A 72089-nucleotide genomic window follows, 5' to 3' on the forward strand; every position below is an offset into this window, starting at 1 on the left:
ATATATTCTGCGTTCGTTACTTTTACATACACATCGATTACTTATCCTGATATAACAAGATATAGTTTTAATTATTTATTTAATGACGCTATATCCACAGCAAATCTATCAAGCGATATAAGAGAAACATGGGGGTCTGCGTCCATGGATGTGGTGGAAGCATTGCTTCTCTTTGAAGCAGTAATTAGGAGAGGGAGAGACCGATTTAATAGCGAAGTGATATCTCCACATTTTTGTGACATGTAATCGCGGGGATGTTCTGGCGACTTGGTTAGAATTAGCTTCCCACGCAGGTATTCGTCTGCGTCACTTGTCAGAATCGGACAGATTTATGGCCACCTTGAGCGGGGTTTCGTATATAGAGACTCGTTGAAGCATAGAATCCTAAAGTTGGACTGGACCCGTGGGAAAGATACGGCCAAGCTTGAGTTTTCCAAAGAACGGGGGTTCTCTAAAGATCTACTAACTAATTTGATGTTATGGGAAATCCAAAGTTTAAAGTTAGAGATGACGTATTTCGCGCCCAATAAGGAGAGATCTTGGTTTAGCTTATGAGGTCAATTTGGACCAATAGAGAATAGATTTTAGGCCGGTTAAGTGACGTAGTTTTTAACCAATAGGATAGTTAGTTTTAGCGTAGTGTAGGTTTTTATAAATAAGGATGACGGGGAGCGGAGATGAGCACAACATCTCATCGTGTCGGCGGCCCTACATACAGGGCACAATCACTACTCCTTTTTGTGTCGACGGCCCTACATACAGGGCACAATAACTACTTCGTTTTGTGTCGACAGGACTACGACTTCTTTTCGTGTCGACGGCACGACACACTGAGTTTTTGGTGTCGGCGGCTCAACGTAATAGTCTTTCTTCCGGCGAAGACTCGATAGTTAGAACTTTGTCATCGGCGAGACTACTCGTCAACGTTTAGGAGCTTCGGTCATAGTGTACTGGACAGAGTATTGAATTTATGGTATCGGTTAGGTCTTATTCAGAGTTGCCATAGAGTCGATACAGAAGTGCGACCAACGATTGAATTATAAGTCAGCCGGAAATACATACTCTAGGGTTTACCAAGTGAACACGACAATAAACTTATAGTTTTGGAGTTTACACTGCCTTTTATATAAGTAGCCGGCTTGGTATTATTCCCGACATCATCCTATACCACAACAGTACCTCGGCTACCCTAAGTGAATCTCACGCAACACCGAGACGCATCACCCTCAAATGGCGCCCAACGTGGGGCCACAATAACGACCACCCCACCCTCATCTTATCGTTTTTAAAAGAAAGATTTTACGTGTATACTAGTGGATTAATTATTCGTTTTTCTTGTATTTCGTTGTTGTGTGTTTATACTGAATAATAATTGACTAGGGAGAAATTTGAACGCGTGGATAGATGTGAGATGTTTGCTTCCGACTACCTGGCTTGTGACCATAGGTTGCTGAGAAGAAAAGAGAGATACAGGAGGATAATGCTTTCCTTCTCTTTAAACCTCTCACTGTATGTAAGTTCGGATTCGTTTAGTCTCATTTCTGACGTTCTTCCGCTGTATTGACAGGCATCAGCAAGCAGCATGTGGTACACTTCACAGTGAGATAATGTGTACCGTTTCAAATATTAGATTACTACAATGTTTAGTACTCGTAGTCACATTATGTTAATACTACAATTATAGCCTAAAGTATAACATTACCAGTACCAGTAAATAATAATGATAATAATAATAATAATAATAATAATAATAATAATAATACTAATAATAATATTAATAATAACAATAATAATAATAATAATAATAATAATAATAATAATAATTACTAAATACCAATAAGTGGTTTCGTGATTCTGTCTGCCTAACTGCCTACGCCAATAACACCAAAGTTATTCAATGATTTTATTCATACTGGGTATTTTAACTGTAAAAAAGGCCGTTTAACACCTAAAGTACAGTAGTGGCAAAAAACCCGGACCGACCCTTGTAGCTGATTTCAGAGCCTTGTTGACTCCAGAGCACGATAAACTGGTAACTAAAACTTTCGTGGTTCGAATCCTGCCTGGGAAGGAAACTTTATTTTGTTCCTTATTCAAATTTATTCCCAATACTTTTCGATTTCTGGTAAAATTCATGTTCTGTGATAAATAATTTAATTAAGTAGCAACATATCGCTGCAATCGAAAAGTATTGGGATTAAATTTGAATAAGGAACAAAAAAAAGTTTCCTTCCCAGGCAGGATTCGAACCACGAAAATATTAGTTACCGGTCTATCGTGCTCTGGAGTGAGCAAGGCTCTGAAATCAGCTACAAGGGACGGTCCAGTTTTTTTGCCACTACTGTACATTTTTAAATATTTAAGTGGGCTCTAAAATACTCTTTTTAGGCATTTTATAGGCACATCAGGAGAGAACAGCAATGTTAGAATTAATATATGGATAACTAAACTTATGTAGCCTACCTAAATATAAGTATGCAAATTTGATTTAATTACAGATACGGTACCTTAGAAGGGACAGCAGTGTTGGAATTAAAATATAAATTATACAACCAGATTTAAATATATAAATTTGATGTCATATTTTAGGTATTTTAGAAGAGGACAGCAATCTTTGAATTAATAGCGAACACAGACTCCTTTAATTGCGTTGAACGTGTCTACTCAAGACATTAGTAAATATCCTGACTGTAATGCATGGTCGACTATAATATTCAAACTTTTATTTTTTAAATGTTGATATGCTGTGTGTTGCATCAGTACGCTGTCTCTAAGTAGCAATGATATGTAGCAGGATGTATTGCCGTGCTTCCACTAAGGATCAAAAGGTGCATAGAGTGTTATAGAAATGGCAACGGAATTTTTACCAGAACAGGTGACCATTTAAACGTTTCACTTTAATAAAGGAACCTGAAACTAAAATTATATACCTCGATTTAATTAATATATTGATATACTTGAAAATGGGCTATATGTATATTACAAAAATTAATGAAAATATTACAAATTTTTCTTTGATATTATGTTTCAGTGAAGAACCTAGTAAGGAACTACATTTATATGTAACTATTACATTATAAGAAAACCCATTTATGCATTTCGACGGATATTATAATGGATATTTATGATATAATAACTGAAAGAGAAGTATCTAACTCTTATACAAAACATTTTAAAAATATTACACTGCATTTTAAAGGATAAGGTAAGACTATTGGTAGAGTATTACTTTACTAAATTCATACATCTGTGATTTTTAATTACTGCTTAAAATTAGACCTATATTGTTGTTTGTTGTTTAGTCAACTCTCCGAAGACAGGTCTGAACCTCACAAGTGATACCAAGAAGGCACCACTTATGAGGCAACTAGGCCAGGAGATAATGGGACAGTTCCTTTCCCCTTCATTGTCTGCATCGTCGATAAACTATATATTTCACTAGTCTGACTTCAGATGCATATAAACAATTGTTCTTCCTCTGACATATATTGAAGTGAGATGTACTGCCTGATAATAGATGTAAGGTTAGGTTGTCTAAGTCAGTGTTCCGCAACCGGTGTGCCCTGACAAGGCGAAAGGTGTGACGCGAACTTTTACCTATTAATTGTAAGAAATTGATAAAATTAATTTAAATTAAATTAAAATTCAATTGTTTTCCTAAATATATTTTTGCATATAGGCCATTCGGTACCTCGTAAAACCTACATGAGCGTGAACCTACATACCCGCCGATATAGTGGCATGCGAAGACATTATGAAGGAGAAAATAAAGAGCAGTCAGAAGTTCTCACTTCAGATCGACGAGTCCACCAACATTAGCGGTCACGCACACCTTCTTTCCTACATTCGGTACATTGACAGGGATATAATTGCAAGTAATTTATTATTTTTTTAAGAACTGCCCGAGTGAGCTACCGGTGAAGAAATATTTCGTTCACCTAATGAATATGTGGCCCGCAATGAATTAACATGGGAGGATTGCGTTTGTGTTCGTACAGACGGAGCCGCTTCTATGACAGGCCGAGTGAACGGATTCGTGGCTAAAGTACGTGAAGTAAATCCAAACATACGGAGCGACCACTGTCTCATTCACCGCGAAGCCGTTGTTGCTAAGTCTTTGTCATCTCTTCTGAAAATTGTGGTGGACGAAGCAGTAAAAGTCATGAACTTCACCAAATCGCGACCCATAACTACGGGGATTTTTTCCGTTTTGTGTTAAGAAATGGATCAGAGCACATTACACTCCTGCTGCATACAGAAGTGCGATGGTTATCACGAGGTAAAGTGTTAGCGCGAATGTTTGAACTAAAGGAGGAGGTACCGTACTGGAATTGTTTACTATTAAAGGCATGAGTACGCAGATTTATTTGCAGATGATGAATGGGTATCTAAGTTGGAATATCTTTTTGGTATTTTCGTACATTTGAATGAGCTTAACAGAGAAATGCAATGTAGGAACGAAAATATCCTAACTAGTATGGATGAGATTCAAGGATTTGTGAATAAATTGAATTTGTGGATACAAATTATTTATAATCGGTGATTTGAGATGCTGGCGGTAATAAAGAGTTGGACTTAATTAAAGAACATTTAGTAATTTTGCAACAGAAGTTAAAGTATTACTTTGGAGAGAGTGATCAAGATTTCGACTGGGTTCGTGATTGTGGATTCAAACTAACTTCCGAATAATATACTCGTACAAGAGGAACTGGGAGATTTAAAAGCAGACAGAACACTGAAATTAAAACTTCTCGAAGTATCTTTGGAAACATTTTGGTTGTCAATAGGGAGTGAATACCCGGTCATCTCCGAGATGGCAGTTAATATGTTATTGCCATTTCAACTACATATATGTGTGAAACGAGCTTCTTGACATTAACTGAAATTAAACATCAAAGAGGGAGAGACTCAAATCCATCGATGAAGACATTAGGCTTGCACTGTTAACGATTCCGCAACGGTTCAGCCACCTGTGTGCAGCTAAGCAGACCCAAGTATCACATTGAAGATACGAGTAGAGTTATTTACTTTAATATTACTAATAGAAATGTGTATTTTCTACAGTGAAATTCATAAATTCTTAATAAATGCAAGAGTCTACTTCTGTTTTATAATAATAATAGGGTAAACTAGGGTCTGTTGGACAGTCGGGCATGTTGGACACTCTGTACTTTAACGTGTTACCTCGCCACTTGTGGGCACCACATTCTGCTAGAAGTCAATGACGGAAGTAGCCCCACTCATGGCTACTTCCGTCATTGATTGTGGCGAGGTAACACGTTAAAGTACAGAGTGTCCAACATGCCCGATTGTCCAACAGACCCTAGTTTACCCTAATAATAATAATAATAATAATAATAATAATAATAATAATAATAATAATAATAATAATAATAATAATATTATTATTATTACATTAATTAATTATAGCCTATTAAGAGAATCACAGTATATGTTTTTGAGGGCCTTAACATTTTGGTGTGCCGTGTTGAGTCTAGGCCCGTCTAGGGTGTGCCGTGAATAGAAAAAGTTTGCGGAAGACTGGTCTAAGTCGTACCACTTAATACATTGTCATCTTTCAATTGCGCAATTTAAAATGTATGACGCAAAATTGAATTGTTTTTGAAAACTTCACATATTTAATGATTTTCTTTAGCTGCAATAATTACATTATCTAGCAATTTATAAGTAAAATGCATGTTTTTGCTAATGTCTGCAATCGGCACGACTTAAGAAACCTGCATCCGAAATCGTACTACCTGATTCCTAAGTCGTACAGCTACACAAATGAAGTGTTTTCATCACACTGAATGAAATTACTCACTTGCATTCTGCACAGACAAATTGTTTGAGACCTAATTTGGCTCCAGCACACATTTCATATACCCAAGTGTCACATTGCAAACATTGCACCAGTCCACACCTGTGGAGTAACGGTTAGCGCGTCTAGCCGCGAAACTAGGTGGCCCGGGTTCGATTCCCGGTCGGGGCAACTTACCTGTTTGAGGTTTTTTCCGGGGAAAATGCTGGGTAACTTTCGGTGTTGGACACCGGACTCATTTCAGCGGCATTATCACCTTCATCTCATTCATACGCTAAATAACCTAAGATGTTGATAAAGCGTCGTAAAATAACCTACTAAAACCTAATAAAATAAAAAATAAAACATTGCACCATGTCCTCCACAGGACAATATCTACACACGGGACAAAACCAATCCTCTTCCACTACTTCTAGAACATCATCAGATATATCTGAAGTAGAAGGTGCAACATTAGATTTCCTTGAAGTAGAAGGTGCATCATTAGATTTCCCTGAAGTAAACAGTGCAACATCAGATGTCACAGAAGTAGCTGTAGAGGGTGCAATAATGCATTTCCCTGAAGTAAAAGGTGCAACATCTGATTGTGGTCCCACACTTATGATCGGAACCTTTGTTACGCGAAATCTTTGAAATGGATACTCAGATATCACGTTAAGCAATCAGAAATTCGACTCGTTGCCTAGCAGTAGCCTATTACGTCTGATCCTGAACTTGGTATGGAGTGTAAAGTGTTTCTGAATCCGGTAGTTTTAATTTTATTAACACTGCACTATTAAATAGATAATCAATGCTAAGTGTAATATATCAAAAGCATGTTGCAAGAGTTTTATAAATGGGCGAGAGTATATCAATGCAAAAATACAATAAAGCAATATCAACAGTACCGAGAATCCTATTAGTATTTTTAATAATTTAATTCGCACTGAATTCAAAAATGCATTCAAATATAATATGCAATTTTAATATCAAATTAAAAATATTCGGAACAGACATTTGGGCCCTGAATCAGGTAATGACAGATTTGATACTTGGAAGAATGCGGATCCATAAATCGTACCACCAGTACGAGTTACGAAACTTCGAGTTGATACGAGTTAGGAAACATTCTACACATGGAAACAAACACTTGAAACCTAATATTACAGTGGTATTCCGCCAGGAAGAAGCTATTGAATACTTGTGGATGTAATTTTTAAATTATTACCGCTTGTATGTAAGTGAAACTTACCTTTTGGCTTTGTATAGGCTTACAAATTATGTCCGAAAATTACTTCCAGAGGCAGTGAAACATTTAAAATTCGGCAACAACTCATAACGTAAATCCACCACAGCGTTATTTTTCTCAACTGGCGGGAACAGCAGCAGAGATTCCCTTATTAGTCAGAAGAACTCGATACCATCCACATATGTGAGAAATTCAGAGGTGGTACTATTCAGGAGGTGGTACGAAATAGAAAACCTTCCCCTACATATCAGCTAAAACTTCAATCCGAGGATTAGGGCTATATACTTATATTTAATGAATTTTAAGATCAATTTTACGAACTTAATTTTGGTTGCTTCCCCTGCTTTGAAAGTCACGCTACGCCACTGAAAGAAAGCACATTTATTTCATATTTTTCGGTGAATGTGCCAAATTAAAACCCTAGGTTAAGAGAATAGAGGTTTAATTTCAACTTTTCTGTTTTTATCAAATGATACATGAAAAAGTTCAAGGATTTCTGTCAGAGCACTTTTTCAAACTACAAAGCAAGTGAATTTTATTTATTTATAAATCTAAAAAAAAAGCCTCCACTAATACTTCTAACAAAGTCACCTTTACAAAAACCATAAAAGAGAGAAAATAAAAAAATGGAAACAATAGATCACCGTAATATAAATAATATAAAAATTGTTGTAAATAACACAAAATAAAATAATTTGGAGTCCCGCGCCGTGGCGTCTTGGTCTAAGGAGACTAGGACTCGGGTTTCGGAATGCGCGCTAGTTAGAGTCCTCATGGAGAAAAAAAATTCTTGAAATTTCGGCCAGTGTAGGGGCCCGGTGTCCACCCAGCATCTTGACGCATTTGGGGAACTGCGATAGGTAACGAAATCCGGTTGCGGAAGCCAGCTAAAACAACTGGGGGGGATCACCGTGCTAACCACACGAAAAGAAAAAATGTCAACATGTGCCTTACGTTCAACTGTGTTTTTAATTAGCATTGTCTTGAAGTTTATCTAAACAAAAACGTAGTCCTCGGTCCCTTTACATCCATTTAGTGTTCACTCAATGTTCTACATTGATCTGAAGCTGTGCTACTATTCATTTCATGCGCATGTGTGTGCTTTCACTGGATGTTTAAAAACCGTTGAAAATAATTAATAGTGAATTTCCCTGTTTCCAGTATAAACCCGTTGGCGTGTCATGGTGAGCTAAAATTTAAATATTTATCGGTTGTGCCAAGGAATCAATATGTAACTAAATGTATATATCTTAATACACTGTGTCCGGGACAAAATTTACCAATAAGAAAGTTTAATAACTCGCGTAATAATGGAGATAGGAAAATGAAATTTGCTGCAAATGAAAGAGGGACATTTTACGTTTTATGTGTGATGTTGGCAACATTTGGTCATTGTTGTTGACATAGCTGTAATTAAAATGGCGTTCACAGTGCAACAAAAAGTTCAATGCTGCTATTGGCTTGCCGAATTCAAGTATCCGAAGATAGTGGAGAGAAGATTTAGACAACAGTGACCTGAGAAGCAACCACCAGATAGGCACACAATAACAACTTGGCATAGAAAGCTTCTTGAGACCGGTTCTCTTGTAGAGAACACACCACGCGGGAAGAAAGTGACAGAAGCGCAAGTCGACAGAATTCCAACGGAGCCCGTGTAAGTCTGTTCGCCGTGCCAGCAGGGAACTTGCAATTCCAAAGTCAACTATACACGATGTTCTGCACAAGAGGTTACGTCTGCATGCATACAAGATTCAATTGGTTCAAAAGTTGAAACCAAACGACTTGCCTGCACGATATGATTTCGCTAGTGACATGCTGTTGAAAATTGATATTGAAAATGGATATCTGCAGAAGGTCGTGTTTAGTGATGAGTCCACCTTCCACGTCTGTGGGATCGTCAACAGGCATAATTGTCGCATCTGGGGATCAGAAAATCCTCATGTAGTGAGGGAATTGGAAAGAGACAGCCCTAAGATTAATGTTTGGTGCGGACTTACACATGAAACTGTGATTGGACCGTTCTTATTTGTGGAAAACACTATCAATGGAAATGTGTATCTTGATATGCTGCAAAATTACGCCATTCCTCAAATTCCACAGGGATATGTTTTCCAACAAGTCGGAGCTCCGCCTCAATATGCATTACATGTCACAGATCACTTGAATGAATGATTTCCTCAGCGATGGATTGGTAGAGGTAGACCTACAGCATGGCCTCCCAGATCCCCAGACCTAACCCCACTGGACTTCTTTTTTTGGGGATACATAAAAGACATTGTGTACAAGACTGTAGTGGCAGATTTGGAGAATCTGCGTCGGGGAATTGTCGCTACTTGTGCAACTGTCACTCCAGAGATGTTACGAAACACATGGCAAGAACTTGAATATCGCCTGGACATCTGTCGTGCTACAAGAGGTGCACACATAGAAGTTTATTAGTGGTCATTCGAAACTTTGGAAGTCCCTTTGTCAATTCCCGCAAACAGCATTTTCATCCATCAATTATTTGGTGAGTTATTAAACTTTCTTATTGGTAAATTTTGTCCCGGACACCCTGTATATAAAATTGAATGTGGGTATGTATGTATATATGTATGTGTGTATGTTCTCTATACAAATCTACACGCTTTGACCAATATGTGCCAAAGTTTACACATTTAACCTTCATAACCAGGAGAAGAATATAGGCTACATTAAAATTGTGCAAATGGAAGTTACATTAATTAAAATTGTAAAAAATAAAAATAAATAAATCAAATCTTCGTGTATAATATTAAAATACAAAACCTTCTACAGTCAATTATTGTTATTTTATTATTGTCTGTTGTATTGAACATCGACTTTCACGAGGCCTTGGAAATTTTAACACGAAATTAAATTACATTTTTGTTACAGATCGCGAAGGCTAAAACTAGATAATTAATGCAATAAGTATCTTTACGCAGTCCAGGACGGTATTATGAATTCCTCGATGCAGTTTTTTAGATAGTGAGCAAACTGTTTTATACAACTAAATTCTAGAATTCTTTGAAACTACAAGGATTGCTACGACATAATTTACTTAATAATGAATAACCAATAGTACTATTGCGAAATATTGACCCACCAAAATTATGCACGAATAAGAATTGGTGTGAAAAACTCATACGAAACGTAATAGAATTGGCATTATTAACTGCAAAAATTTAAGGAGGTGTTTTTGTTCCACGTATTGCTAGGATACTCATTCAATTTTAAGCAACTGCAATTTCAATGCCACAAGCATTTGTAATGGTCATATTAAAATGAAACTCAAGGACAGTCGCTCAAAGTTGCAGACATAACTTAAAAATTGCGTGTTTTTCACATCCTCAACTATACCTATTTTATACAAAGAAGTGAAAAAAAAATATTTTACACATATCAATAAGCAATTCAATGATACTTTTGTCATGTTGCTAATGTAGTACGTGAATGTACATAAGCCCACTCAACATAACATTGTATTAATTCTCAAAATATTGTTGTTCACGTTGCAAATTTAGTATGTTAAGCATTGTGGAAATAAAAATCTCTTAATTTCTAAAATATCGGTAGGCCTATACGTTTCCCAGAATATTAGTCTTTATGTTAAAAAATTACTTATTGCGAGTTTATATTATATCTGTATTCTGTGTATAAAATTAGAAAAAATATAATATGTTCTGAATTTATGAGATATAGTTTCAAGTTATATTTAAAAAAAAGGACTGGGTATGATATAAGTGGGTGTACAGCGGTCAAGAGGTAAAAAAATCTTCCAATATAAATTAAATTATATATGTATACTGTATATTGATTCGATGCTGAAACTGATCACAAAGAAGAGAAGGAATTATATTTTCGTTGGGTTTTACTTTGTTTATAGTTTGATTTTTCTATTACTTTATTTGTATTTCTGGCGCTGTGGAAGAGAAGGCCTAATGCCCTTAACTACACCAGAATAAATAAATAAATAAATAAATAAATAAATAAATAAATAAATAAATAAATAAATAAATAAATAAATAAATAAATAAATAAATAAGTAAATAAGTGAATAAATAAATAAGTAAATAAAAACAAATAAATAAAAACAAGTAAATAAATAAATAAAAATAAGGCAACAGTTTAACGTCAGGCAGATGATATGTTTGGCTAAGGACTTAATTCATGTAAGTGACGTTAAGCAAAGATTCATCTTTATGGGCGAGGAAAGCTTAGTAAAGACAATTCGTTTTGGTTGTGTATAGGCTAGTTAGGTTTCCGAGATTTCCGAAAATTTAATAACCAGTTTAATTAAAAATAGAAGCAGAAAGGAAAACCCGGGCAACGCCGGGTGCTTTCAGCTAGTTAATATATATTGAAGATCACTTCTAGATCACTGTACGCCCGCTTATATGAATATGACTTGAAAAATGAGGTCTTAAGATAAGCGTTCACTACCTCGTATCGCACTCCTCGTACGAATCGCACGCAACGAATATTTTAAGTGCAGTGCGTTCACTGTAACGGATCTACCTTAGCGCGTCATCGGATTCCCTATCAGCTGTTTAAAACATGACGTCGTACGATATTGACATTGCTGAAAACAGGGGCGTTTGAGGTTAGGTCTATTATTTATGAATATTAGCGAATAAGAATTTGTAATTGCTTCATGCGTCTTAAATGGAGAGGAGGAAACTAAAGAGATATTGGTTACAAAATATATATGGGAACGCCTCAAATTATATAATTATTTGCAATTTTCTACAAGCGAAATAAGTTTTCCGTCTGTCATTTCGGCGCGACACTGAACATGACACACCATAATAGTAACAGTTGACCAATTAAAATTGATTTATTAAAGAAGGCCATGATCGCACGCATCGGAAAAGTTGCTCATCAGAGAAACGTGGACGGATTTGCCGAGAGCCGATGCGTGCGATAAGATGTAGTGAACGCGGTTACATAACAATTACAGCGATGATTTTTCCGATCCGTGCGATTCGTCCGATGAGTGCGATACGATGTAGAGAACGCTTACCTTTACAAATATGGAATATATAAATTACATAATTTTTATTTTATATACAGAATACAAATACTTTATAATCTCGCAAAATCATTTTGGATTTGAATAATAATATTTTCAGAGACATATTTTAAAAATGAATAGATTGTTCTTTCCAGCACGGTTAATATACATACTACAGACTTGTTAAATGTGTGCGCGCGGGTAGGAACGGGCTGGCGATCGTGGCGTTGGCTGGATGGCTAGCGGGCCCGTCATACTACCGCTGCTCCCATCCACGTCTAGTTCGCGAGTAGTTTGCAACGCGCATTGACGTACAGGAGTGGCAAAAAGTACCCGGACCGACCCTTCTAGCTGATTTCAGATCCTCGTTCACTTTAGAGCCACGATAGGCTGGTAACTAAGACTTTCGTGGCTCGAATTCTGCCTGAGAAGGAAACTTTTTTTAGTTCCTTATTCAAATTTATTACCAATACTTTTCGATTGCAGTGATATTTTACTACCGTCAACCGGGGTTACTTTACACACTTTTTTTGCTTATTCGTTAAAATAATTGAAGATTGTCAAGTTAGATACACAAATTAATTTTTATATGAATGTTCCTGGTTAATTTGAGTAAATTTGAAAATCTAGTGGTTGTACATATGCATTATGACACACTTGTAAATAAATAATCACGTGTGTAAAGATGCCCCGTTTACGGGGTTACTTTACACACATATTTACTTTGCCTTATAATCGAGTATTCTGTTCAATATGATCCAACATTGCACTGTTTAAAGTACTGGGATTGGAAAGGTAAAACATTTCTGAACAATATGATGTGTTTCGCAATTTATTAGCCCACTATAGTTAGCACAGTGGGAACAAAACATATTGGTAAATTCCTGAAAATGAAATATTTTATATAAAACTAAAGAAATGTAATTACAGTACAATAAATGGTTATATGCTGTTCATGAATGTGCTGGTACATTGTGATTTTCCTGGGGAGGTGCTGTAGGAAGCCTTTTCAGAACCTGGTGACGGTCCAACGATTGAGGGATAGCGTCATGCTAACCACATGACTATACTGCTACCTACTAGTTGCAGTAACCGATTCAACTGGCAATGATCCTTCAGAGCCACGGGTTATTTAAAATAATAATGATAATAGTAATTATAATAATAATCTACAAGGAACGACCTTGTCTGTTTGAAAGTCATCCATTTTCCCCTATCATTGACGGGAATCGATCCTACCACCATTAATAGTGACATTATACATCATATTAAAAAGAGTTTTTATTTTTAATTGGTGCCCATAAACACTTCACATCTGTGTAAAGTTGCCCCGTTCAGAGGTACATTAGGTTATCATTCTTGATTTCCCTCGCGCAGGGTAGCATATGTAACGAAAAACTGGTCAGGCAGTCATCTCCCGCGTCCGAAAGCTTCATAATTTCATACAATACTAGTAAAAATTGAATGTATGAACTGAACTATTCAGTACAACACAAAGTTTTTACACATAGAAAAAAAAAGTAAAAATACTTGCCTCGTGAAATTCACCAGCAACAATGGTGTATAACAGCTTTAATAATGGCACACACTTCAGACTACTACACACATGTGCTGTTGTCACACAGAATCAATTCCACGGAGTTGCTACACATTGTCTGTAATGTGCTGCCATCTAAAATTTTTTTATAGAAATGTGTAAAGTTAACCCCCTTGTGTAAAGTGTACCCGGTTGACGGTACTTAATTAACTTATTATTGCCAGAACATGAATTTTACCAGCTTATTTTCTAATGCCTTTCGAAATGGGCTACGTCAGCAGTCGAAACTACAATTTCAATAGATTACTCGCTATCTTGTGAATCCGGGCGTGGCATGCGCAGTGGCTCATTTCGGGGACTGATTATTCCGTCGGTCCGGAGTTTCTTGCCACTACTGTACATTTACAAAGGAGAGCCGTTAGTGTTATAAGTTTAGTGATTGTGATTATTGTGATTTGTGCCATGCCTAGACACCAATTCTCATTGCGTGAACATGTGTAGGCTATATCTACAATACTTATATGAAAAGCAGAAAGTCGTGTTCTGAAACACGAAGTAAATTTCGAGTAAAGTTTCCAGGAAAGTCTATGCTTAATGCCAGTACAATTAAGAGACAAGCTAAAACATTCAAAGAAACAGGCTCCGTAAAAAATAAAATAGTCAACAGACAACGTCGTGTTCTTACGGAAGACAAATTAGACCATTTTGGCAAGAGATTAGAACATACCCCCCAAAAAACCTCCAAAACAGTTATCACTGGAAACAGGAGTCTATGTGTCGTCTGCACGAATAACAACAAAATTATTGAAACTGAAGCCATATAAAATTAAAGTTGTGCACGCGTTACATCAGCCAGACCCGAATAAGAGACTGCGATTTTGTAAATGGGTGTTAGAAAAGGTAAACTCTGGGGAACTAGATGCAAAATGCATATTTTTCAGTGATGAGGCGTGGTTTTATTTAAATTGACACGTGTGTTCACAAAATTACCGGTATTACAGTGGCCACAAACTGACAAAGTCCTTGAAAACCCATTACATGATGAGAGGATTGGTGTGTGGTGTGCGGTTAATGCACACCATATTACATTGAACAACAAATTTTTACTTTTTTCTCTTACTTCGAAATAAAAATAGGTGAATATTACCAATACGCGTGCCATAAATATGAATTTAAAATCCAAATTGCCCCATCATGTACATTTTCCGGGAAAATGAATTGAAATTTTTTTATGACAAAACTTATTTGTTTTTAATTTTTCACTCCCACTGATAAAATTACAACACACTAGGGATTCAAAATTCCTCATAATACTTGAAAACTTTGTACTGGATACAAAAATGATGTTACATAGTTTAAAACACAACATTAAAAATATTTCTTGCGTATAATGAGAAAATTCTCGGAATTCGAATTTACATTTAAAATAATTTTCTGGATGACTTCTGTTTATAACTAGACCCGGGACTATTTTACAAGGAACCAATAATAGTCTGCAAGCATGCTGGATGATGTTCCTTTATATCGCCTTTCCATTTCAGATATTTCTCGATGAAATCTTTCCCCGTGCTCGTAGCTTACCGCTCCTAAGTTAGGATGACAGAAATCCAAATGGGAATGTAAAAAGTGTATTTTGACAGACATATTATAATCAATTTTGTCATATACACTTAACATGGTTTCCACAACAATTTCTATGTAGTTCTCTGCCCTAGAATTTGCAAGGACATTTGAGCAAATATTTTTGAAAACGCATCATACCATTCTTTCTGTAACGGAAAGTTTTTCCTCAAAGAAAGGATCAGCCATAACCTTGTGAATTTATGGACCGATGAAAATTCCCTCTTCTAATTTGCCTTCACTCAAACTGGTAAACGTTTCCTTTAAATACTGAAAACCACACCCTTGTTTTTTCATTGCATAGACCTCACTTTGAACTGTTATGAAATTTACTTAATAGAAGATACCAATATCTGTTTATTTATTAGAAGTACAAAATAACATGCCAACAACCAAACCGTAAATAAGTCATAGACTCATAAAATGCATTAGCTTTTGTTTTGGTTTAGTCCTATATCAGCAACCCGCGCAAGATATTTCCTGGGGGGAGCGCTTATAGAAAAAAGAAATCAAAGTATATCTTAAAAACTCTACTTGATATGAAGAAAAGAGATGAATTTTCGAATTCAGCGTATACCAAATAATAAGAGACACATTGTTTTAAGTCGGAGAAAAATTTTTGTTGTTCAGTGTTTGACCCCTTCTTTGAAGAGCTTACTAATGCTGAGCGCATGACCAGTAATTTTCAGCAGGATTCCGCTACTCCTCACACAGCTGCAGTGTCAATGACGGAATTGCGTCGTGTTTCTGATGGTGGTGAAAGAATCATAAGTAAGAATTTGTGGCTCCCATGCAGCCCCTCTCTGACAACCTGCGACTTTCATTTGTGGCGAAAACTGAAAAGTAAGGTGTACAAGAAAAGTCCTCATTCCTTTGATGACCCGAAACGCTACATATGAGAGGAAATCGAAGCCATCACAGCTATGGAACTTCAAAATGTTGTCCATTCTTTTATAAGAAGATGTCAGGTGTGTGTTGCAGTGGAAGGAGGACATTTTCAGCATTGACTGTGAGCATTGTATGTAAACATTATTGAACATGTTTTGTATTATAACAATGAGCGCCAACCACCGACTGAAACATGTACACGCACCAGCGATCGGCGCCAGTATGACGCCCGCTAGCCGGGCAGCCAACGCTGCGATCGCCCGTCCGTTCCTATCCGCGCACACACATTTAACAACTCTGTACATTGGCGACATGATTATACAGATATAGTTTCGCAATACCACATATTCGGACATGAACAACAATATTTTGACAGACATGTATTTTAGAATTAACACACGTTATATTACGTATATACATTCATATACTACATGGCAAAAGTATCACTGAACTACTTTTTCATATGCGTACAATTGTTGATTTTCCTTTCTATTGTAAAAATGCCCTATATATACAAATATTCAAGTGTGTCCTCTAGCCTAGAGCATACACACACGCACGCACATACATACATACATACATACATACATACATACATACATACATACATACAAACAAACATACATGCATACATGCATACATGCATACATACATACATACATACATACATACATACATACATACATACATACATACATACATACATACATACATACATACATACATACATACATACATACATACATACATACATACACAGTCACATTGACTTTTATATATAAGATGATGTACGCATTTCCTTGACGACGAGTGTAAGTTTCAAAATTATTCCAATCTTCTATTAATATGTATATGTCAACTATAAACGTTACACGCCAAAATTGGAACGGAATAAAATGAAATAGACTAAAATGGAACTGATTAATACGTTAGAACAGAATATCGTATAATACGTTACAATAAAATAGAGTAAAAATTACTGTAATGTAGAGCAACGTTGATATGAATTCAAATATTGTATTCGCTTCGAAATTTAATAAAGTAAATTCATAGATTAAAAGTTATTTTATATTTTCCTCTCAACAAACTTGCTATTTTAATTACAGAATCTATCTTGTGTCAGGGATTCTAGCAGTACTGAGCCCTGTAACTAACATTACACTTCAGTCTTTAAGTTGATATTTAAAGGAAAACCATTGTTAACGTTTTCTTGTGAGAGTTTTACTCTTATCTTATTGCCTAGGCTATATTTCAAATCAACGCAAATTTTCCAGTTCCGTATATTCTCCACCTCCATCCACTTAACAATTTTACAAAAACCCACAAATTGGCTGTGATACTACAAGAGGGATTTTTCCAATCGCATTATTTGCCAATCAGTCTTCTCTTTCATTCATATCCTTGTGACTAGATATCCAGACGGCTGTAATCTCATTCGTGTCGCTGATCTTTCCATTAGTGGGTGGGGAAAATTCATGGAATTTGCAACGATCCCTGCTGTGTTGACAGTGATTTCTGTTTGCAAAGTATATGGAAATAACTGGATTAATTTATCTTTTATCAGATTAAAATTAGAGAGACTATTATGAAATCTTGTTACAAAATAACACAAATATCTGAGTACTGGAAATGCCGATTATACCATACAGATATTTCAATATGATTACAGGCGCATTAAAGATTAATTTTCCAATGGAATCCCCAATCTATTAAAAATAACAAATACAAAATCCCAGACGAACAGGTACTCCAAACATGCGTATAAATATGGATATGTTTTCATGAATCGGCATATTTCTGTTCGACTCACACATCACAATGCTACGTCTGGCTGTGTTTGCTGCCCTATTCGTAGTCTCTCTAGGCAAATAACCAACCATTAATAAAGTAAATACATTCTAAGAGGAAAACCAATATTCCATTCACATCTTACTTATGATTATTAATACCTCATGTTTAAGAATATTTTACTAATTATATAAATTCAAAATATTATTCTCGCTATGTTACTATAGCAACCTTCAAATCATCAATGATATAGGCCTACTATTTATGTTCCAGTAATTATTAGTTTTCTTTGATCTCTTTATTTGCATAATTTTTCTAGTAGGGGTTGATGCATTATTTTATACATTGTCTAACTCTCAAATGTAATTATTAAAATGTTTAATTACCCGTATTCGATTCATTTCAATATTAGCCTATGAATTAAAAAAAATACAATGCACTGACTTCTGTATTTTAAGATATGGGTTTAAAACTATAACAAATAAACTTTGAAAATCATCATATCTTACACAAAGACGTAGTGTCAAAGAAAATGTTCATGCATAATTATGAAAAGTAATAGCAATTTATTAGACAGTTATTATCAGCAACTTCATACTTATGAATTTTTGCGATAAGAGCGTTATCTTCTATGTAAAATTAATTATTATCGAACATATTACTATTAACGTAATATTTTTAATTATACAATTAAAAGCAATAACATATTTTATACTAAATACAAAAATAAGCTGCGAGCATAAAAAATTGCAAACGTGCTTAAAATCTGCAAAGAAATATTTCTCTGTTCGACATTTTATGTTTTATTGACAGATAAGACGTAATCTATACTAATAATAAATCTGTAGCCGAAATTTTTCTGGTAATTTTCGATTTTCCAAAAATAATTGGTCCTAACATATATAATTAACCACCCTGAAACCGAAAATCGCTTTTTTGAAATTTTTGTTTGTATGTCTGTCTGTATGTTTGTTACCTTTTCACGCGATAATGGCTGAACGGATTTCGCTGAAAATTGGAATATAAATTAAGTTCGTTGTAACTTAGATTTTAGGCTATATGGCATTCAAAAGACGTTATTTAAAAGGGGGGTTATAAGGGGGCCTGAATTAAATAAATCGAAATATCTCGCTTATTATTGATTTTTGTGAAAAATATTACATAACAAAAGTTTCTTTAAAATAATTTGCGATAAGTTTTATTCCTTGAAAATTTTTGATAGGACTGATATTTAATGAGATAAATGAGTTCTAAAATTAAACTTTAGCAGCTAAGTTTGTGTATGTTACCTTTATACAGTGTTGCCAGTGTGCAAGTTTCCAAGATGGATTTCGAACAAAGCTGTTGGAAGTTATCTTGCTAGATAAAATATTATTTTATTACTATCTTAAAATATCTTATAATTACATGACTCGACTTTTCACTATATCAGGCGCCGTCGCTCGCGTCCCCAGGAGTTACTTTGACGGCCGAATTGTGGGTGGAACGCCAGCGGACATCGCTAACTACCCATATCAGGTACTAATGTTATGATACTTTATTGTTTTACAATTTTTATTTACTTTATTTAATGTTTATAATAAATCTCTGAAATATATAAAAGTAAGATTTTCATTTTAAATACGAAACGATTTGACATCTGGAAGCATCTCAAATTCGTTTTATAAACGTTTTTAAAATATCTACATATACAGTAGACAAAAAAGGACGAGAGACTAAAAAATTATTTTACATTAAAGGCTTATCGGACGAAACAATAGACGATTATATATCCTATTAGATAGGAAATGTAACATAGTCAAACATCTTTCTGATGACGGTGATATATAATGTAAGATATACAATTTACTTAATTACAAATCAGCCAAATTGCATTATGTTATAAACTATGAGTAAAGAAAGAAGTTACAAATTTTAAACAAACTTAAGCTTATTACATTCCTCTTCAGACGCTTATTGTCCATTTCCGGAATAGCGATCTGAATTATCTCAGATGTAGGCCAAGTGTCGTGCTAGCCATACGGCTATTCCTCCACAACTTTATCCATTTTTAAGGTCACAATGCGTCACACTTCAAGAATTATACTGTATTAGAATAAATGCCAGTCAAATTCAATTCTTTAAATGTCAATAGCAATTTTATACGCGAAGACAGCTAATGTTCATTCTGTTGAAATGAAAACAGCTCATGACATACAAACAGAATGTATGAATGTTTTAATTATTACAATATACTTGGAATAACTCCGGACACTTTGCACAAAGGTACTTACTCTTATTGCAATTAACGAGTTACTCAGATCTAAAAAATGAATTAAAAGTTGACAATAGGCTACTAAAGTACTAGCTTTAGAATGGCAAAAGAAATACTACCATGACTATTACACTTTTATTATGTCATAATACTTTTAACTAATAAAACGATACGGAACGACGGTTTCAACAATTCATGGTTGTTTATCCTACCATTTTTATCACCTCCCTAGCATTTGTTTATCTTTATCACCTCCCTAGCATTTTTTTCTTTGTTTGCCAACATTTTATTTTCAATAATTGTATCTTTTAAAATTATTCATGTTTATTTCATCATCCTTATTAAAACTTTTCTATCATACATGTTTCTTATATTATTAAGGTTATGTTATAGCTTCTGCTGTATGGATAGTCACGTATCAGAGATTGTTTTATAAATATTGATAATGTTTCAATAAAACTGAAACTAAATCAACAAAGCCTTCTTGACTAGTAATCGTGAGTAATGACTAGTAACAAGAGAACAGCTCATCATAACACACTACTGCAATCTATCGGAATATTAGTAAAAAATGAAATTGTACAAAAATACATTTTGAAGACAGGTTAGTATTTTAGTAATTCAATTAATATGTTATTGCATTAGAGTACATTATTTATTTTAATATTTATATACATTCTTCTAATCGTGTAATAGTCAAATCAACCCCACTCAAGTTTTGATTTCCTATAGATAAATAAAGGCCTTTAGTGATATTACTGCAAATAAAATCGCTATTATTTAAAATTTCACATAAAAATGTTGTATTTATAACAGTATAAATTGTGATTGCGTATTTCTTAAAATATTTTACTCACGTAAGTTTAGTTTAGGTGATTAGTATGTATACACATAAAAGTATAACAATGTCTTCATATACCCTAATATACTGTCGGGAAGAATGTGGTTCTCCATAGTATGTATATATATAAATATATATATATATATATATATATATATATATATATATATATATATATATATATATATAATAACTCAATAAGGTATGAAATAAAAATATAAACAACCATTTTGGGTCTTACTCAATAAGAAGTAGAATTAAATATAAAAAGTTTACAATTAATTAAAGATAAAATCAGGCACAAAATAAATAACCAGTAGAATACTTGCTGCTCCGTATTCTAACACTTATTTTGACTATTGCCAACATTTTTAACTCATTCCGCTCCTTCCAGAAATCACGAAGAATAAAAGTGATTCTTCCATTGGATTTTCTAAACTTTAGGGAGATTAAGTAACAAAATAAAAGGGAACAAAGGGATTAATTTAATACTTCATCGATCGAGATTCTAAAAATTTTCTTCGGAGATCTATTTGTTTGCGTTTTAGAATTCTATACCTGCTTGTCTTTTATATTCACTTACTGCATTTAATCTTCACAAATAATTATATCCCATTATTTTACAAGACTAAACAATGTCTCTCACTGAATTTTTAATATTATCGGTATATATGTATGTATGTAAGTATTTATTTACACTGCAAGTGGGCAAGCAGCCGGTGGCAGTGGTATACACAATATAAGCAATACACAAAAAAATGATAAGCAATACACAATAAATTTACAATACACAATACAATTATACAATACACAATGCAATTTTATACACAATACAATAAGAATACACAATATAATTTAACACAATAATAATAAACATAAATAAAATACCTAATTTTACATTACAACCTACATAATTATGTATAGGCCCTACATAAGTTTCAATAGTCATTCACTTTACTCTCATCTCATTCACTGTAGTGGCACTACGACGCATTTCACTGACACACTATAACACATTTCACTGACACTATAGAACACATTTCATTGACGCTATAAATTATCACTGATCGGAACTATTCACTGCACTGTAAAACCATACCTTCACTGACTCACCTCGCTTCACTGATACAACAGTTCAAATAAGTCAAATAATTACACCCTTATGCATACTGTACTTATAAACAGAACTACATTTAAACTAAACATTTCTAGTCTAAGGCCCTTTTACACGCTATTTTTAAATAATTTACAATTCAAACCAAGGAAGAAACTCATCAGGCTAAATAAATACATGTCACCTTGAAAAATTGAATGTTAAGTGTCACCTTAATTTTAATTTGCACTTTATATACAACTTTTTAAATTATTCTTGAATCTCCTTAAGGAAGGACAGCCCTCAAAGACCGCTGCAGGTAGGTCATTCCAATCATTTATAGTTCTATTTAAAAATGAGAATTTACCTACATCCGTTTTCTGTTTCCTACATTTGATTTTAAAATCATGATCGTTCCTACCATAGTACGTTGGCTTTTCTAACCGAGCCGTTATGTCTACCCATGCTTTCTGACCTAGATGTGCTCTATACAATGATGTTATTCTAGTTTTCCTACGTCTGTTTTCCAAAGTTTCCCATTTAAGTTCTTTTATCGTATCGTTTCCATCTTCTCCTTTACCTTTAACAAATTTAGCTGCCCTATACTGGATTCTTTCTAAGGAATTTATCTGATATATTCTATAGGGATCCCAACATGTAGTTCCGTATTCCATTAACGGTCGCACTAACGTTAGATATGCTATTTCCCTCGATTTGGGACTAGCCTTTCTCAAGATTCTCATAATAAAGTGAAGTGCCCTCCATGCTTTACCCGTAACATTATCATCATGCTCTCCCCAAGAAAGTTTGGAGTTTAAATACACTCCTAGGTATTTACAACATTGTACTTGCGGAATTACAACACCACTGAATTCGTAATTAAGACTAGTTTCCTCTCGGGTTTTACAAAATGTTAGATTTATTTTTAGAACCATTTATTTTCATTCTATGCATTAACGCCCAGTTATAAATTTTATTCAAGTGTGTTTGAATAGCATCTACATCTGAATTATTTCTAATCTTTCTATAGATAATGCAGTCATCTGCAAATAGCCTCACATTTGATGTAATATTCTGGCATAGGTCATTTACGTATATTATAAAGAGTAATGGACCCAGAACGCTGCCCTGTGGCATCCCTGAATTTATATTTCCAAATTTCCGATATTTCATGACCTACTCTAACTCTCTGGGTTCTACCTTTTAAGAATTCTTGGGTCCATAGCACCACTCTTTTATCTATTCCTAGCCTACTTAACTTATCTATTAATATGTCATGTGGCACCAAATCAAATGCTTTCGAAAAATCAATCACAACTGCATCGATTCTTCCGCCTCTATCTACCTCTTCAGCTAGATCCTGAACCAGCGACGTAATTTGACTATCACATGAGAAGTCTTCCCTAAAACCATGCTGGCGGTTGTAAAACCAGTCTTTCGCATTTAGAACATGACGAATATAATCCGATATCAAATGCTCCATGACTTTACATACGACAGATGTAAGGCTAATCGGTCTGTAGTTTCCGACATCTAATTTATTTCCACCTTTATGTATGGGTACCACTATAGCTGATTTCCAGTCACATGGAACAGCTGCATTGTTTATGGAAACATGAAATATACGCATTAAGTATGGAATTATGGCCTCGGAAACTAATTTAAGAATCTCTGTAGCAATACTATCTGGTCCTCTAGACTTCCGACTTTTTAATTTCGTTATTCTCTCTCTAACCCCTTTGGAAGTTATTTTGAAAGTCGAATTTGGTTCACATTCACGGTCTGTGACACAACCACTCCTATCAGCGGGATTATTATTATTATTATTATTATTATTATTATTATTATTATTATTATTATTATTGAAAGCCGAAATGAAATAGGAATTTAATAAGTAGGCCTTTTCTTTGTCATTAGTTATACTTTCTCCGTTTTGATTTCGTAAAAGCACTACTCCTCCATTTTTTCCTTTTCTCTTGCGTACATAATTATAAAACTGTCGCCAATTGTTACTTTCATCTTCTTTTAAAGTGGTTTTTAGACAATTTTCCTGAGCTATCCTTTTCTCACACTCAAGTTTTTTTAATTAATTCGACATATTTTTCCCAATGCTCATGGCTTCGTTTACGTCTACTAAATGCGCTCCTTGTTCTTTTCTTTAAGTAGCGAATATAATTAGTGTAATATTCAGGGTCCGGATTTTTCTTAATTATTTTAGAAGGTACACATTTTACTAATGCCTCGAAAATTATACTCTTAAATCTATGCCATACATTTTCGATATTTCCTTCAGTCCTTAGAAAGTCATCATGCTTTTGTCGTAGAAACGTTTGTAATTCATGGACATCGGTTTTGTTGAAGTTCCAGACAGACACTGGACTTGACCTCGGATTTACTGTGTTTTCCCAGAAGATTTCTAATAAGACGCTATTGTGGTCACTGTGTATATGATGAGTACTACTGTATATTCATATTCTTATGATAAATAACTGAAATCGTTTGAAATCTAAGGTAAGATTGGAATAACCTGTTATAAAATACAATCATATTCAAACCAAAGGTCCCGGGTTCGATACCCGGCTCCGGAACAATTTTTCCCTCGAAATTATACGATCATATTATTTGACTTGTTACATTAATGCAGGTTTCCATGGAAGTATATGGACAGCACTACTGTGGAGGTTCAATCATCGGTCAAAACTGGGTACTCACTGCTGCCCATTGTGTTGAGAAGTAAGTGTTTTATCAATATTTATATAAGTTACAAAAGAAAATGTTTAAACTATTTTTCTGATAACATCTATAAAAAGAACTCAAATTCCCGATTGTGCGACAATTTGTCCCAACTTATTCGTCCCGGTAGAAATTTATTCCAGACAGTGTGTCCCATAATCTATTTGTACCCTGTGACATTTCATACAAAACTAATTGGTACCAACGTTTTTAGTTGTACCATTAGTAATACAAAGTAATAATGAAGAATGATGGTTTGGAAAAATTCAGTATACAAATTTTGTGTTTAATTTTCATTACTGCCATGACTAAAGGAAACCATTAACCTTCAAATTACCATGATCATAATATAAAGTTGACACAATGATGACTGGTGAGACTTTGAAAGTATCATCAAATTCGTCTCATATTCAATACGAGCATGTAATCAGTCTCAACAGGTGGTCTCGTGTAGCGAAAATTATAACTTGTGCCGTTATGGAAGTGCAGCTGCCATTATTCACCGTCTTTCTCTAATGAGAATCTGTCGGGGATAATTTGTAATTCCTCCAAAGGGACAACTGGATAATATCTACGCAAGTTACACCAACGTTGGTAGTCGACATTGCTCGCTGGCCGTCACCGGGCCGTATCGAGCCGTGTCAAACAAAAGACAATCGGAATGGTTGTAGTAATATTCGCGACTATATTTTTAAATAATTCACACCATTCGTTAAGTGTAAGGTATATGCAGTAAAACGGCGGTTTTTTGAATGCACCAAAAGGAAATGCAGATGTAGTAAGATCTTAAAGTAGATTATCAGAACGAAATAAAGGGATATTAAGGTGTGTTTCAGGGAATATCATTCAAATGAAGAACGTAAATTTTCGTTTATTGTTCATCAAAGCGTTAAGTACGTAATTTTATGACTGCTTTGCCATTTTATTTGTAGTCTAGAAGAAAACTTTTAGCGGCCATTAAATTATTCAATGTTTTCATCATATTATTGATTATCAATATTACGGAATAAGAACTATTATAAGGGCCATGACCGACAGGATCATCTTGGCTGTCTGCGCATGCGCGGGCTTGATTAATGAGAACCTAAACTAACCAAATCCAACCTTCGTATAATATGCAAGATTTGTAACCGGAGCAAGAAGGCATCTTATTGATTTGATCTGGAACGCACACACGAAAATAAACTCAAGTAAGTATCATGCTGCCACTGCATGAGAGGTCCGCGCATGCGCCACAGCAAAACTCTTTCTTTCGCGATCTCCTCATCTAAGTCACGTAATCTATTTGCAATATTTACCCAAATATATCTTGTCGCTAATAGTGGTATCTCTCAGTAATGTTCAGAACGAAGGAGGTAGAGAAAAAAAAAAGAAAATAAATTTCTCCTTCTAACGACGCCACTGACCAACGTCATGTCCTTATGTTGGCGACATTGTGTATTTAGTTAAATTTTGTCGTAACCGGGACAGCATGGTTCAAGGGTACCGCAGGAAATTCTTCAGTTTAGCGGATTTTTATTTTTTGAATTATTTGGCAAATGTCTAGCATGTATCCTTTGGATATTACGTCGCATACTTTCATTTTTTAATAATGCCACGTATGTTTCACTGGTAGTGGTGTTTATGTGACGGTTAATATATGATGTTGTTGCCTCATTAGAAGTTTGTGCATCTTCATTGATACTAGCTATGACTTCTGTCGCTTTATACTTACCCAGTTCGGCGGATGGGTAAGTTCTGTTTCTCGTAAAATTGTTGGCTTCTTTGTACGTGTAACCTGGCACCACAATTCCCTCTTTTCTCGCAACGCCATTCTGTCTTCTTCTCAGCATATCAATGTCTGTAGTATAGAAACTTGCCATATTAATTTCGGATTGCCTCTCTCACTTGTCATGAGGCGAGGACGGTCCATAAGGAATATGTAATGAAGGTGTGAATTCTTGAAATTTTGTTGCTGCAACTCAAATAGAAATCACTGTCTTTTGGTAATTATTGTATTGTTGAATGTTTGAAAATGTTAAAATTCTGTTGCTAATTATTAATACATTTCTTTCTGAGACCAATTGTCCAGTAAACGTTGTCGTCGGACATATTTGTTTGTGGTACGAATTGTCGTTGGGACGATTTCCTTCTCTTTTTTGGGACCAATTGTCGCGAGACTAATTGCATGGGACATATAGTCGCGAAATGAAATTCCCACAAATTTTCAGATACATATATTGTTATCACATACCGTTACACGAGACCACTATGTATGATACTGCTGTGTTGTACTTTGTCATTCGAGAAGAGAGTGCAAAAGACTTTGCATAAGAGTTTACATTTCATCCGGTTTACGGAGTTGTTATTTTGAAAACAAGTTCACACTAGAAAAATCAATACGGTGAAGATAAGGGATATTCTTCACAAAATTTAAGAATTCACATTTCATCAGGTTTACGGAGTTGTTATTTTGAAAACAAGTTTACACTAGAAAAATCGATACGGTAAAGATGACAAATATTTTTCACAAAATTTAAGAGTTCACATTTCATCAGGTTTACGGAGTTGTTATTTTGAAAACAAGTTTAAACTAGAAAAATCCATACGGTGAAGATGACATACAATACTGTGTGGTGACGCGGCGCTCACCGAAAGAATGACTCAGCTTAAGTGTGAGAAGGCGACAGTGCCGATAACTTATCGCACCGATGCACAGTGATACGAAAGAACGGAAAAATCGGCAAAAATCAGATAGAAAAAATTATTTACAAAAACACTTTAAAATCATTTTTATAACGAAATGAAGAAAATTTCGTATTTTATTACAAATATTAACCATGTTATACTAGTGTATTATAGAATAAAGATAGGCTATCGTAAGATATCTTTAATTATGCTATTTTATTAACTTCATAATATTATCTATATATTAGTATATAAAAATTGAAAATTTATCTTTTGAAGAGGTGGAGAAGTTCAAATATCTTGGAGCAACAGTAACAAATATAAATGATACTCGGGAGGAAATTAAATACAGAATAAATATGGGAAATGCCTGTTATTATTCGGTTGAGAAGCTTTTATCATCCAGTCTGCTGTCAAAAAATCTGAAAGTTAGAATTAATAAAACAGTTATATTACCGGTTCTTCTTTGTGGTTGTGAAACTTGGACTCTCACTTTGAGAGAGGAACATAGGTTAAGGGTGTTTGAGAATAAGGTGTTTAGGAAAATATTTAGGGCTAAGAGGGATGAACTTACAAGAGAATGAAGAAAGTTACACAACACAGAACTGCACGCATTGTATTGTTCACCTGACATAATTAGGAACATTAAATCCAGACGTTTGAGATGGGCAGGATATGTAGCACGTATGGGTGAATCCAGAAATGCTTATAGAGTGTTAGCTGAGAGGCCGGAGGGAATAAGACTTTTGGGGGGGCCGAGACGTAGATGGGAAGATAATATTAAAATGGATTTGAGGGAGGTGGGATATGATGATAGAGACTGGATTAATGTTGCTCAGGATAGGGACCGATAGCGGGCTTATGTGAGGGCGGCAATGAACCTCCGGGTTCCTTAAAAGCCAGTAATTAAGTATATTAGTATACACTATTTTCATACTAAATGTTGCAATGAAGTTCACATTATTATCTATATATGTATAGGCCTACACTATTTTCATACTAAATGTTGCAATGGATTAACAAACAGATATTGCTTTTGGGTGACTTGAAACATACCTTGCTAATCGGGTAGATCAGTTTTCTCCTCTTCTGCTTTTTCTTCTCCTTCCTGATCTTCCTCCTCTGAAGATGGAAGTTATGTTGCAATTCGAGTAAATTCTTGTGCCTTCATAAGAATAACTACATCTGTACACATTGATCCCATAATTTTCCTTGCAAAATTTCTGATAGAATAGCTTCGGGTGTTAGCAGAAGCCTTGAAAAATATCTTCAATTGTGACAGTTCTGAAAATCTTTCTGGAGTGATAAATAATAATTATAGTTTTATTTAACGACGCTCGCAACCTGGAGTGATATTTTTTGTTGTTTTTATATTGGGTAAACTGGGGTCTGTTGGACAGTCGGGCATGTTGGACACTCTGTATTTTAACGTGTTACCATTCTTGTTTTTTGCTTCTTGAGCCTCTCCTGGTATCTGATCAATTGAAAATGGGACAACGAATCTAGCCGCATCTTGTGCAATGATGCTGGCATATAGTACAAAAATGCGCGCAATTTGTACGGCACATTCTTCATAAGCTATCTCATTGATATCATAGCCACATGACAATGTTCTAAAAATTGCGGAAAATCTTTAATTGGGCACTCAACAACTCCTGTGATTGATGGAGATCGAGCTGCAGTATAAAAAAGTTACCGAGCTGTGGTCCCGTCATTTGTTGCGACACTACCCCAGAATTTTCTTCTTCCTATAAATTAGCTTTGGTTTTTTAGTGTAATCCTCTGTAGGGTAAATTAGGGTCTGTTGGACAGTCGGGCATGTTGGACACTTTGTACTTTAACGTGTTACCCCGCCACTTGTGGGCACCACATTCTGCTAGAAGTCAATAACGTAAGTAGCCAGACCCTAATTTACCATATATATGCAGAGCTACCAATAAAGTAGCGCGTGGTAGGGTTATGCTCTTTACAGCAGGATAGGCCTATACGTTGGAATGTTCTAAACCAACACACAAAAATATTTTGCAAGACTATACGTGCAAATTTAGAGTGTTGACGAACTTTTGCAAATTTTTGATGTACATAATGAGAGTAAATAAGTCAGAAAATGACATATATTTTATATAATTTTAAATTTAAACTGTTAATCACATTTATAAACCTTTGATTACGATCGTAAAATCTCAGTAAGATGCAATCTTTTACTTTGAAATGCCAAAACAGGCACCAAATTCAAATTTAGGACTGTGATATATTAAAATGTATTAGTCCCAACAATTACTAAGACATTTGTATATAACCTATTCCTCTCAAGAAAAGTCTAAAAATTAAATTTTGTCACGAATTTTGAGATTTGGATCACTGTGCGATTTGTCCTTAGCCGCTCTCATATTATAAATGGATTCAACTACGGTATTCATCATGTAAAAACGTAACATTACAGCTTCTCATAATAATTATTTTCCTCACAGCTTACCTACGAATGTAGTACAATACAGAGTAGGAAGTAGCATCCAAGGAACAGGTGGTACACTTCATCCAGCAGTCGACATTTTATCTCACCCCAACTTCGATTGCTATACTGTGGATTATGATGTGGCAGTAGCAAAGGTCAGTATGTTTAACTTAATGAGACTTCTTGTCGTTTGAGCAATTTTAGAAGCAAACGACAATTCGTGCTTACTAACTTTCTAAACCTCTATTTACGGAAAAGAAATGGGACTAACACACATTAGTATACACACAAACACTCTAATTTTGCCAACCATATTACCTCTACTTTCCATCTCATTAAAGTGAAGGTCTATTAATTCTGTTTACATAGATATCTACCAAATATTGCTTACAAATAGTATACCAAGTTAGATGCGATCCTTACGAATATTATTCTTTCCTTTATTTCATCTTCATTAAAAGTTTAAGATGAAAAAATTGTGATATCACAAATTCTATTGTGAAAGTTAATAGAAAGTATTCTTGAGTCATCAATTAATATAATGAAGATCCATTCACACTTTAGAAGTAAAACTTCATATATTAACTTTTATGAGTTATTTATTATTAAAAATGTTCACTTAATGTTTCATAACTTGACAAAAATATGCAATTTTCATACATATGGCCCTCGTACTGAATATTATTTAAGAATACACTTTCATCATTTAGCTAATATTAATAATTCATATTTCGATTTTGATCTTAAAATATACAAAGCTTTAGATCAGTACGACTGTATCAGAAGCTTGTTACAGAACAGATAGCTGTAGAACTGCAGTGAGCACGAGAGAGCTCAGCTACCAAGATAACTTGAGTGAACAATATGAGGAACTATTTCATTATACAGTCTTCCTTTCAGAAAAATGTATTGGCTAGGGCTTCAAGTATAGCACTGGGAAGCATTTTGTGTTCACATTGTGCTTATTTACTGAACGTTTAAATCAGCTGCTACCGATATGTACCCTTCACATCCACACTACATAACTTATAGGATTATGGCAACGACCAAAATCTCGAAGTTGTCAATAACAGTAACAGTAACTAATAATATGCCTCATATATTTCACAGATATCCGTACCATTCGAATACAGCGACGTTGTACAACCCATTGCAATGACAACCGTAGAACCTTCAGGAGGTACTCAAGTCGTCGTCACAGGATGGGGCCGACTCAGTGAAGGCGGACAATACCCTGATCAGCTGCAGCAAGTGCAGGTCAACATCGTAGATTTCGACGAATGTAATGATATTTACATGGAGAAGTATGGAGGAATAACCAAAAGAATGATCTGTGCCGGAGTTCCCCAAGGAGGAAAAGGAGTGTGCAATGCAGATTCCGGCGGTCCTCTAGATAGTTTCTAATGACAATGTAGTTGGAATCGTATCATGGGGAGCAGGTTGTGATGTAAAAGGGTACCCCTAAGTATATGGTAACGTGGCTGCTTTGAGAAGCTGGGTCACTTCCGTTACAAATATTAACTAGCAAGAAGTTATGTTAGGTAATTCTGTCATTGAATGATTGTATAACGCGAAATTGAAACGGCAGTTAGAGACGAAACATGCAAGTGTAAAATGTAAACCTGTAGAATATTAATGTGAGTACCAACATTTATTTATTTTGTTAATTAATAAGTTAAAGATTTTTTAAACTCTCAGCCTTCAATTATTAAAAAAAACGAAAATAAATTTTTTCTATTAGCATTAACTTAATTAGTTAATACTAATTTAAAATTAATTGAAATAAACTAATTTTAATTAATTAATTCTATTTTAAAATATATGTATACTGATATTAAAATATGCTACAAAAATGATAAATTTGCTTTCGAAGGGAACAAGATAAGGTGGTCCGCGGAACTGTTCTGACTTAAAAAGGTGGTCCCCACTTGAAAAAAATTGAGAAACGCTGGTCTAGACTGTTTCTACCTCCTTGTTTTATACCGATTCGATATTGTCAATATAATTATGAGCATTTAATTTTCCTTTACATCAAGATTCTGTGCTTCTGGTCTTGTGTATTTTTTTATTGAATATCCATATTTATTGAACCCTATTTTAACATTAGGTATATTAGGGTTATAATTAAATACATTTTCGATACAAATACACAAAGGTTACCATGTTACTAACGAATGGATATTACTTATAACAGATAGACAGTTACATCACATTCAAGTACATGAATGTAAGTATATAATATATTATACATAGAAACATGTATATGACATAAAAAGCAGATGTATTACATAAAATTATATACATATGACATGCAAAAAAATAAAATAGACCTATTACATGTACTCTAATTTTACACAGAACCCTAACTTACCTAAGATAGGTATGTTAGAGTTATAAATACATCATTATAATATTAATATGATATTGATGAATTAAATCACATATTGAATCTTTTAAGTACAATTTTATTATAATTTATTTCATATGGACGGATTAGGTGAAATAAAATGAGAGGAAAAAAGTCTTATGTTTAAATTATGAGATTAATAAAATTTTCAAATATATAAATTCCGAAAATCTGTACAACATTTTATAATTTATATACATGAATGAATGAAATAAAATGATATGAAATTAAAGACTAAAATACAATCTTATATTTCAGTTAACAAGTCTCATGAAATATATATGGTACAATATTATAACTTAAGCAAACAATATTCACTAGGATGTAATTAAAATTTTCCAGGGTTGAAATTTCTGAAGATGTTACACAGTTTTTCCATAAAACAGTGTTGTTACAAGCAGTTTCTAAATGTTATTCAACACATTTATCTTGAATTCATTGTAAATTATCATCCTAATTAATTTATAGTAACTGTTAAATTAAATATTTTTAACAAATATAAAAAAGTGTATTACACTTCTTTAGTCCTATAAGGCCTACTGGTTACTTTCCAATCTGGAATTAAATCAAATAAGTACAATTTAGTTACCCATAATTTAATAGAAATGTACACAGACCGGCCGGATTTGTGGAATGTTAAGTGTGAGGATCACAAAAATAGAAACAAGAAGTGTTAATGCATGGCAAGAAATTTCAGAAGTCTTAATTAGCCTATGGAAAGATTTGTGGTAGAAGAAGGAAAGGTACACTTTTGTCGTGAATAGAAAAGAGAAAGACTGAAACCATCAGGAAGGAGAACTGAAGAAGACTATTCCTCAAAATGGTTCAGAATTGTTCTTCAACTCAACTAAATTCTGACAGCAACGTTGATTGGTTACGTACCTTGTTACAGAAAAATGTTGTTAGCACTTTTTTTAATATCCATATGATTTGTTGCCAAATTAGTACGGTACTTTATTTTACTTGATTAATTAACGACGCTGTATCAACTATTAGGTTATTTAGCATCGATGGAATTAGTGATAGCGAGATGGTATTTGACAAGTTGAGGCCGAGCTTTGGCCTTAGATTACCTGGCATTCGCCTTATGATTGTGGTAAACCTCAGAAAAAGCCAACAAGCAGAAAACGAACTCGAGCACGAGCGCAACTCCGGATCGACAGGCAAGCGCCTTAGCCAACTGAGCTATGCCGGTGGCTATGTCATATTACAGTAAGTTTAAGCTCAATTTTTGAGTGTAACTGCCTATTTACCTCATAATTGCGTGTAAACAGGAAATAGGTTTTACAGTAGATGGAATTCAATAAAACGGTTTCAATATACTGGTAACTGGAAGATATATTAATATCCTATGCAATAAAGAAGTAAGATAGTTTAAATACGAAAATTCGGAATAAGATAATCACGAGCATATGAAATTACCGTATGAGGCGTTCAGAGCACACGTGGATCAACCCACAAAATTTGCATATTTGGGTTTATTGCTTTAAAACGTTCCTCACATTCTTCTCTTTAAAGTGTAAAACTGTGTAATCATCATTCCCAGTTTTACCATGAGATTTCAGTACAAGTTTCGTTTGTGTATCGCATTTTGCGCATTGTTACAAAGAGGTAATGTCGAAATATAATTTTTGGGTGGGGCAATTTGTGCGCTGAGCGCCTCATATTGTCATCAGGATGTTCAGAATCTTTTAAAACGAACTGCAAGTCATTTTAATAAAGAATCACAACGCACAACTTTTGAAAAGATTATCCAACGACGCTGAATCAAATCCTTTGTTTTATAACGCCGGTGGGATTGATGATACTGTAGTAAAATTATTTGCATAGATGAGACCTAGAAATATATTTGTACTTAAGGTAGGCTATATGTACATCTTTCCATACAAAAAAATTTGTTTTGCATAATTTTGCTCTGTAAAATTTTTATACAATTGAGTATGGTACCAGAAAGAGAATGAAGTGAACAGATCCCTTGAAATTGTGTCTAAATTGTTTATAAAAATTATTTTGTTTATAATTTTGACATGCAACATGCAGTTTTTAAGATAGAGCCACATTTTTTCACTGTTTTATAGCTAAAACTATTCTTTAGTGCCTGACATAGAGCTATTTTTTATTTTCATTTACATTAATTAAATATTACCTTATATGTAACTTATACTAATATTTTATGTTGCATAAATCATGTAAAAATCCATAGATAATTATTAACTATATCAATGTTATTTTACTCATTGTCAGGCACTAGGAGACATTTCAAGCTTCAAAATGACACACATATCTTCTTGGTATCACCATATTTGGCTGAGATATCATGTTTAAAAGAATTACATATTTTAAAATTACTATTTACAGGAAATGAGCCACAAACTTTCAGAACCTAGAAGACTCCATCATCGATTTCATGTCGGTACAGTTTCAGCTTCTTTCTGCCTCTCAAATACCTCTTCCTTGTTTTAACTTCAGGTGATAGATGTCTTTTGGCATTTTTGTCCTTATTTTCCATTGATACATGAAATCCTGCGATGGTGTTTGTCCCAGGGTTTATGTCCATCCTCCTCAGAATTTTAATTTCTACTTTAGGACTCTTATTAAAATGACGTACAACATCACTGACACACAAATTTACTTTTTTGTGACTAACAGTAAAATATTATAAATTACTTCATTATGTAAAAACGTGTTTTCAACCTAATGATCATGCCCTGATATCTATGCATCTATTTTGGGACTAGAAAGAAGTTTATTTTGCAAGCAATGTTGGACGAGGGGATTGACAGCTACGAGGATCACTCCAAAAGTAATGCACAATATTTATTTAAAAATTACATTTTTATCCTACAGCTTTGCTATTTTCATAGAATGTAGATTGTATTGTATTTATTAACATTCCATGGTATTCATACATTGCTTTACAGCTAGAATATGGAACAAGTCAAAAAACTTAATACTATTATAAAGTCTTAATTTATAGTCACAGTCTAGATGAAATATATATACAGACGAGATTTACAATATAGTCTACTAGTACAACACATAGTTTTAGTATCAATTTCATGAAGTGTTATTGAATGTCATGAATTCACTTACAGAATAGAAGGCGTGAGAAATTAGGTACTTCTTTAATTTGGCCCTAAATAATCTTATGTTTTAAGTTTCATTTTTTATATCGATAGGGAGGCTATTAAAAATTTTTACTGCCATATAACGGACTCCTTTTTGATAGCACGATAGACTTGCCGATGGAGTATGAAAGTCATTTTTTTACGTGTATTTATGCTATGAACTGTTGAATTAGTTACAAAGTTTTCACGAGTACATATGAGGAAGACTATTAATGAAAAGATATACTGACAAGCCATGGGCATTATTTGTAATTTTTTTTAAATAGTCCTACAAGATTCCCTAGATTTGGCACCTGCTATTATTCTAATTACTCTTTTTTGTAATAGAAATATACTGTTACTATCTGTGGAATTTCCCCAGAATATTATTCCAAAACTCATTACCGAGTGGAAGTATGCAAAGTATATTGTTTTTAAGGTATTGATATTTACTATCTTTTGCATAGTTCTAACAGAAAAACAAGCTGAATTTAGTTTGGGGGTAATTTCTTTAATATGTTTTTTCCAATTTAACACATTATCGATTTTTAAGCCAAGAAATTTAGTTGTCGTTGTTTCTAATAGGGATCTGTTGTTAATTATTGCGCTAGAAATTTGCGAGGTTGAATTTGCACAGGATTTAAATTGAATTATGTTAGTTTTGTTACAATTTAATACCAATTTATTGACTGAGAACCAGTCACATATTTTGATACATCCTTCAGGAAGAATGCATCACTTTTCCACATAATTCCAGCTCCATTCAATTGCCTTACGCCACCTTGGAATGAGGGCTGTATACCTGCACGATAAAAGTCTGGACCAACACGTCTAAGCCACTCTTCAGTAGCGTGCACGAGGGAACGACTTTAATTAAATTTGAATACATGACTTCCATAAATTGTAAAGGTTTAGAATAAAAAATAAATTTTAAAAAGTGTTGTGCATTACTTTTGTAGTGATCTTCGTAGAAGTGACCATGGCTGATGACGCATAATGGGACTTATCTAAAAAAACCATAAGGCATAAATCGAAAATTCTTATATCAAATTAAAGGGGAGAAAATTCTCTATTAAAATAGTTATATTTTGAAACTTCAAATTTTTCATCTTTTTTGCGTTTTGTGGGTGTACATGTACCTTAACTTTCGCCCCACATTTAAGGGAAACGTCATAAAAGTCTAGTCTGCGAAAGCATGACGTCGATGCTTTTTTTAAAAATTCATTGTCTGGAACTAATGTGACCGCTTTCCGCCTACAGTCTAGGTGTGTTTCAGCCTATTCTTCTAGCCCTAGGGTGTCTTATGGAATTCATTATAATAAGCGTGTATCCTGTTGTAAGTTTTGGATTCTCTTCAATTTATGAAATAAATACTGATAGGATGGCTTGCAATCAGTATTATTTTAAATTGCCAGTATAGGTAACATTTACGGACTAGTTTCCAAGCCTTTGGAATTTTGCATAAAACTGTGATGATATTAAATAACCTAACGTTTTATTTAAAAGAACAGAGGAGTCTCTTTAATTGCGTGTGGCGTCTGTACAGGATTTAGGTTAATGCAGTTGAAATGAAAATAATAAAGGAAAATTTAAGAGCTTCTAATAGGTGGAATAAATAGGAAGTTATGAATAACAGTCAATAATAATAATAATAATAATAATAATAATAATAATAATAATAATAAGTTTTATTTTAGTAGGTTGTTTTTAAAGAGTTAGGTTTATAAGTAAATCCCGAAAAGACAAAGTATATGACTATGTCTCTTCACGAGAATTTGTACGAAATGGAAATATAAAAATTGGAAATTTATCTTTTGAAGAGGTGGGATAATTCAAATACCAGGGAGCAACAGTAACAAATATAAATGATACTCGGGAGGAAATTAAACACAGAATAAAAATGGGAAATACCTGTTATTATTCGGTTGAGAAGCTTTTATCATCCAGTCTGCTGTCAAAAAATCTGAAAGTTAGAATTTAAAAACTGTTATATTACTGGTTGTTCTTTATGGTTGTGAAACTTGGACTCTCACTTTCAGAGAGGAACAGAGGTTAAGGGTGTTTGAGAATAAGGTGCATAGGAAAATATTTGGGGCTAATAGGGATGAAGTTACAGGAGAATGGAGAAAGTTACACAATACAGAACTGCACGCATTGTATTCTTCACCTGACATAATTAGGAACATTAAATCCAGACGTTTGAAATGGGCAGGGCATGTAGCACGTATGGGCGAATCCAGAAATGCATATAGAGTGTTAGTTGGAAGGCCGGAGGGGAAAAGACCTTTAGGGAGACTGAGACGTAGATGGTAAGATAATATTAAAATGGATTTGAGGGAGGTGAGATAGGATGATAGAGACTGGATTAATCTTGCTCAGGATAGGGACCAATGGCGGGCTTATTTGAGGGCGGCAGTGAACCTCCGGGTTCCTTAAAAGCCATTAAGTAAGTAAGTAGGTTGTTTTACGGTGCTTTATCAACAACTTAAGTTTTTTAGCGTCTGAATGAGATGAAGGTGATATTGTCCGTGAGATGAGTCTGGAGTCCAGCACCGAAAGGTACCCAGCATTTGCTCATATTGGATTGAGGGAAAACCCCGGAGTAAACCTCAACTAGGTAACTTGCCCCAACCAGGAATCGAACCCGTGCCACCTGGTTTCGCGTCCAGACGCGCTAATCGTTACTCCACAATAATAATAATAATAATAATAATAATAATAATAATAATAATAATAATAATAATAATAATAATAATAAAGGTATTAATGGTATTATTGTAATAATACTGTAAAACATAATGTTCTATTAAGAGGGCAAATACAGATCTATTTCTGAGCCACAAACAAATTATAATTTGTTATTAACAATTACCAAGTATACTGTATAGGCAAGTAAGCACATGAGAATGTCCTGTAAATATGTGTGTATGTGTGTCCAATAGCTACTTACACACTTCATTTCCATGATTCGGGTTCCGCATGTTTAGGCTAGATGGCAGGATTGTGACCCATTTTTCAGCTGCACACCATTTCGGTGGGCCACGCTGTGCATTATGTGTATCTGTTAATAGTCAGGCTATTTTGTGTATATATCTATGTAAGCCACCTGTAATTGGAAGCCTGCTTCTGTTGGTGGTGGTGGGTTTAAAATAAAATAAAATAAAATAAAATAAAATAAAATAAAATAAAATAAAATGTCTTGTACTAAGGTTAATGTATGTGTGTAAATGTTCGTGTAATTCTAGTATAGGAAATAGGTAAGGATGATGATGTAAATGGGGAGGCAGCAGGGAAAAACTAGTAAATATTGTTATTGCTATTTATCCACCTGTATGTGAGTAATGTGAAACTTTAATTAAAGAACAATTTTTACGCAAGTATAGTGCACACGTCAAAGCACAGGTGAATATTTTTATTTTTTTTTTATCTATTGCATTCCCCTATAATAATAATAATCCGTGGCACGACAGCCCAAGAAGGATCAAGGCCGACCGGCCGGCTGCTAGCCTTACGTTCACATTCCGAAGCAGAGGTGGATAATCATCGAATAGAATGGAAGTATCGTGTGGTTAGCACGATGATCCTTCCAGTCGTTAGAGCTGGCTTTCGTAATCGGATTTCGCTACCTATCATAGCTCCCCAAGTGCATCACAATGCTGAGTGGGTACCGGTCCCATACAGTGGCCATAAGTTCATTAAAAATTTCTTCCCAATGAGGATTCTAACCAGCGCGCATTCCGTAACGAGAATCCTAGGCAGGATGCCTTAGACCACAATGGCGTGGTACGACTATGGTTTACTATAAATTATTCCTTGTGTATAGAAATAGACTTCTTCACATTGTTAGGTTTATCGGATATGACGTAAATATTTCCACGGTGACCAGTGTAATTTGTAGGTATTGTGCACGCATTAAAATACAACTGAATAATATTTAAAAAAATACATTTCAATCCCTCGTGGATTATAATAACCTCTTCCAAATAAGTTATGTAGCTTACTTAAGGAGACTCCCGTTGTGTATAGAACTAGACGAGGTCACATTGGTAGATACACCCTATATGACGTAATAATTTTTCATGGCGACCAGTGTAATTTCCATTTCACCGAATCATTTCAATCTCCTATTCATAGGCTAGGGGAAACCCGGGCAAAGCGGATAAGCTAAGAACAAACAATGCCACAGGCTATATTTTGGTGTTCCCGAAATAAAATCTTCATGACACATGTTGTCAACATATATAAAAAACAACAATTCGTTTCTCGTACCTACGGACAGTGGTATGATTTGAGAAAGAAAATATAGTTAATTTAAATATAAATGTGAAAATGTTATAGGGATATTCACTTTGCCCGGGTTATTTATTCGCTTTGCCCGTGTACCCGGGCAAAGCGAATAAATAACCCGGGCAAAGTGAATATCCCTATAACATTTTTACATTTATATTTAAATTTTATTCACTGATAATATAATTAAATCAACACATAAACACGACGTTAATGAGTTATATTACACGAGAGGATATGTTATTTACAGCCCATTACAGCAAGTTAGATTAGTACAAAATACAAATTTGAACAAGTCGACGTTTCACTGAAGACTTGGTTTTCTTCTCCTTTTGCTAATGCCCATAAGTTACTTCTCTTTCAACGTTTTTAATCGGTATAGATGTAAGAACTTCAGAGCGCTAACATTTTCTTCGTATACCTCGTATCTTTCGAGCATCCACTTTTGGCACTGGTCTAAATCAAAAGAACTGACTTGGATTCTCTTGCTGACGATGTTGAGGGTTTTGGTGTAACCGGAACTGAAAATCTGAGTGTAATTGATGTATTGAATTTTCCTTCAATCCTGAAGATAACGACATCACAGAGGTGGTTGATTCTGAGTGTGCATTAACTGTTTCTTCCGCCGATGAAGAAACTGGCACCGCAGAATTTGTTAAATCTGAGCCAGCTGTCGTTTCGCTGATTTCTATCTCAAGTGTGCGATCTGTAAGTTGATTTGGAGGAAAATCTTCATCAACAAACACATTGTGGTTGTATGGCCAGATAGCAGAACCAATGACAGGAAGATTTTATTTCTTCAAGTTAGTACTTTCTTCATGGCTTCTTCAGACCTTTTTGCTTGTTCCGTCTTCCTCTTGAAACATTAAACCATCTGAAAACACATTACGACCTTTTAAAGTAAAAATTAAAATCAGTGTTACTGAATTATAATTTAATTAGTGTGACTTAATGCCTCCACTATGTAAAATGATCTAACACGCTTTATTATAATAGACAAATACATACAAAAATATAGCTAACACTTATACAGTCAAATAAAGGTAGCAGGGCAAAGCGGATAAGTTATCCACTTTGCCCTATTCACTTTGCACGCAGACTCCACTTCGCTTTTCATTTAAGGTTATACAAACATAAACGTCAATAATCTTCTTCATAAGTACGGCACTTCAGAAGTAATCGTATCGCCTATATATTACTATCATATAACAAAAAGTTTCTGCAGTATTGTGTGTTGTACATTTGTTTCTCTTACCTCGAAATATTTTAAGAAAACAGTCAATTTTCTTCAAACACACGCTGACTTCTTCTCTCACTAGCTAGAATGACGATAAGTCAATTCCAGCAGAAAAATCTGGTTGGGATTCTTCCCCAACATAGCAGAAAGCGCTAACTATTGGCGTTTCTAAGAAATATGCATTATTCTCTTTGCCCGGGTTATTCGGTTTGCCCGGGTCTCCCCTATAGTTGAAAAATAAACGTTACACACCAAACGTAGAACAGAACAAAATGGAATAGATCAAATGCACTGATTAATATGTTAGAACAGAATATCATATAATAAGTTAGAATAAAATATTATAGAGACATATTGTAAAGTTAGAGTACCGGCAACGTTAATATGAACGCCAATATTTCATTCGTTTTGAATTTTAATAAATTATTTTCATAGATTAAAAGTCATTCGGTATTTTCCACTACATTACAAACTTTGCATTTTAATTACAGAATCGATCTTGTGTCAGAGTTTCTAGCAGTAAGGAGCACTGTAACTAATGTTACACATCAATCTTTAAGTTGATTTTTAAGGGAAAATCATTGTTAACGCTTTCTTGTGACAGTTTCACAGTTGTCTTAATGCCAATACTTCAGATCCAGAGATTTTCCAAGTGCATCCAGCTACATCCACTTAACATAATTAAAAAACCCAAAAATTGGTTCTGATATTGCAAGAGGGGAATTTTCCATTCGTATTATTTGCCAATCATTCTTGTCTTTCATTTCTAATTTAGTGCATACCCTTGTGACTAGACATCCAAAAGGCTTTAATCTCATTCGTATCGCTGAGCTTTCCGTTAGTGGGTGGGGAAAATTCATGGAAGTTGCAACGTTCGTTGCTATATAGGCAGTGGTTTCAGATTGCAAAGCATATGGAAATAACTGGATTAATTTATCTTTTATCAGATTAAAATTACAGAGCCTATTACGTAAACTTGTTATAAAATAATACAAATATCTGAGTACTGGAAATGCCGATTATGCCATACAAATATTTCAATACGATTACAGGCGCATTAAAGATTAATTTTCCAATGGAATCCCCAACCTATTAAAAATAACAAACACAAAATCCCAGACGAACAGGTACTCCAAACATGCGTATAAATATGGACATGTTTGCATGTATCAGTACATTTCTATTCGACTCACGCAGCACAATGCTACGTCTGGCTGTGTCTGCTGCCCTATTCGCAGTCTTTCTAGACAAGTAACCAACCATTAATATTGTATTACATTCTGAGAGGAAAGCCAGTGTTGGTGATAACATCTGTCTTATATATCATTATACCGTAGCTCATATTTAAAAAAACATATAAATTTATGTTATTTAAATAAATTCACATTAGTCTAATGCGCCGTCAATCCGGGACGCAAAGTAACATCGCTATTAAGAATTGCGCTGCAAGGCAGAAAGTTGTGGGTTCGATTCCCAACGACGTCATGAGTTTTCTTCATTGGTTTAATTCCTCCTGCCGCACTATGGCCCTGGGTTCACCCAAAGAAATAAGTTTCAGGGGTATTTACTTAGAAGTTATGGTTAGTAGTACCATAGTACTAATATCCCGTCTGCTCATAATGCCAATTGTTTCGTGAGATTGGAGCTTTAACATTCTACCACACTAAGAGTCTTTCGGGCCTCTAATAGGAGAGCTTAGGTTTGTTTCACACATTCAAATTTCTCCTCTGTATACATTAATGTATTTTCTTATTGATGAGACTCGTTATGTTTATATTTCATCCTTCATATCATCAATGATATGTTTATGTACCAGTAATTATTTGTTTTATTTTTTATTTTTGCACCCCTTTTCTTGTAGGCTTCATGTATTATTTTGTACTTGTCTCTCAAATGTAATTAATAAAATTATTTGAGTTACTTTCCGTTCGTTTCATTTGAATAGTATTTACTCACAAAATTCCAGGGGGCTGCTCTATATTTTAAGATACAGGCCTAATACCTTAATAATTAAACTTTGAACATCATCATATCTTACTGAAACAGGTACTGTGAAAGAAAGAAATGAAACGTAATTTATTACACACTTATTATCAGCAACTCCATACTTATGAATTGTTGCGATAACAGCGTAACACTGTTTGTAAAACTAATTATTATCCAGCATATAACCATTAACGTAATAAATCTAATTATACACGGTGTAAGGGGTACAAGTGTCATTATTTTAACTGATGATTATTCATGTCATAAGGAACAAAAAATATCCTCACAAATTTTTTTCCCAATTGCAATATTTAACTAATTATTAAAGTTTACAATATTAGACATTTGACAACGTTGCTTGATGGGGAGTGGAGGATTTACAACTACATAGTACAGCACAAGCGGATACAGACGTACCTGTACAGAACAGATGCTCTGTTCTAATGTAGGGCGAACGAGGACAAATATTGTTTACATAAAACGAACAGCAAATACAAATTTTCAATCTCACTAATAGAACATTATGGTAAATTACAATTTTATTTAACAATATTGCTCCATTTTTGTTGGACTTCTAAAAATAAACAATAATGGTTTACTGCACAAAATCACACGAACTTTTCTCTAATGCAAAATTTTAATCTCTCTCACTTTCGTATCATTTGTAAAGAAATTTCTGGTTGTCTAATTTACGAAACGGGGTAAGACACTCCCAGTTTCTAATAATCGCTGACAAACTGCTACAAAAGTTAGCCGATAATGTAACTTTCTTTGCTGAAAACGTTGACGGTACATCGTTATTGCCTAACTTGCATTACGACTTTCTCCATAAATTAATAACATATCATGATATTCCTGAACTCTGAATGAGTTTGTAAGTTGTTTATCGAATACCTGTACTGAACTGTCATCCGCTGGAACCTATAGAGAGCTTCAACTCAGCTGATCTGTACGTCTATGCATAGTAGTCAGCTGTATGAATCCTGCTGAACGCATTGCCACGTCTCTCTCGTCAGAATATTAACAAATTTTAGGATGCATTATTTAGATTGAAGAAAACGTAATAGAACACACAAATATTTATTTAAACCAATATTGATTCTTTGCTAGATATACCTACGGATATAATTGTTTTCGTAATTTTACTAACCATATAAGCAGTAGGTCTCCTGTTTATATAATTTTTCATTTTAAATTGTATTGTGAGCTATTCTGTGTCGCAGGGCAAACCCAAAATATTGGGTCAGACCAATAAATTAAATTAAATAAGGAAATAAATATTTTTCTGAGAAAACTATAAAGTTTTGACCCTATGTTGTATGAACATTTTTTGGTCCTGTAGATGGTCTCCGAGGACTGTGAAAAGGACGGCATTTATACACTTTACACCCTGTATAATTAAAAGTAATAACATATCTTCGGCTTAGTGTTTAAACTTGCTAACTAACAAAAAGGAAATTTACAGGAGAAACAAAAAACTGATTATATATTAACCCTGATACTTTAGGATCAAATCTAAAGTACAGGTGGTATATATTTTGATTCTGTTCATTAAGAGATAAAAAGAAATGTTACAATTTAATGTATTTTTATTTATATTCTTTTTTTCTTGCAATTTAGCAGATTTTTGCGTCTAGATTTTTTTAGTATGGAGTTTGCAGGATTTTGAAGAAAATTAAGCAAATTAATGAAGAGTGTTGTTTTATTTATCGTAGTTTTTCTATTATTTCAAAAGAGTGATTGAACATATAATCAGCTGAAATAGAAATAGTTTACATATATCTAACTTAGGTTTGATATTCTTTCAGTCTTACTTTAAAAAAAGCTCCTATTCCAGACAGAGTTTAAAAAATTGAAAGGAAAATAAAACGGTAAGTAAACATTCCCTTTTATTTTTATGAAAAACTCTCTCAAAAAAATTAAATGAAAGTTTTCTTCTTTCCTATTCTAATTCCTAAAATCTTCACAATGAAAAATTTTAATTACATAAAAGTAGGCAAATAAGTCAAACTAAAAAACGTTTTCCACTGAATAATAAATAAGTTATCTAAATCGTTAACGCTAAATTATTCTCAGTCTCCATTTAGTTCAATAATTTGTTACCGGTAGTAATTGGTCACAATACTGGCGGTAATCTTCTGGTAAAGTATTCTTTATATATTGCAGGGTTTCAGACCTTCTTGCAGAGATCTTTCTGTTTTGGCGTAGATTTTGTAAGCCTGTAAAAAGCAAAGGAAGCACTTTCGCCGATTTTCTTTGCGGTGTTATTTTCCAATCATCTGGGAAATTCAGTATGAATAATATATCACTATTTGTGTGTATCGAAGAGCTCTCATGTCAGTAACCTTAGGATCGCCTCTACCAAGACCGGAGCAAATGTTCTTATACAATTTAACCTCATCGAATTTTTTTAAAGAATTCATGATTTGAGTATGTCACATAGGCCTAATATGGACGGGGCTTTTCTTCTGGTGGATCTGTAGATTTCTATGTAACTGTGGAATGGATGCATTCTGCTTCCATTTGAGTGTGCCTAACCTCCAAGAACTTTTGTTCTATAACGATGTTGCCTTGTCAAAGATGATTACAGCTGTTTGAAGACATCTAGGACAACAGAAACCCCATTTCCGAGTCACAGAGAACGTAAATAAAATAAGCTAATAAAACTAATAATTAAATATGTAGCGGCAAAGATCATGCTGAATACTTGGTAAATACCGAAATGCACCGACTTAAAAAAATACTAATCTCTGTACCTAGAAGTTCAGAAATTGAAATCGAAAATAAATTGAATTTCTAATCACTTGATATAAGGAGTAATTGAACATCATAATTATATATACCTCTGCAATATTTCAGTCATTAAAAGCTTAAATAACAGCAATAAACACCCAAAAATTGTTTGACTATACACGAAAACACGCTCCAAAGTCGAACACACTATTCACACTACTATGCAATTAGCAGCTAGCTTTGAACGAAGTGCATTTGGCTGTTTTAAGGCTGGTTCACAATAAACAGGGGACGGAAACGACAACGAGAACGAGCACGGAAATATTGTTAAAATAAATGTATTTAAATGTGAGTATTCATAATAAACGAGAAGCTTACCAGAGCCCAAGAATGGGAACGTGAAAATTAATTAACCCGCCTTATCTCATCACGCATTTATGTACGCTTACGAGTTGAATTGTGCATAGCTATTTTTCCTACGCGATTCGTCGTCTCGTGCCCTTTCGAATGGTATACCAATGTAATTTTAGACAGAAAAATAGATTTAGCAGGTTTACACTCTAAGGCAACAATATTTAATATTAAATACAAAAGTAAGCTGCGAACATAAAAATCTTCCCATACTTGCTTAAAATCTGCAAAGGAATATTTCATTTGTCTGGCTGTCAGCATACGTACTTGAGCTAGGCTCTTTCTTGACAACTATACCATTGGACAAAATCTGAATAACCTCTGATCTACATTCTATGTTTTATTGGCAGATAGATTGTTGAATTCCTAATAGGAGTTCAACGAGGACACAACACAAAGTCACAATACACTCTTTTCTAGTTAAAAGTTACAACCAGATAGATACTCAACGTTAGGTGTACGTGTATTGTAGGGAGGTCATTGAACTCATTGCTACGCTCCCTGCGTAAGCCAAGAGACGTGGCATCTTGTTGCTCTGTAGGGATCGAAAATCACTGTCTGGTTATAAAAATCCGCTCTTGTTGTAAAGTAAAGCAGAGGTACCCAACCGGTGTATCGCGACACACTGATGTATCGCGCAGCTCCATGGAGTGTGTCGCGAAATTTTGGAATTCAAAAATAGATTTTATTCCATTCAGAGAGTTTCTTGACAACGTATTTTTTTTTTATTTGCAACTAGCTGAAAGCACCCGGCGTTGCCCGGATTTTCCTTTCTGCTTCTATTTTTAATTAAACTGGTTATTAAATTTTCGGAAATCTCGGAAACCTAACTATACACAATCTTTACTAAGCTTTCCTCGCCCATAAAGATAAATCTTTACTTGACGTCACTTACATGAATTTATGAACTCCTTAGCCAAATGCCTGCCAGGGTTAATTCAATTTAAAACAGCTGTAAATCAGCCACCGAAAAGAAAACATTTCATCATGTGCCTGACGTTAAACTGTTGTTTTCAATTTATTTATATATTTATTTGTTTTTATTTATATATTTATTTGTTTTTTTATATATTTATTTGTTTTATTTATATATTCATTTGTTTTTATTTATTTACTTATTTGTTTTTATTCATTCATTTGTTTTATTTATTTACTTATTTGTTTATATTTATTTATTTATTTATTTATTTATTCATTTATTTATTCTGATGTAGTTAAGGCCATTAGGCCTTCTCTTCCACACCACCAGAAATACAAATAAAGTAATAGAAAAATCAAACTTTAAACAAAGTAAAACCGAACGAAAATATAATTCCTTCTCCTCTTTTTGATCAGTTTCAGCATCGAATCAATATATGCATACAGTAGCCTATATAATTTAATTTATATTGGAAGATTTTTTTTTACCTCTTGACCTCTGTACACCCACTTATATCATACCCAGTTTTTTTAATATAACTTGAAACTATATCTCATAAATTCAGAACATATTGTATTGATTCAAATTTTATACACAGAATACAGATACAATATGAACTCTAAAACTAATATTCTGAGAAACGTGTAGGGCTACCAGTATTTTAGAAATGAAGGGATTTTTATTTCCACAACGCTTAACACACTAAATTTGCAACGTGTTTATACAGATATAATTTCGCAGCAACACATTTTCGGACGTGAACAACAATATATTGAGAATTAATACAATGTTATTTTCAGTGGGCTTATGTACATTCACGTACTACATTAGCAACATGACAAAAGTATCATTGAATTGCTTATTGATACATGTAATTTTTTTTCACTTTTTTGTATAAAATATAGTTGAGGATGTGAAAAACACGCAGTTTTTAAGTTAATGTCTGCAACTTTGAGCGACTGTCCTTGACCTTCATTTCTATATGGCCATTACAAATGCTAGTGGCATAGAAATTATTTGCAGTTGCTTAAAATTGAATGAGTATCCTAGCAATACGTGGAATAAAAACATCTCCTTTTATTTTTGCAGTTAATATTACCAATTCTATTGCATTTCGTATGAGTTTTTTACGCCTATTCTTATTCGTGCATAATTTTGGTGGGTCAATATTTCGCATTAGTACTATTGGTTATTCAATATTAAGTAAATTATGTGGTAGCAATCCTTATAGTTTCAAAGAATTCTAGAATTCAATTGTATAAAATAGTTTGCTCACTATCAACAAAACTGCACCGAGGAATTCATAATACGGTCCTGGACTGAGTAGTGATACTTATTGCATAAATTATCTAGTTTAAGCCTTCGCGATCTGTAACAACAATGTAATTTAATTTCGTGTTAAAATTTCCAAGGCCTCGTGAAACTCGATGTTGAATACAACAGACAATAATAAAAGAACAATTGACTGTATAAGATTATGTATTTTAATATTATACATGAATGTTTGATCTATTTATTTTTACATTTTATAATTTTAATTAATTTAACTTCCATTTGCACAGTTTTAATGTAGCCTATGTTCTTCTCCTGGTTATGAAGGTTAAATGTGTAAACTTTGACACATATTGGTCAAACCGTGTAGATTTATATAGAGAACATACATACATACATACATATATACATACATACATACATACATACATACATACATACATACATACATACATACATACATACATACATACATACATACATACATACATACATACATACATACATACATACATACCCATATTCAATTTTATATATTAAGATGAAGTTTTTGCTATGGTACATTTCATTTTGAGACAGACTTTAACAATGAAACATGAAAACCTACAACATGCTGAGTTTAAATTTTCTGTCTGGTGATAATTCGAATTAAAATGAACATCTGCAACAATGCTTAGTATATTCGTTTACTCTCCCCACTTAATGATAAACACAGTTTAGAATCGTCAGAATATATTGGTCAGTTTCAGAATATACGTGTGAAAGGGTGATAGTGCGACTATTATATCAACAGTGCTTTATTTAGATTTTATCATGGACAACATATTTAATTCGAAAAAGACAATTTGAATCAAGTTCTGGGTTAGATTTTTTTTAATTTTAGTAGGTTATTTTACGACGCTTTATCAACAGCTTAGGTTATTTAGCGTCTGAATGAGATGAAGGTGATAATGCCGGTGAAATGAGTCCGGGGTCCAACACCGAAAGTTACCCAGCATTTGCTCATATTGGGTTGAGGGAAAACCCCGGAAAAAACCTCAACCAGATAACTTGCCCCGACTGGGAATCGAACCCGGGCCACCTGGTTTCGCGGCTAGACGTTCTAACCGTTACTCCACAGGTGTGGACTCTGGGTTAGATGACAGCAGTTCTAATTCAAATAATGTGAGAGAAAATTTCCTTCAGGGGTCACAAAAACGTACTGCGTTTTGTAAATATAATGATGAATACTTGCAATATGGTTTTATGTGGCGTGGAAATGAATATAAATAAAATTTCGAGTGTCTTACATATGGAAATGTTTTGTCAAATCGTCGATGATGTCGAATAAACTAAAAAGACATTTAGAGCTGCCATTTTCAACGTCATACTTATGTGAACCAGCATTTCCTACCATGTAAATAGTGAACTCTAAACAAAGGAACATATTTCTGCATCTTGAAGATGATTTACGCGTTTTCCTGTCAACCATAAGGCCACGTATAGAAAAACTCTCTGCAACCCACCAAGCGCAGACTTCACATTAATTTAAATGCAGTAGGTGAGTTTTCCAAAACGATAATAAAAATTTTTTATCGGACATCCAACATACGTATTTGCTCGCGTACTTTGCGCCACCACGTATTTTAGGCACTCTAATTTTTAAAGAATTATTTTGAACTTTAATTTTGCTCCATGTATTTTCCGCACACATTTAATATACATTTTTTTTCGGTCTAGTATGAATTTTCCTTCCCTAAATTCCATTGTCAGTACTTGCATTCTATGGCATTGTTCATTGACCAATATCCAACTCAACTACCTGCTTCACAAAGAAACCGTAAATAACGTTACTTCAACATTGATGCTTGTCCTTGTAAATTACCCCTAAGGACGATGACTGTGACAAGTTTTACTGTTTAACTGGTATCGTCCAGTTATCACCGCAACATGAAGAATGCATCGATCAACCACCTATAGGCCTATAAACTCGTACAATGTGCTCAATTAAGGATAACTATTGAGAATGCTACGTCTATGTACTTTGCATTCATTATGATTGTCATATAACCAATTTAATTAATATTTATAATTCAAGATTACCAGTAGTCTTAGGTGACAAAAGAACTACAATTTGAATTACTATATACTTGAATAAAACCCAGATCAAGAAATCTAATTTAAAAAATTTGCATATTTTACGCATCCCAATTTTTCAAACAGCCACAGTAGATTAAAAAGTGCGCAAATTACGGAAAAAAATACGGTAGATAAGTTGGAATTTTTGACACATACCTTTACTTTTGTCTAATGATACTCAAGTTGCTGCTTGTTTTTTTAGAATTTTCGATTGCGTGTTAACATCGACCTATCTACAACACTGTCTTACCGACACTACACAGAAGTTATTAATGCTTTTTTTTGTGGCGGAATGCGGTGGAACGGCGTTCCGGCATCTTTTTGTTGCATTTTTCATCATGGAACAGAAATATGTGTGAATAAGTATGTTTTAAATAAATATATTTTTTTTATTTCGCTTAGACCTTGAAAGTCTTAGTTGGACGAGGAGGAGATTAAAACACGAGAAAATTCACGTGCAGTTAACAGTAATCATTTCCCAGTCCGCTATAAAATATTCTTCACAGAGTTTCATCACCTTTTCCTCCAGAAGAAAAGCTCTGGTTGTTATTATTATTATTATTATTATTATTATTATTATTATTATTATTATTATTATTATTATTATGAAAAAAGCTCTGGTTGTTGTTATTATAATATCATTATTATTAATAAAATACAAGTGCGATATCGTGGACGTTCAGTGAAGTGTGCCGTCAGTCAAAAAAGGTTGGGAACCACTGACATAAGGTTTGAAGTAGCTAGCAATAAGTTGAGAGCTCACTGAAATAATACTAGAACGGTACATCAGAAGCCAATTTTAACCAATTTTTTAATCTTTAGCATCTGTGTTTGTGCAACACGGGTTTCCAGCAAAGCTGTTGAAGGTTATCTTGCTAGATAAGATGTTATTTTATTACTATCTTAAAATGTCTTATAATCAGGCAGCGCGTTTCCCTTCCCAAACAAGTAACAAAAGTTGTCGGTTAGTACGTACTGGAGATTTAGAGTTCACACTCTGACCCTAAATGCTCACGTCAGGACGCTACGAAACCTAGCTTCGGTACATAATAATAAAACGCACTAACGGTGCGAAACTAGCTCTGTACAAAATATTAGTGATACATATTACAGAATATATAATTGGATCGATAATAATACTGAATTAGTATGTACAATATATATTATAGAACATAACATTAACCAGGATACACATTAACTGTAAATACTCTATATATAATATTGTAACTTTTATTTCAAACAAGAATGTAACTTCTATTCAAAACAACAATAATTACTTTCTATAATTGAATGTAAATACTTCCGTCAACAATGGAATTTCCACTCCACACAGTAACACAGTATTCGTTATTGCACTTCACGGACGAAAAATGTTTAAATGTTATGTTTTATTTAACGACGCTCGCAAATGCAGAGGTTATATCAGCGTCGCCGGATGTGCCGGAATTTTGTCCCGCAGGAGTTCTTTCACATGCCAGTAAATCTACTGACATGAGCACACTTAAATGCCATCGACCTGGCCCGGGATCGAACCCGCAACCTTGGGCATAGAAGGCCAGCGCTATACCAACTTTCCAACCAGGTCGACTTCACAGACGACAATGACAATTTACTTAGATTATTGAGAACAACAATGAACTTTTAATCTTAACTAATGTTCACAAAGCGCTATTTACAAAACAGAACTGTCAGTTCTCAGTTCACAGTTCGTTTGCCTTGGCTAGTTCTTCTAGCTCAGTCATCAAGTTCACAGTATCTCGAACCCAAGACCTTCAGAGACAGTCCACTGAACTTTGAACTCAGGTCCCCAACTGCGGTCCACTGCACTCGAACTCAGGACATCGGACGCTCACACAGCTGCGGACACACTCAAGTCGAACTCCGGTCTCGAAGCTGGCTTCACTGCTACACAAGACTGGCTGGCTTGCTGTCCAACGACTACAACAACTGCTCAGTTCACTTGCGTCTCTTCTTTTATAACTAAACCATAGTTTCCAGAAAGTGCGATTTCTACGGATGCCGAGAAGATGGCGCCTTTCTAGGCTTCTCTGGATTTCGCCCCTCAGTTGCAGCTGCTTACTTCCCCCTCTCTGCCGCGGCCCAGCATGCCACCGTTCCCCTTACGTCGTGCCACACCGTAGCGACCAGCGTTTCGTCTCCTCTCAGCGCTCCGAGGAGCTCGCTTCTGCCGGACGCGCACGAAGTTCCCCGAAGCGCCGAGGATATTCGGCCTGCCGTCACAATATATGCAATTAATTAATTTAACGAAATCAACTCCGTTACGGTGAACAAAAATACATATTCTGAGATTATGAAATTCATATCTTTTACTATAACTGCCAGTAAAAATTTGTTTAAGCTAAGAAAATGTTCTTCCAACATCACATGACGTTACGAGGACAAAATAATAATAACAAATTATCAATACTTACATTTTACACAATATACAAATAATTCGTTTATCAGAAGCTAACCCGTTGCAGTGAACGAAAACATATATTCTGAGATTATGAAATGCAAAAAATCTTTACGAATATCACATAAAATTTGTTTAAATTAAAATAATGTTCTTGCTACGTCATTTGATGCTACAGGGGCATATTTATATTACATTACATTATTATTATTTATTCAACCCATGGGTACCTGCTTACAATTCGACCTTGCTTACAGATCCACGTGACGTAATAGATGTAGCGTCCAGAAGATTCTACTCGATCTACTGTACGTTTGAGAACGAAAACGCGCTGCCTGCTTATAATTCATGACTAAATTGTTCATTACATCAGGCGCAGTCGCTCGCGTTCCCAAGCGTCACTTTCGTGTTCGAATTGTGGGTGGAACGCCAGCGGACATCGCTAACTACCCATACCAGGTATGAACGTAATGATGCTTTATTGTTTCACATTTTTTTTAAATTTAATTTATGTAATGTTTAGGCCTATAATAGAGCTATGAAATAGAGAAAAGATATTTTCATTTCAAGTAGAAAACGATTTGACATCTGGTAGCAACTCAAATTCGTTTCATAAACACTTTTATAATTTCTACATATAGATAAAAAATATATATATGACGTTGTTAGCAGAAGAGGAGATGGTACTAAGGAATATGCTACTGGAGATAAATAACATCTGTGGGATTAATGAAGATAAATGCCAAAAAGACAAAGACCATGATCATAGGGAGAAAAGCAAAGAAGGTAAACTTGAAAATTCTGAATGAGGCAGTAGAGCAAGTGAATAGCTTCAAATACTTCGGGTATACTATATATACTAAAATTAGCTGCTGACAAGAAGTCAAAAAGAGAGTAGCAATGGCAAAGGAAGCTTTTAATAGAAAAAGGAGCATCTTCTGCGGACCTCTGGATACAGAATAAAGGAAGAAACTAGTGAAGATTTTTGTATGGAGTGTAGGATTGTATGGAGCAGAAACATGGACATTACGTCGAAGTGAAGAGAAGCGATTAGAAGCATTTATAATGTGGATATGGAGAAGGATGGAGCGTGTGAAGTGGACATACACAATAAGAAACGAAGCTGTGTTTGGAAAGAATGGGTGAACGAAGAATGATACTGAAACTGATCAGAAAGAGGAAAAGGAATTGGCCGGTCACTGGCTGAGAAGAAACTGTCTTGTGAAGGATGCACTGAAAGGAATGGTGAACGGAAGAACAGTTTGGGGCAGAAGAGATACCAGATAACAGACGACATTAAGATATATGTATCATGTGCGGAGACTAAGAATAAGGCAGAAAATATTAAAGATTAGGCAGAACAATATGAATGAATTAGATAAAAAACACGAGATAAAAGTTCTAGACAAAAATACGTTTACATTAAAGGTTTAGTGGTCAATGAAACCTAGACGATTCTATAGCCTATTAGATAGGAAAAGTTACATAGTCCAACACCTCTCTGATAACGGTGATATAATTATAAAGTAAGATACACAATTTAGTTAATAACAAGTCAACCAAGTTTTATTATGTTGTAAATTATAAATAAAGAAAGAACTTACAAGTTCAACAATCTTAAGATTACTACATTTCTCTTAATGGGTCTAATTATCGCCCATTTCCAATATAGCGATCTGCATTATCTCAGATGTAGGACAAGTATCGTGCTGGCCGGTACGGCTATTCATCCACATCTTTCTCCATTTTAAGGCCACAGTGAGTCAGACTTCAAGAACTATACCTTATTAGAATAAATGCCAGTCAAATTCAATTCTTTGAATGTCACTAGTTATTTTATGCGAAGAAAGCTGATGTTCATTCAGTTGAAATGAAGACAGCTCATGACATACAAACAGAATGTATGAATGTCTTAATTATTACAATATAATTGGAATAAATCCGAACACTCTACACAATGCTACTTCAACTTCTGGCAATTAAGGAGTTACTCAGATTTAAATAATGAATTAAATGTTGAGAATGCTAAAGTATTGACTTCGGAATGGCAAAGGAAATATTACCATTATAAAATCACTTTCATTTAAATCTTCACACAAAAATGTAGTGCTTTTATAACAGTATAATTGTGATTACGTATTTTTTAAATTATTTTACTCATATAAGTTTAGTTTAGGTGATTATAATATGTAGGCCTATATACATAAAAGTTTAACAATATCTTTAGGCCTATATATCTTAATACAACGTCAAAAAAAGTGGTTCTCCATATTACATATATAAAAAAGTAATAAAAATGACATAAACATACAATAAGAAGTGCAATTAAATATAAACATTTTACAATTAATTAAGACTAAAAAAATGACATACAATAAATAAGTCAGAACAATACTTGTTGCTCCGTATCCTAACAATTACTTTGACTTTGACTATTGGCATCACTTTTAATTCATGCCGTTCCTTCCATAAATCACGAGCAATAAAAGTGATTCTTCGATTGCATTTTCTAATATTTAGGGAGATTAAGTAACAAAAGTAAAGGGAACAAAGAAATTAATTTAATACTTCATCGATCGAAATTCTAAAAATTTTCTTCGCAGATCTGCTTGTTTCCGTTTTAGAATTCTATACCTGCTTGTCTTTTATAGTCACTTACTACTTTTAATCTTCACAAATTATTATATCCCAATATTTTGTAGGACTAAACCATGTGTCTCACTGAATTTTACGTATTATCGGTATATGAGTACCTACTGTCTATTCATAATCTTATGATAACTGAAAACGGTTGAACTCTAAAGTAAGATTGGAATAACCTGTTATAAAATACAATCAGACTCTTTAACTTGTTACGTTAGTGCAGGTTTCCATGGGAGTATATGGACAGCACGGCTGTGGAGGTTCAATCATCGGCCAAAATTGGGTACTCTCACTGCTGCCCATTGTGTTGAGGAGTAAGTTGTTTTATCAATCTTTATATACGTTACAAAAGGGAATGTTTAACCAATTTTTCTATCAACATAAATAAATTGAACTTAAATTCCCACAAATTTCTAGATATATATTTTAATCACATAACGTTACACGAGGCCGTAATGTATGATACCGTTGTGTTGGACTTCGTCATTCAAGAAGAAAGTGCACAAGATTCTGCATACTCTTTTACACAGAGATTCATTTAAAATTTGAGAGACAGAGAGATTCCGGATATTTGTCACAAAACTTATTAATTCACAATTCATTGGGTTCACGGAGCTGTTATTTTGAAAACAGGTTTACGCTACAAAAATCGTCTGTCTAATATGGTGAACAACCACAGCGTTAGATGACATACACTGTTGAGCGATGACGTGCCCACAATGGTCCGAATCGTTTAAAACCTGGACAAAAGTAATAACTCCTTTTGTAGTTGTCATATTAACTTGACATTTTATACACTTCTTACTAATAACATGTATCTAGCGTGTGCAAATTTTAATGTCATTTGGAAGTGAATAACTACCCCTCTTGAGGGTGAGACATACGTTCAGTGATAAGGGTCAAATTATATAGTATATTTTATCACACTCCTGTTATTTCATTGCAAAATCCAATAAATGCAATAATTATAGTAATTTTATGTATAAAATTTCATCAGCAACCCATACTACAAGAATTGAAAAGTTACATAAGTTATATAATCTAGTAGTTTAAGATATTAACATTCCTGCTCATATTCGAAATTCAATGAAAGACTGCATTTTTCTGGGCGAGTACATTCTTTTATATAATAAAATAAATAATGTATTCATATTTTCGTGGTTTAGTAGAGATATCCAAAATATTACGTGTCATTTAAAATTAGTGGTAATGTAACTTGTATGAACTTCCACACTTGTAAATTCCATTACATTTTTGTGTTAAATTATATTAGAATATCTACTTTTTTATACATTTTCTTATGAATTTTATGTCTAAGCAGAAATAAAGCAAACATTATTCTACTTGCCAAGGTGTTCAGCATTTGCATCTGCGAAGTGTGCCTTGGATGCACTGAGTAGCTTCATTGTTGTAAATGAAGATTAACTGAAATACAGAACTGTTTGAAGCTCGCAATTCAAACACCTAGAGTGATTCGGATTTAAAAATGGTAGACAAAAATAGTATTCTTACTTGATAAACTAAAGAATTTCAAGAGGGACTTACATCTCCAGTCTGTCACTCGTCCTCGCAAGCCGATGTTTCAAATTCGTCTTCTTCCCCCTTCTCTTCTTCGAATATTATCAGAAGACCAAGCGCTTCCGAAGATATCATTCTTATTTTCCTTTGGTACTGCTTTCAAACTGAAATTAATGAGTCAGAAGTCAACATTAACCTGCTGAAGAAGCCCAAATTGATATCTCGTATTAAAATTTTTTGTATAAAACTTTTTCGAAACTTTCTTACATGTTAGTTTGTAAAGGCAATGACCTCTTCTAATAATTCTCCAAGCGGTAAAATAACTGAACTGTCTCCACAATTACAGATCTATGAATAAGAATTTTTTGTACTGTGGGTGGAATATAGTATTGACATTTTGAAAAATTTCTATGTAAGTTACTTACTATCATTGATAACACTTTTTCTTCCTCTTCTTCTGTGACTTTTCTAACTTGTTTTCTTTACTCTAGCCATGATTCACTATTTTACTTCTGGGAGGTGTTATTGTAGTAATTTCTGTTAATAGTCTCGTTGAATTTTCTTCATCTTCGGTTCTCAAATTGATCACTACGGTGTATGAAAGCTACGCAGCTTTTTAATTCTCCTCCTCTTACAATTCTCACAAAGATCTCCAAATTCTCAACGATTTTCAAAAGAATAATAAGAAGAACACATTTCTGTAAATGGTAACTAAATTTCTTGTTGTAATCAGTCTGAATATTTACGAAGATACATGGTTTCGCTGCGCTGACTAATTTTATTCTAACGTTGACAGTATTGAACAAAAAACACATTCTTATTACATTGTCTAGTGATTTTGTGCTATGACTCTCCAAATATAATTCAGATTTGTTGTTTACATATTTCGCAACTTATTTTTCATGTTGCACAAGAGTCTCATTAATTTTTCTTTCATTTTTTCATAAATTTCTTCGCAAATAGCACGTAAAATAATTTTTACAGCTATATTATGCATACATTATACAATGACTTGACACAAACAAAAGTCCTCTGGAAACGGAAAAAAATCAAGGGCCTTTGTTATTTACTTCCGAAGAATCACTCTTCCGTCCTTAAGTAATCAAACATAGATTTCAACAAGTGCTTAACACGCTTCACGTGTTGACCGACCAGGCGCATCAATATGATTTAGAAGTCATAGTTCGCAGTATTGCGGGGTGTTGTAGATGAAACCTTCAGTGACAATTAGAAATATCTACTAATATACATATGTAAGTTTTACGGTGTACTCTTCTGCGCATTTTTTTAAACTCTAAAACAATTTTGTTTCTTTCACAAAACATGAGCAATAAAAACTGGATTTTCATCTGTACTTTAAACCCAGAATAAACATGTTATTATCCGGTTAAGGAGCTTTTGTCATCCAGTCTGCTCTCGAAAAAGCTGAAAGTTAGAATTTATAAAACAGTTAAATTACCGGTTGTTCTGTATGGTTGTGAAACTTGGACTCTCTCCTTGAGAGAGGAACAGAGATTAAGGCTGTTTGAGATTAACGATCTTAGGCTAATATCTGGGGCTAAGAGGCATGAAGTTACAGGAGAATGGAGAAAGTTACACTACGCAGCTCTGCATGGACTGTATTCTTCACCTGACATGATTATGCAAATTAAATCTAGACATTTGAGATGGGCAGGGCATGTAGCACGTATGGGCGAATACAGAAATGCATATAGAGTGTTAGTTGGGAGGCCGGAAGAAAAAAGACCTATGGCAGGCGTAGATGGGAGGATAATATTAAAATGGATTTGAGGGAGGTGGATATGATTGTAGAGAATGGATTAATCTTGCTCAGGATAGGGACCGATGGTAGGCCTATGTGAGGGTGGCAATGAACCTTCTAGTGTCTTAAAACCCATTTGTAAGTTGTACTTAGAAACAGAAACACTAAAAAATTGTAATTGTTCCCAGTGCATAAGACCGTAACACATTCAAAAAGAATATACTTCGTATTTTAATTTGCATGATTAATTAAGACACAATGTTCAGAAGTCACTTTTGTCGGAGTTCTCAGCGTTTCGGACCACTGTGCGCCGCTCACCGAAAGAATGACTGAGATTATGCGTGAGAAGGCAACAATGCCGATAATTAGTTATAAATGGATTTCTCTATGTTATTTAACATGTAACAACACAAAATTATTGGTTCTCATAACAATGTTATTTTTCCTCAAAGCACACCTACTAATGCAGTACAATTCAGAGCCGAAAGTAGCATCCAAGGAACAGGTGGTACACTTCATCTAGCAGTTGACATTTTATCTCATTCCAACTTCGACTACTGTACTGTGGATTATGATGTGGCAGTATCCAAGGTCAGTATATTTAACTTACTTACTTGTTAGTGAGACTTCTAGTCTTCTCAGTAATTTTAGAAGCAAACAACAATAAAATTCGTGCTTACTAACATTTCAAACCTCAATAACGATATGATTCCGCAAAAGCAATGGCAGTAACACACAATACTCCACACACAAACATTATAATTTTATTATGCCAACCATATTACCCCTACGCTTCATCTACTTAAAAGTGAAGGTTTATTAATTCAGCTTACATAATAATCTATCAATTATTATGTACAAAATACAAAGTTTTATTCGGTCCTTATTAATTACACTGGTCAACAAAATTTAAACTTTTGTCTGTTAAATGGGAAACAATGGGTGATTCTAAGTGACTTTTTGTGCTGATTTCAAATCTTTTTACAGAACTTTTCCATCACCCAAGGTTTTAGAGTAATCACATGAAAAACATTTTTCGTATCTATACATTATAGTATTACGATATCTTAGCTGAAATTACATTTATTGGCCTAAAATGTATCTGAAGCATATTTTCGGCTACACTTTGCTTGAGGAACATCTCTTTTCATTATCCAACAATAGTCTGCCAACATATTTGAACATCATTTACCCTGGTAGCACCTTTCCATTTCCACGATGTCCTAGTGGAAACGCTCCCCGTGTTCGTCGCTCACAGCCCTAGGTTTTCAGGAGAGAAATCGAGATGGGATTCAGAAAGTATATTTTTAAGACACATTACATCCCATGATCGTGTAGTTCTCAATCATCTCACTGACACATTCTCGTAGTTCTCAGACCTGAAGTTTCCTAAAAAGTTCGTGACAACATTTTTGAAATGCACCCATGTAGCTGTTTCTTGCATATTTAACTGGTTTTCAAATTCCGTATCTTTCATCAGATCCCTTATTTGAGGTCCACAAATAGTCCTTCTTTTAGTTTAACTTCACTGATTTCTGGGAACTTATTTTTCAGGAAGAGAAACACACTGCCATCACGATCCATTGCTTTCACAAAATTCTTAATCAAGCCTAATTTGAAATGCAGTGGAGGCAATAAGATTTTTTCAGAACTTACAAGTGGTTAGTGAAGAGCATTATCCTGTCTTGAATTAAAGTGATTCTCTCTTTGGCCAGTTCCTTTTTATATAATGATAACTTTTATCTCTGCTATCCAACTTGCACAAGTAGCAGCAAAATTTAGTATAGCCAAGCTGTAACCCAAGTGATATAGCTGTTACTTTCAAATCCCCACATATCTGTCAAGAAAAAATTGTTACACCTGACAGTGGTTAGTAAGAGCTTCATATTATCATAATTTTTATTCATACCAACTGCAAGGGCTAAAGAAATGGATGGATATTTGTCTCCATTATGTAGTAACGCTCCTTTCAAACTTGTTTTCGAGGAGTTTATGAACGAATGCCAATCCTCAGGTTTATGTTTAATAACCATTGACTCGAACAAATTCTCAACATCATTGCAGAAAACTAGGTACTCCTCTTTAGAAAACAAATGTTCAAATTCCTTTTGGCGTTGGCGAAAGAAACTTATTTTGGTTTTATCTGCAGCAGCTTCCAGCCTTTCAATCTTGAGGCGCGTAATTCTCCCTTGCTTTTACTTAAACCGAGATACCGAACCAAATCATTTAAATCTTCCTGTGTTAGAAAGTGAGGTTCATTTATAGTATCATCTTCCACAAAATCTGGATCATTTTGTAATTCAGTCTGAACATCAGGAACACTTTGAATTACTTCAGTCAATGTTATGTCATCTGGTGGAGTTGGTATGGGAAGTCCTGGCCTATGAAGCACCGGCCGAATTACAGAAACTATATATTGATATTTAACAGTGTCTGGACTTCGAATTTATTCCAGATATATTTGTCAAGTAGAAGTAGCAATCTGTCAAATGATCCTTAGGTTCGCGCCATATCATAGGGACTGCAAAAACATATGACGGGAAACCTTTTAACCAGTCAGTTAAAAGTGTTACAACTTTAGCACAACAGATTTCCGGGGCCCATGTCTTGTTCTGGCGCATTTTGTTGTTAAAATAACAGTCATAAGCTCTTCTAACTAGAGGAGTAAAATTTGGCCTCTGCGATTTTAAAGTGAGCTCACCACACACTTAACAGAAGTTGTTTCTATCTATAAGACTTATTCAAGACATGTTTCTTATACATTATACACTTATTCACTACTCCTTACAATGCATTATTAGGCACGGTATTATACCTATCACAATTCAATTGACAACGAAAGAGAACACAGCATTAGCTTCTATCTTTGAAGAAAGCTTCTGTTCATCTGAGAAATTTACCTTAAAATCACAGTTTTGTGAGGGATATATCATTGTTGTTATTCGTGAATTCACAGGTAACAATACCAAACGTTACACAATGTAATGAAGTATAAATGTAAAATACGCCTTCTAATCAGCATGTTATACACCACAAATACTAATAAACTGGAACACATTTTTTTCAAAATTAAAAAAAAATGGTGGGTGATGGAAAATTTCTGACTTCATTTTTGGAATCAGCAGATGGCAATACATAAGAAACACCCGAAATTATTTATTTAACAAAATCATTGGTGACCAGTGTTATCATTTCCTTTCATTTATCTCCATTGAAAGTTTGAAATGAAAAATTGTGACACCACAATTATTATATTGTAAAACCTCAATGGAAATCATATTTCAGAAGTCAATTAATACAATGAATATTCACTCAAAATTAAGAACTAAGTCTTGATATATTAACTTTTATTAGAATTTTCATTTAAATGTTTCAGAATTAGATCAATATGTTACTTTTCACAAATATGACACTCTTACTAAAAATTATTTAAGAATATCCATATATTATTTAGCTAATATTAATAAATCATATTTGATTTTTTATCTTAAAATATGCAATGGCTTAGATCAGGACGACTGCATCAGAAGCTACAGGTAGAAAACAGATAACTGCAGGATTGCAGTGGACACGAGAGAGCTCAGCTACTAAGATAACTTGAGTGAACTATAAATAAGCCGGTACCGCTTGTATCTTTTACACCCACATGACAATCTTATTGCATTATCTCGAAGATGTCAATAACAGTAACTACTAAGATGGCTCATATGTATTTCTCAAGTATCCGTACCATTTCAATACAGCGACGTTGTACAGTCAACTGCAATGACAATCGTAGAACCTTCAGGAGGTACTCAAGTCGTCGTCACAGGATGGGGCCCACTCAGTGAAGGCAGACAATAGCCCGATCAGCTGCAGCAAGTACAGGTCAATATCGTAGATTTCGATGAATGTAATGATATTTACATGGAGAAGTATGGAGGAATAACCAAAAGAATTATCTGCGCTGGAATTCCTCAAGGAAGTAAAGGAGTGTGCAATGCAGATTCCGGCTGTCTTCTAGTTTCTAATGACAATGAGTTGGAATCGTATCATGGGGAGCAGGCTGTGATGTAGAAGAGTACCCTCAAGTATAACGTAACGTGGCTGCTTTGAGAAGCTGGGTCACTTCTGTTACAAATATTAACTAGCAATATGTTATGCTAGGTAATTCTATCATTGTATCATCAAAGGGAACAGTTTTTGTTATGTTACAGACTTAAAGCTCATCACGAAATAATTTTAACTACAACATCAATACTATTACTGCTTTTATTTAATGAAATACTACCATTAATATTAGTTGTAGCTCGGCCTATTTTGTTATTTAAAGCTGTATTTATTGTATTAATTTAATAAAGACTTTATAAATGTAAGTATATTTCCTTCCATATAAGTATCTTATTACACGCTCCTCCGAACACAAAAAGAAAATGATTAATCCGCACTTCATAATACCTGAATTTAAATGTTGTTGATTGTCCGATAACTGATAATATCGATTGAACTTTGACGAAACTGCAACAAGATAAAAAGGCACTGCGGAAATAGAATTATTATGTGATATATAACTTTCACGTACAAAACTGATAAGGTTATAAGCAAACCCGAAACAAAGATAATTTTTTTAGGATAACCACTTTGGCACCTTTACTACCTGTAAAATGTTTACACAATAATTTGTGCTTCTACTCATGTCACCCATGTCCAGTCAAAGTAAAATAAACTAAAGATGTGGTATTACATTACATGACCGAAAAGAAAAGTGCAACTCACATGTATTGTATTTATTGCCTTCTGTGAATGTGAAACATAAGTTGGAGCCACGAGATTCATTTACAAGTACAGTCAACCAGATGTCATGAGTTTGAACTGTTTTCACTAAGAACAGTGCTAGTAGTGTCTACTATTCCCAGATCTCCCAGAATGATTACATAACCTCGAAGAACAAAGCTAATAACATTATAAGTAAAAGGTATTTACACAGATGTAACACTGCTGACAATATTATGTTCAAAAAATTGTTGGCAACAAACATGTGGAAAAACAAGTTTTTACGCAGGCAAAATATTAATAACAATAGAATTGGTTTCCTTTAGTGAGCCGTGAACATCAAATAAATATTGGTCATTTTCATCGATGCAACAGTGTTCTCAACATATTTATGAGCATATAATTTTCCATGACATTCAAGATTGTGTGCTTTGAGTATTGTATATTCCACTTCTTTAGGCCTATTACTGCTTACAATCCAATATGAAATGGAATGAAAGACGTACAATCTAGTTACTCATATTTTAATGCAAATGTATATGAGGCCTCTAGTGCAGGGGTGTTCATTTAGTGAGTTGTGATACAAACGTGATTCACGAGCATCGAGCACTGTAGACGTAATGTTTCCTCCCTCAACCCCTCTCACTACTCAATGAATGGCAGAGGAACGATGGTATCTTTGGTGCTTGTATCTTCGCAATTGTATCGAAGTCGTGTTACTAGGTGTTGATTGTGAACAATTCATTCGCAATAAGACGAGAAATTTTATTTTCTGAAAATGAGTATAAAATAAATATATATTAATTGCCTCATTTGCCCCATGGTTGAATGTGGATTTTCAAAATCGATATGAAACGCCATTATACTACGTGACACTCTCAATATTCTGATTTAATAGTAAGCCCCACCTTTTGTTATTATTATTATTAATATTAATAATATTATTATTATTATTATTATTATTATTATTATTATGCGTTACTTTTTTTGTTCCATGGGATCTATGTACAGTATGCGTCAATTTATAAGTGTGATGAACATTGTGAAATAAAAATACAGGATACGTACAAGTGTATTAGACAAGAACAACCTTATATGTGGCTGTATCAGATGTAACGCCAGATTTTATTATTATTATTATTATTATTATTAACGTTTATAGAATTCGCAATTTAATAATAGTAATAATAATAATAATAATAATAATAATAATAATGTAAATAGTAATAATATAATACTTATTTATTTATTTATTTATTTATTTATTTATTTATTTATTTATTTATTTATTTATTTATTTACTTACTTAGTTATTTTGGCGAAGTTAAGGTCATCAGGTCTTCTCTTCCACTTAGCCAGAAACGAAAGAAGCTGATACAATTTTACAGACTAATATTTAAAGAATACTAATAAAAATTTTACATTAGTCATACAAGCACAAGTTGAGTAAAATAGGCTAATGCAAACATACTAAATAATAATTACAAAATATTATAAGGCTACAAGTTACACCCAATGAATATGCAAGCGGTAAGTGAACCAATATTACAAATTACAACAATAATAAATTCAAATGTAAATTATAACTGTACAACACTGAGGAAAATTACACATACACACAAAGGAGAATTAAACATGAATACCGGTCACAATTTACTTTACTAAACAATTTACTTTTAAATTACAATATCGTTCGACAGTTCCTGAGGAAGCTGGGTAGGGAGATCTTACCCACTGGAGCGTTTCAAGGGAATGTGTAATGTGGTCGTATTTGCGTATGTTTCAAATGAAACGTGTGCAGGAATTATGAACGCGCTACAATCTTTGGGCTAATTTATAATTTAAATCTGTAAGTAGAATGTCGCAATAGTCAAAATGTGGCAGCATCAATGTTTGTATGAGAATTCTTTTTAATTGAAAGGGTAGGAAATTTTCAGGCGATTTAATGAATGAAGGATGGAGAAGACGGTCTTGCATGTGTGTGTGTGACTGTTGTTTTTACTCGAGTCGATAAAGAAGAATATGGGATAACAATGGTTCAACATAATTATTAGCCTACTTATTATTACACATACATACAGTAATCGGCCTCGGTAGAGTAGTCGGTATAGCGCTCGCCTTCTGTGCTCGAGGTTGCGGGTTCGATCCCAGCCCAGGTCGACACCATTTAAGTGTGTTTAAATGCGACAGGCTCATGTCAGTAGATTTATTGGCATGTAAAAGAACTATTACGGGACAAAATTCCGGCACATCGCCGACGCTGATATAACCCTTGCAGTTGCGAGCGTCTTTCAATAAACCATATTTTTTTTTTTTTTACATACAGTATATAAACCAAGTTCTTTACAGTAAATTATTTATTTAATTGATATAGGAACGACGTAATTAATAATTACTTAAAACAATTACAGTTGGATAGTAAGTCAAATGCTATATAAGAAGCATATACAGTATTTGCTCACTGAAGAGAGTAGGATGCAGTATATTTATTTAAAAAAAATAATGATTGTGTCGTATTAAAAATGAAGTAGGCCTAGCTGTACGGAAATATTTAAAGGAATCATTTTGTGTAAATATACAATATCTATGTGGATAATTCGATATATAAACAGCCATTGCTAACATATAAATGACATAATCCACTACTGCCATACTTGTCTTTATTTGGTTCTTTACGCCTACTAGGTTGTTTAGCGTCGATGGAATTGGTGATAGCGATATAGTATTTGACGAGATGTTGCCGAGGATTTGACATAGATTACCTGACATTCGCCTTACGGTTGGGAAACCCTAGGAAAAAACCGAATCAGGTAATCAGTCCAAGCGGAAATCGAACCCACGCCTGAGAGCAACTCCTGATCGACAATCAAGCGTCTTAGCCGACTGAGCTACGCCGGTGACTGTCAATTTAATTGCTAACAATGTTATGTTGGTATAATGTGCTTATTATTGGAAATGAGTTAAATATTTTAAACAATATAAAATATAAAATTCAATTCGCCTACGATACATGAAAATCCGAAGTGAAAGGAAAATAACCTTTTACTACGTCTTCGAAAGGAGATGTTTTAAAATTATATTGCATCCTCAATTATAATTTTCCAAACCTCGATTCTCCCCAACCCTAGAACGTACGTAAACTTCTAGTAACACCAAAGTTCATAGTCCACTTTATGCTCTGCTAGGATCATATAAATTTCCTCTGGGTTAATAAATGTTTCTCGCGTCATATTGATCAATTTTACTGAGTACAAAAAAAATGTAATAAATCCAATATTATAATATTGTAGGTTACATATTTTTATTTTTTCATTCATTAACTTTCATTTAATTACAAAAAAAATTACATTATTTTATCGGAATACTTTGTATGGATGAACAACTGTCACGAGAGTTCTAATTTTTCATCCACTCTTACAAACTCAGTAACGACGTAAGACTTCTTACAGTGGGCCACAAACTGGTAAAGGTTCGTGCGTATGATACGTAGCTAATTTGACACGATCTTTTATTTTATGTATTGTGCTCTTATCATTGAAGCGAATACATTGCAAAGGAATTAGACATCTTCTGAAGTCCAGAACTGAATTCATTACCTCACCTCTGAGCCATCCCATCCACTGTTCATATTCTTTACAATTGCCAGTAATGAAAAATGTTTCCTGAATTGGATACGAGTCCAGAGAGAGGTAAGTGAGGGATAGAACTTTTGCCTCTATGCCTCTGACTTAATGCCTTTCTGTTGGGGAGGGCTCACACTTATCTACCAAAACTGCTTTAAACAGAAACGTTTTCGCTTAAAGCATAAACGTTTTTGTTGTAACCGAAAACAATTTTTTTTTTCCCAAAAAGCATTTGGTTTAAACCGTTTTTGCTAGAAACAAAAACGTTTGCATTTTCCGAGAACATTAGACTCATGGCAGACTAGAAGCAGGAACATAAATCAGTCTTGCAATGGCGGTGGAGGATGATGTGGTTGTAGTGTTATGATACTGGATGGACTCGGATTGAAATTCGCTATGCTTGTCGGGATCGGGCGTTACAGTAACGAAAATATATTTTTCTTTGCGAATTATATGCTGATTAAAAAAAACGAATATTTTAATGCATGCGTGATTACATGTCCACTCGGCACCCATCCAGAACAGTAAACTACCGGTACGGTAAGTTACTGTTTAGTTTGGCTTCGTATTCGTAATGACATTTGTATCGTTTCTACTGTCATAAACACAGAGCATTGATTATTTTTGTTTTATCTGGCAGACTTAGTAGATTACTCTTTCTCGTGCTCCTACTGGAGTGGCATCTCACATCTTTATCAGCTGTACCCCTTTGGCCTGTGGTCTCTGCTCTATCTGCTCTGCATATTCCATGCGCATGCGTACAACGAAATGCTTTTCCTTCAAACAATGGTCTGTGTTTATGTGACGCACAGTGCCAGTTCTGCTCAAACTTACTGTATCGTTCTGTACAGCATTTTTGCTTATTGCTAAAATCATGCTTAAACTTGCTTAATCGTGCTATACGTCGCTTTTGCACTTTGCTCAATCATGTTTAAACTTGCTTAAACATATGTACAGCGTTTTTGTAATTGTGCTAGATAAGTGTGCGGTATTCCTATATTAATCATTGGAAAAACATGTTTAAGCAAAAACGTTTTCGCTTAAAGCTGTTTTGCCAGATAAGTGTACGTTCAAGCTTAGACGAAGGGGTTAAGGTTTCAGGCGCTGGACACTTACCTCCACCTCTTCCTCTTCGTTGTAGTGCAATGTACCGCATTGCTCAGAAATCGCGAGGCCGAAGACTTGGTGGATGTAAAAGCATAATTAGCTAATGAAGCTGCTGATGTTTGATATACGACAGATGTGGTACTGAAATAATTGAGAGAAACAACGACGATTTCTTATTCAAGAAAGTGGACGAAACCTATCTCGAAAATTACAGAAGAATAAGCATACACAACACATGACATAAAATTTATGCTAATATTTTAAATAGGCCTACTCTGAAAAGTTCATACCTCAAGAAAGAAATTACTTCCGAAAAGGTTGAACATACATTGAGGCAATATTAACTCTAAAAATTATTAACAGATAAAAGAAGAAAATATAACCTATAAACGCATATGTTATTTTTAGATCTCCAAAAGTCTCTTCGATAGTCTAGTTACACAATAGCTGTTTGAAATCCTAGAATCAAGAAGCATTTATATTGTGTAGACAGTAGCACACTTGAAACTATTAGGTAGAGAAAAGAAATGTATCTCAGACATACTTACTGTAATATATGAAGCGGTAGCAATATTCCAGACAGTTCCACAGCTCAAAATTATTCACCTTACATGCAAAGAAAATAGTACCAACTTCTACCAAGTATTTTTATTCATCCTGTAGGGTTCACTGGCACTTAATTTCTTTATCTCGTAAATATACATCTTTTGAGGATATAAATATGCAGCTCGATTTCCTGCAATCTTAATTACAATGCAAATATTAAATTTTTAAACGGTACACAAGATCCACCGAAAAACACCCATTTTACTTGGTGAAGTTTCTTTTAACATAACATTGATATTTACACACAAAGTATAATTTCATATGGAAAATGCGATGTTTTGTAAAGTATTAAATTCTTAATAAAGAATTCTGCCTTCATCCTTTACATTTCTGGAAGCTTGGGAGTATACTACAAAAATGTTATTATATTTAAAAAAAGAAGTTTTTAAGTCTTGTTAAATATTAAATGTTACATAAATTAGGATAAATATTTCAAATTGATGTTATTAATTAGCCTAAACCTCTACGAAATTCAGTCAAAATCTATAAATTTCTTATATAAGTTTGGAAAAAAATAATAGTAAACATCAGCAGTTTTATATTCGTATAGCTCAAACCCGGATAATTTCGCAGTATTAAGGTTTTACTCCTCTCAAATATAATAAATAACCTATTAAAATTCCATTTTTAGAAAAAAAAAAGTCTTAATTATGATTATTTCTACACGATACACGCAAATTTGATTTTTTTAACTAAAATGTTTCCTCAAGACAGAAATTGAAAACATGTTGCGAATTATAATCGTTTGGACAACTCGATTAATTTCGCAGTACTACTCTGGTAATTTCACAGTAATATTTCTAAAATAAATTTCTACATATTTGGTGCAAAAATAACTTCAATTTTACTACCAAAACATATTCAATGATTTATTTCTCTTACCAGAATTTTCTCTCCTCATATTTATGTTCCCTGCAAGAGTGACACAAGAAGTCCTTGCGGTATGTTACATGTACCTGATATTTTTCATGGAACCATTTTGTGCATTGCAAACACTGTACCCAGGCAGTTGTTGTTTCTCCCTTTTTCGCAGTAGACCAAGTCTGTACCTTCTGGAGCCCTTCGAGGAGATTCTTTTGTTTGGTTTTGGTACCATATAAAAACCTGTCTCCTCCAGATTCCAAATATGGTTGGGCTTGTCTTTCAGTCCCGAATTATCAGGAACCTTCTCTAGAATATCATAGAAGTCATTGACGTTATCTTGTGTCGCAGCAACAGCCCAGTTGTAAGAGAGGTTTTCAGGGTTATGCATGCACAAATCACGAAAGAAACCGACCAATCACAACCAGCTCTCATATCCTCAGTGCTGAAAGGATTCTTGTCATGCTAAGATGCCAATCGGAATGCAAATTCTCGAACTTGAGTTGCAGTAAGCCTAAATCCAAGTTCTTGCATCTCGACCACATAGGACATCAATTCAGCTTCTTTCTCCCCAGATATGAAAAAAGAATTTTTTTCCTTCACGAATGGCATTTTGGAAGGGTCAAGTGTGATGTTTAGGCGGTCCTTCAGTGTACTGTAAGGAATATTAAATTCGTCGCTGCTCCTATAAACAGACCAGCCAAAATTCAAAATTTTTACCTCTAGCGGGAGACATCTGTAAGAAATGATGCGGTAAATGTATTGAATTTGATTGGTATTTGTTCTCATTTACCTAAAACTGATTTTTGAGACTGGAACCCGGACTTTTATTATGGACTATTAATATTAGGTATTTACATTTTATCTCTTCAATAAATAAACAGTTCTACCGTGAATTACAAAAAGAAACACAGAAACCCTCATCCATTATCATTAAATTGCGATAATAATAATACTTTCACATTCAGTAGACCTACTTTCTTCCTTTCACTGCTGCAGTCACATCTACAGCAATTTTAACAGCCAGAACTGAATAAGAAAAGCTTCACCGGCAAAAACACATTTCTCAGCAACCGCTTGTTGGATATTTTTCACTTAGCACTCAGAAAAATCTCCACACTTTAAAGAATATAATTACTGTAATAAAATATTAACATTTCTTCAATTATGAAAATAATTCAGACAAAACTTCCGCAACGTTTCACAAGCACTCTCTTCTCACAGAATCTGACAACAGAATGATAAAATCAGTTTTCAGTCCTGTTGAAGCTCGAAGAGCCGCTACTTATAGTGCAGACGGATCTAAGTAGTGCTGCCATGTACTATGATATTTTTTACTGGGATATTTTTTAACAGCATCAAATTTACTCGGCCAATTTCGGGATGTTAAATATAAGAACTACTGTAAAATTGTACATGTTATGAAATTACCCAGGTTTGCCCTATAGGGAGCTATGAACGAAACATACAGAAAAGTTCCATTCTTGCACATAATGTAAATCTTCGGAATATTTCGTTATGTTTGCAAATGCGCTTGAAGTATAATTGTAATATACGGCTCAGACATATAGGCTAAATCCTAAGCCTTGCAGTAATTACATATCCATATAAAACACTGCGAGGTTTTTCCAGATGAAATAGGTGTGGCTTCATTTGCTCGATGGATGGACAGCAGTATAGTATTTGACTAATATTCATCTTTGGACTTGACAGACATTCAGGCAACTTACGCTCGAATGCACTTACTGTATGCTACTGATATAGTGCTTTGAATTTTTAATTATGGAACATTCTTATCATTACATCTATCGATGGTTTTTCCGCTACTGAAGAGGCTATTCTCTAATCTCTGATATAAATCTCATTACTGCAGTCCTACTTCTGTTTTTACTTTTAGGTCTTTCCAATTTATTACTTAATAAAGAATAATTTAGCAAAAGTATGTGAAGAAAAATATTCATTCCGCTACCTAGATCTGTCATATTACTTCTTCTTCTTACTTGAAGAACACTCAAATTCTTATCAATTTACAAAAACCTCTCTAACTAAAATTATTTCAGGAACACGGTATCTGTCGTTATGGTTAACATATAAAAAATGCGAACTAAAGCATGTCCTACTTTAGTGTTCTGGCCATATTTTAGAGAATCTGACCCACTCTGCGTCGTGCAACACATTGAGTTATCCAGGGTGACTGACCATTACATGCATGGTGCTTGGAGAGAGAAAACTTAGAGTGGAAACGTCGGCGATAATGTTTCGGGAGTAGAATCTGGTTTCAAAACATCAGCATTCGTTTTCCTATTTGATTTGTAGGATGATTTTGAATATAGTTCTATCTATGGTGGAGAATCGGTAGAAAGGAGAAAAATTCTTTCCGTACTC

General features: G+C 34.1%; 1 pseudogene; it reads left to right on the plus strand.

Moving 5' to 3' along the window:
- The first annotated feature begins 17910 nt into the window (after positions 1-17910).
- Positions 17911-32273, plus strand: LOC138698861 (trypsin-3-like; annotated as a pseudogene).
- The last annotated feature ends 39816 nt before the right edge of the window (positions 32274-72089 follow it).

This window comes from Periplaneta americana, chromosome 4 (assembly GCF_040183065.1).
Source record: "Periplaneta americana isolate PAMFEO1 chromosome 4, P.americana_PAMFEO1_priV1, whole genome shotgun sequence".
NCBI lineage: Eukaryota > Metazoa > Arthropoda > Insecta > Blattodea > Blattidae > Periplaneta > Periplaneta americana.